The sequence below is a fragment of the Coturnix japonica genome, chromosome 5 (assembly GCF_001577835.2).
Source record: "Coturnix japonica isolate 7356 chromosome 5, Coturnix japonica 2.1, whole genome shotgun sequence".
In the NCBI taxonomy this organism is placed as follows: Eukaryota; Metazoa; Chordata; class Aves; order Galliformes; family Phasianidae; genus Coturnix; species Coturnix japonica.
This window is the reverse complement of record NC_029520.1, coordinates 8,449,050-8,510,305: the sequence shown is the minus strand read 5'-3', so window position 1 is coordinate 8,510,305 and position 61,256 is coordinate 8,449,050. Positions and strand designations below refer to the sequence as shown.

Below are 61,256 nucleotides of genomic sequence, written 5' to 3'. Positions count from 1 at the left end.
TGGAATTAGCTCTCTCTCCATCTCTCATAGGCTGGAGGAGGGGTGCGCAACATGCGGAGGCACAGGGGGATTGCCCAGCATAGGCACACATCCTGCACAAGGTCTGCTCGAGATGGGTCTTGTTCTCCTGACAGCAAGTGGATCAGCACAAGGCAGATATGATGTGCTAGCCGAGGAGAAAAGAAAAACAACGCAGAATTAAACACTGTGCTTGCAATAATGGTCTCTGGCATAAGACTGTAGAGAGTATAACAAAGGACAAAGACAGCAATGTGCTGTGGCAGCGTACTGGGCACTGGCACTGCACGTGTTAGCTGCTCAGGTCATGAGGAACCTGAGCATTCACTGAACACATCCACAGACAGAGCAGGTGCAAAGCCAATTAAAGGACTTCCTTCTCATGTTCATGTCACTGCCATTAACACAACAGTAAGTGCTATATTTAGACACCATACAAAAAGATCCAAGTCCCCACATCAGCACAGTGCCGTATACGTGAATAGCAGCCAGCACGAGAATAAACACATGCACATGTTCCTACGAAATTTCAAAGTCTATTTTTGGCCCAAAGCACGAGGCAGGTCACAAACTAATCCAAAAATGACTTACACTACCCAAATGATCATTTTTTCCTTCTCTTCTGCTCATTATGCAACAAATTGCTATGCTAAGTATGCACAGCAATGGACTAACACCAAGCTGAAATAACTGATTTGTGACAGAACCCGCAGTTCCAGTACTGCTGGTTATTCAATCATGCTACAGTTTTTTCCGGTGTTAGGTTTTAAAATGGTTGGATTCCAGATATGGATCCTGGACAGTACGGTTTTGACTCGGGCACTGTGTAAGTAGATGTAACGGCATAGCTTTTACAGCACCCTTGCACAGTTTATCACTTAAGCATTGGTTTCCAGCTGGCTATTTCCAGGGGGCAATCAGAGCTCTTTTATCCACAGCCGACACAGCTGGGTAGGAAGGCAGGAGAGCAGTGTCTGCATCTCCTGGGAACCAACCCAGCAGTAAGGGTCTCCCCTGGCAGAACCACAGGCAAGACACACAATCCAGGCAATATAGCTTTAGCAATCCCTGTCACACAGACACATTTATTCCTCCTTGGTGATAACAACGAGCAGCCTGAGGTTAACGAAAGGGCATTGAGTCAGAAAATGTTTCCAAACATGCAACAGGACGATTATTCAGGGAGCTGCCTGCCAACCAAGTGATCACTGGACTTCAGCATACACGTGCTGAAGAGCAGAGTGAGTAAATACTGGAGTAGCAGTGCAGAGACATTGAAATGTTTCACGCTGTGTTCTCAATGAGAGCAGCCGACTCACTTGCAGGTGTTTTAGCCTCAAACCTACAGAACAGTGGGTCTTGTCTGTTGTATGCAGATGCTGAGGATATATTAGGCTGTCTGAAGAGTTTTAACTCACCTTTTCAATTTATAGAAGAAATACATCCCTCTGAATCTCCAAGATCAGACGGCATTTGTAAAGCCAGTCCTCTGTCCTAGCGTCTTTGACTAACAACAACTGCTTATACTGTACAGTCTTCAGATTTTTCAGTCTTTTTTACTGACACATTGACATAAATTAAGGGGAGCAGACTTAGCTGAAACTGCACATCACCCAGACAAATGGGCTTCATTCAGAACCCATCACTGAGAACACCAGGTAGGTGGGTAGGGGTAACAACATGCATCACTGTAGTGATGCAGGATACACCCACACCTGCACCCAGAACTATCCTCACTGCTAATTGTGACTGGAATAATGTTGCACATTACAGAGCCTTTAGCTGTGGCATTTTATCATTAACTCATTTAATCCTTCTTTGTTTACGTTTTGACTGGGGAGAATAATGCAATTACAAATGACAATTAGGAAATCATCATTTAACAATTAACACAAATTAACACCTTCTTCCCCCCCTCCAAACCAGAACAAAACCTTCTGCCAGTTTAACTGGAGTGCATTGAACTCCATTACAGGTATTTAATAGTTTTATGAATTAAATATGATGAGACGTCATGAATTTCTCCTTTCCACTCTGATGAGAACTTGCACCAACTGAACTTACGGAGCTGCCTCGTTATGTATTAACCAGTCATCTGGGAATCCTATTGAGTAACAGAGCAGTTGTTGCAACACCAAGACTCCCATATAAATCATGCCTCAGTCTTAAGCAAATATTGGTTCACAGGAGAGATACGGCTGCAGTTTAAGAGGTTACAGGTGCGGGCTGAACTACTTCAGAGAGAACCACTCCCTCCGTGCCCATGTGAAATTCACATCAAAGTGCTCGCATCAGTTTGAATCCAGGGGAACGGAGCATTTTTCCTTCACTTTTGAGGCTGCATCAGAACCTAATTTCTGATGCTCTAAAAATCAAAAGGGATCACACTGAGTTACTTCGTAATTTATGCTGCAGACAGGTGCAACTTCTAGGAACAGGGGAGCGCGAGATGAGTTATTTTCACAGCGCATAGAAAGCAAATGGGAACATGCAGCCTTTTCTGTCATACAGATGCTGTAACAGCTGCTAACCAAAAAATACAGAGGAAGAAATCTGAGGTGAAAGAAATTCATGATAAATTAACAACCCTCTTGTACGCTTTGGGAAATAGAAGGAACCTCTCATCAGAGAGAGTAAGGCACAAGGGAAAAGGAGTGTCCCATCCCACTCCTTTTTACACTAACACTTAGTGCTGTGAGCCGCATCCCCACTGGCAACCTGCTCCTCTGTTGCAGCACACACCATCTCCTTCGCTTAGCCCCAGATCCCAACTGCTGTTTGGAACAGGGGGAAATGCAGACACCCTTCTGGATGCATTTCACAGCTATATACCTAAATCAAAATGGATGTTTCCCCATCTCCTGGACTCTTACATCTCAGTGAGCCCAAAGTCAGCAACATAGAGAGAAGAGCGTGTATGCTCCATTGCAACCAGTGGATCAACCACCTGAGACACCAAAGAAGTCATAAAAGTTTGGAAATGAATACACCTCCCTCCCCCCACCCCAAGGAGAGCACTTGTTCAGGCTTGTTGGCCTTAATTGTTGCCGTTATCCAGTAAGGACAGGTCACTGAATTCAGAGTAATTAGCCCAAGACAATACAGTTCAGGTGACACCTTTACTCTGAAATGCATTTCACAATGCAGAAAGCCACTGTTCTTTGAACAGTCTTCACCTGCCACACTCACAACCCATGCATGACAACAGAATCATTTTGGCCTGCTGTACTGGCCGTGGTTGAGGCTGTTTCTTACATAAATTCTCCCTACGCCTGATGAATGAAGGACAGAGGGAATACAGTTATCTCTCAGTTCTTCCTAATTGCCAAAAACTGTCAGAAAAAATCCCCACTTATATCGTTCTTCAGCACATTGTGCAATTTTAAAGCCTTTCCTTACATCTGTAGTCAGCTGGCGCACTGCTCTCAATTGTGTGAGAAATCCTCCTCTCTGCTGTTTGACAGGCTAGTCAGTATTATGAACACAGCAATCGAGCTGCTGTGGCAGAAACAAATATCTCCTGGCTCCCAGATGGTCACTATATTCTGTTTTGCCCTGTAGAAGCTGCCTTATCTGCCACAGGAATTCAGTTTGCCAGTTCTCTTCAAAACGAGCCTCCTTTTTGGGGTAGGATTTAGACACAGAACCGCACCAGCTTCTATGCAAGCTTTGGCATGCACCTGGTCAGCCTACCCACCAGAAAGGGCACCAGGCATCCATCAGCAGACAGGACCTCTTATACTGTGGGACATCAGAGATCTCAGCTCCATGTGGTACCCAGCAACGTGACAGCTGCATCAGATATTGCTCAAATGACCAACGGAGGAACTAAATTCAAGAAGCAGCACTGTACCAAGCGTGCACCTTTCTTGCTCTGAAAATAATCTCAACCACTTTGCAGTTCTAAGTGCAATGCTGGAGCAGGGAAAGTACTGCAAGCAAGGGCTGAGCAGTGATTGTGCAATTTCCGCTCAGTCTCTTGTGCTGAGTTCAGGGATAGGGGGAGATTCTGTACTGCTGTCACAACAGTTATAATATTTTCATCCTGAAGAAGAGAGCTTCTGTGCAAGGACATATGCAAGTTAATACCTGTACATTCTAGGCATATTTGAGATGGACAAGTGGCTCTGCTGAGAGAAATAGCTCTAGATCATCAACCACACAATCAAGAAACTGTAATTACAAGCCTTCATACTACTGGAGAAAAAATCATCTTGGTTTTGACTCCAAGCATAACATCCATTAGAGCAGTGCTACTCTGAGGTCTTCAGGGGGTTCCCTTATAGAGACCTCAAATAAATAAACAAACAAACCTCTTCCAAGCAATAATGACAGATTTTTTTTTCCCCTTGTTGTTTTGGAAGGGTTTTTAAGATCAGTGTTTCTCCAAGCCAGCAGCTACTGGACACTTTTGGGGCATCTTCTGGGACATGGATGAAATGGTCCCATTTCAGCCCTCACGAGAGGCTTCCTCCATTTGAGTCTGCCAAGATCACAGCTAAAAATGTTTTGCTCTAAGGACAGGGAGCATGCTTACTAATCTGATGGAGCACGTGGGATCACAGGGTGCCACGTACCATGTTGACAGAACACTGAGCCAGGCCATCTCCTTCCTGCCATTAGCCCACTTGGCTTGAGTCTTTATTTGCCCTTAGAGGACACCAGTGTTCCCACACCTCCTGACAGCTATCGCTGCCTGGAAGAGCCCCAGCCATCCCGGTAAGGTAATCAGAGGCAGAGGCCCAACAGTGCCATCACCAGCCTGGGTCAGGCCATTCTGGAGCTTGTACAACTGCCCTGTCAGTGTGTCCTGAGCAGTGCTACCCTTACTGCTGGCTCAGAAGCAATCTTTGCGGCTGCATGGCCTGATCCCACCAAAAGACACCACTCAGTTAAAGTTCAAACCCAGCTGGCAGCCACAAAAAGAACTCCAGCTCCCTCACAGAATGACTTCAAAAGAAACAGAGTGATCTCAAAAAACAGAAATAGAAGTGCCCCCCCTCAACTGCCCCCCTGGAAAATCCCATTTTCATCATTTTCACCTACTGGCAAGCACTACAGGGTCTTTCCACCAGCATCCTAAGGCTACACTCTCCAGCAAGCTGGCCTTGGAAATGAATGACAATGACTGCAATGTTCTCCCTGCCACCTGCCCTCCCTCCCCCCCCCTCCCCCCCCCAGCTGTGAAACATGCATGAGTCTCTTTAACACATTTTCCTCCATTAAAAAGTCAACCACCTCAGTGTAACCTCGGTAGAGCTGCAACCTTATCAGGACTTTCTTGCTCACAACAGATCACTCATTTACAGTCTTCCTATAGTCCCCTTCCTTCTCATAGTGAAAAACAACTTCAGCCCCAAGATTTCACACAAATCTGAGGAGACATTATTACACCCAGGGTGGGATTTCACCACAGATATCTGTACCTCAGCTCAGCTCAGACTGTGTAGTCAGCAGCATTTAGAGCAAGGTTCACCGATGCCTGAAAATTCTTCAGACAGGTGCCAATGTCTTTTGCTTGATTATTAAAAGAAGCTGAATGAGGTAACTTTGATATAGACACAGATTTTGTAGATTCCCAAGACGATGATGATAGCCTGGTTTTATGGGGAAGGACAAAGGTCTCTGTGTTCCCTTGTTGTCTAAGGAAAGAACTCGAGAAGTATCAGCGCACCAGCACAAAGATTCAGCACATGTGCAAAAGCAGAAGGGGTGATATTTTCTGTTTCAGCCTGGCTGTTGCTCTTGGCTGAAACAAAATAAAGCTCTACTGTTATTGTTACCACATTCAAGGGATCACTGTGAAGGACAACTCTGCCACCAGGCAGACTAACACAGCAGAGAATCTGACGGCTGTCTCCTTTTCTTTTAGACTGTGCTTTAACGATAACACCTTATCTGCAGACTAACAACAGCTCCACAGCAGCATAGGAAAGTTAAACAAGCATTAAGTAAAGCCATCAGCTCCCATCACTGAATGACTACATATAGTTCCGGGAGAAAAATATGTAAAAGGAAGAGTTTTTGAGTTATTACCAGCATAAAACAACAGCTACATAGTCCAACACATTCCATATACGTGTTTCCCTCAGGTTCTGTTCACAGGCTATCAGAGACTTACTTTAAATCAGAATGTAGCCAACATCAATAGCAGATAATGTTCTAATGCGGATTTCATCCATGTGACTAAAACCAACAAGCAAAACAGTAACCAAAAAACCTGCCACAGAGCCAGTCATCAATAGACAAGCACCACAGGGTGACTGAACTTGTGTGTGCCCCCAGGGACTGCACAGCTAGAGAAGGGCTGGCTGTGTACAGCATAGAAGGGAAGAGGTACCTCGGGGGATTTCTGCTCCTCTCTCTGTGTTCAGCACCAGACAGTTTGCAGATGAATCGTAGATTGTCTTAAAGCACTTTTAAAGGAAGAGAGAAATGTTGTTAGCTCCTTAACTCTGAGTAACTCAGTTGCACTGCATCATGCTAAGCAGAGCAGGATCCCTGTGTATCTAGAGGTTTTCATGCTACTAATTATTGAAATCCTAGTGAAGACACTTTCCACAGAGATATACAGTACTTGTATGACTATCCTCTTGTGTTACGTCAAATTAATTGAAATATTACAGGCTTCTTGGGCAAGGCTCTATTTATCCTACCTTGTATTTTTTCATGTAGTCAGCTTTCTTTTCAGTAAGGTGTGTTCTTCCACACCCACCCTTTGGCCTTGAAAAGGCCGGTCCCTCAAGAAACCACTCCATGCTCTGTTTGTTTTAGTAATTCTTACCCAAGGTCTTTATCTCAGAATCCTGTTTGTGCAGCTTTGGACAAGATTCAGTACTTGGTTGGGAGGGTGAGAGAAGGGGGAAGGATTTCTTAGCATTTTTAGTATTTAAAGTTATCTTACTCAGGAGTATTAAGCAGATGATTTTCAAGATTGGCAGCCCCGAGACAGTGTGAATCTCTGCCTCTTACAGTAAGAACAAACGCAGCTTGACACAGCAGCTATGAGAGGGGAAAGGCCATAGGGAACTACAGTTTTTGGAGCATGCACAAGGCACCCAGGAAACCTGAGACCAAAACACTGCATTGTGTAGCCCACTGCAAACCCTGCCTCTGAGAGGTCTGTTCATGACAACAACAAACTGAAATCACATCCCACTCCTCTTTGCATGACACCTGCAAATGTATGGCTTTCAGCGTAATAAATGTGCTAATCAGAGCGATGGATCGGTGAACTGGCCAGCATTAAGAACTCATACATGACTGAACAAGAGCCAATGGCCAAGGCTGCTCATACAGTGAGTTTAGCAGCATGGTGCAGGAATGCCTGGAATGTTTCAGCCAGCAGGTACTCAAGACATCCCACTCTAGGAAACATCTGCAGTTCTCACATCAAGTCTCCCTGCCCATTGCCTCCCTGAGACAGCTACAGTGCCCCCCCCCCCCCCTTCTCCTGCAGAGGCTCCACACAAAGCAAAATCTCTTGCACTCCAGTCTTAACCTCAGCTTTCCTTTCTGAGCAAAAACTATCACAGGAAATGGAAATCCCACAAATCAGCAACATACTGGTGCCATTCCAAATGGGCTCTTGGTACGGATATGGCTTTGGATGAAACACTCCTGCCCATCCAATTAATTCTTATCACTTCTGGACAGGTAACGTGACTGGCAAGAAATGTCTTCTGCCCGTTTATAATTGGATGAGAAACTTCACTTCTAGAAGTGAAAGTTGTGAATCACCAGAGCTGGCACTAAATCTGACATGAAGTGCAGATGTGTCAGTGTGAGGAGGAGGCAGACATGGAGCCAGCTGCCAATTTGGCAGTGTAAAATTCTGGAAACACATCAGCCAACACACTCCCCAATCCTGTCTCCAAGATCTTTTGTGTTGCTTACAGATTTCTCCTTTCCAAGGCTCAGAATCTGATCAGAAACCCTTTCTGGATTACAAAAGATTCCTCTTTATAAAGCAAGGCAAGTTGGGCCTGTACTCCACTTTCACTGAGTAAACTTACATAAAAAGGGAAGAATGCCACCTGAATTCTTGTGACACCTTTAGGCCTAAAGCAGAACAAAACCAACACAAAATAGAGCAGCTTCAAGGCTTTACTGACTCAAGAGCACAGGGACATCTAACATACAGACTTCTGTGACAGCCTAGAACTTCACAATTGATGAGAAATATCACTTGCTTGGATGATGACACAAAGCTGCAGAGGAGGGGTAAATTTGGCTGCCTTGGCTTGCAGAGGGGAATTTCCTTCAATGCAATACTGCTCTACCAGCTGAAAGCACTCAGTTGTCTATTTTTGCACAACACTTCTCCAAACAAAGGCATTATATTGATACACTAAATTGAAGTCCACACTCTGAGAAACTGCAAAGCTGACCACTCCTTCTTAAGAAGTAAGTTTTAGAGAAGTCAACAGCTTTAGAGAAAGGGCAAACCTCTCATAAAACAGGGAGAGGAAACAGAAAACTCCTTTTGCTCTTGGATTTCTGCTTTCCACCACACAGTGCATGTGTTTCTCTGACTCACTGCACAAATAAATAGCTGCACAGTTGCCTGGAAATCCCAGAAGTCCCCCTCCTCCTCAGTACAGTTCTATCTTTTATTCAAGGCCCAGCTTCTCCACTGTTAGGATCTACTTCATTTCCACCTCCTGGGCCATCAGGTCCTATCTTTCCTCTCCTGATAAGGTTGCTCCGCTTTGTTCTTGTGCCTTTCTTTCCATCTCCCACTCCTCCTGTTGCCATCTTTCATGGGAGTGCTGCACAGTCTCTTTGTTGTTTCACTTGCTGACTCATTCAGTCTTAATTTATTTTTGGAGCCTCTGAAAGAGATCGCTAGAAGCTGCAGACAACAAAGCCTTCAAACCTGGCTCTAGGACCAATGTTTTTGCTCAGTCTCAAAAGAAGTTGCACTCCTGCTCTGAGTGAAAGAATGTGACTCTTATGTAGTTCCTCAGCTCATAGCAAAAAGGTTTGTGCGTGCTGATCATAGCAGCAAATGAGAAACAGAGCAGAAAAGGTTCAGTGAGAGGCTATGTTCAAACAGGACACATAGTACTACTAAGTAGAAACAAAGAAAGCCCGCAGTGTCAGCTGCCATGTTTCTGTCTCTGATTAACAGGTCACAAAACTCAATTATTCACAACTCTGAGAGTAGCAATGAGTAATTCTGCAAGTATCAAAGAGGACAAGGGATGCTCATTCACCAACAGTGAAACTGAAATTCTCAAGGAGATATTCAGCTTTATTCCTGCATGGTAAGGTGCTTAGAGCACCATCCTGTGCCACTCTGGGTGCACATTTTCCTCTCAGAGCAGAGGTGCCCCAAAAGGAGGACAACAGCACAGGACTTACAGAGCCTGAGGGAATGGTTTGATGGAGCGCACACTGTTGGCCTGGAGCTGCTGCTGTGGAGGTCAGGGACAAATCAGCCATTGGTTTATGTGGCAGCATTTATACCAGCTGGCATTGCTGAAAAAAAATGCCACCCGTGGGCTCTGTGAAACAGGGTTGCTTTCTCTGCCCCACAGTGGAATTGAAAACTTCTTTCAACTACAGGCCTGCAGAACTGATAGTCAGTGGAGAAGAGCTATCTAGCCAGCACTTTTGTGATGCTTTTACAAAAGAAAGGGATCACAACTCTTTGAATAGAAACATTTTCTGTACAGAGATTTGTTTCCAAGCAGAGCTAAAGAGAGTTCACTGCTGCCAGAACCTGTGAGTCCTCATCCAAAACTACGACATCTTATCCTGTCTGGTAGCTTTCTTTCCTTGTTAAAATAAACCCCCAACAGACTATTGTTAAAAGCAATGAAACTGAAATCCTGGAAAACCTACTGAGCAACAACTATCACAAGGTGCCGCAGCACTTGAATCTTCAGGCAGTGTGGTATCTGCTGCTGGGAAGAACTTAAAAACCTGAGACAAAGCACAAACCACTAAATGAAACATCCACATAATAGAGCTAGCAAGGCACTAAGATGAAGCCTGAAAGACTGCCAATGTCAACAAACAAAACTTGCTACACACCCAGCCGTAACAGGAAGCAGGAATTCCTTGTCCAGAGATGTCATTTGAACAGAAAGTCCTGGAGATAAGTTCTGTGAGAGCACTGACCCTGGGATGGTATGTGCCAACAGGTTGATGGTGAGATGGCAAACCGGATTCCTCTAAATTGAGGTGGCACGTGCAGTTACCTCAGAGCGTTTCACTGTGCCGCAGCTGAGGCTGTCAAGGTGCTTATAGCAAAGTTCAAGTCATTGTTGTTTCAGTGAACATGTAATTCCATAGCCCTGCAGGGATTTTTCGAGGCTGAGGAAGTCCAGAGTCTAAGGTCAAGCCCTCATAAAAGAGAATTTACTCACACTCAGCTGACTCTCATATTGCCCTTTGAATAGACACATCAACAGGAGTTACGCTGCCTCACTCACCTCCCTTTTCAATACCATTTTGTCAATGTAAACTGGAAGCAGAGATGACAACTCAGACCTGCTATTGTGAACTTTGGCAGCAGTGTGAACTGTTTACCCTGACCACAGGGTAGCATCACCCACCAAGCTCCAAAATCAACATGAACTAGATGACACAACAGGCTCAGATAACATTCACTGACAAGACAGCAACACTGGAGAAGTAAACCATCATACTCCAACTACTGCCTTGTGAATTGCAACACTGCTCAGGGTAATACACTTTACCCTAGGAACAGGCATACACGGCTTTGTAACTGATGTCTTGCTTCACTCTTGTACAGAAAAGGGGACTTAAGCATGGGCCTAGAGATTTTTTTAACTGGAGTACTTACTGTACTGAGGGGCTGCTCACAACACAAGCTGTTGGTAAGCACCTGGTCATGCGTACTTGTACTAACCTAAAAGAAACTATGCACTCATGTTTAAACTCTATCTTTAGCAGAGTAATGGTCTGGCACTGCTGGTAGCACTGAGAACTTGCACTGTCCTCCTCATCCCGTCCTTCACAGTTTTGCTCACTGGAAGTCTTCCCTGAGTGGGAAATTTCCACTCCTGGAAAATTTCCCAGAGTGGCTCAGCTGACAGTTGCATTAAAAATCACAGCGTGTGTTTGTAAATGTCCTTGTATCAAACGTTCAGAGATGTAACACAGCAGAGATGTAATTGCCACAGCTAGGCTCTTAACTGCTTATATCCCAGGGTGTGCTCTTAGCAGAGCTGACCAGCTCCAAGCACACAACTGCAGATCTTGCTCCCCTAACAGCTGCATAACTTTATGTCTTTGCTACAAAATCCACTGCTCAGGTTTTTTCCTCGTTTTCAGGGTCAGCCATCCACACCCATCCACAAAAACCCGACTCATAAATCTTTCAGCTGGCAAATTAAGGTAAAAATTAACAAGATCACGAAGACCAGTCAGTGCTAAGACAGCCTCCCTGCCCCAGCAGCTTCCCAGAACTGTTTTTAGAGCAGATACCTCACACCGTCCTCCTTGTCTCGTCCTTGACAATTCTGTCCATTGTTCCCTGGAAAACTTCCCAGAACGGTTCAGCTTACAGCAGCACTAAGAATCTCAGCATGTGTCAGTAGATCTTTTTGTATCAGATGTACTGAGATATAATGCAGCAGATGCTTAATTATCACAAGGTTTGCTCTGTTATATCCTCGGTTGGTTGTTACTTGAAGAAAGAATGAAAGAACGAGAGAAAGAGTCAGCAAGTAACCACAGTCCCTTCTTTCAGCAGTAGCCAGACTACCATTTTTTGGAACTTTTCCTGATATAACAAAAAAAAGAAAAAAAAAAAACCCTCACACCATAGAGTCAGAAACTTGGGCCACAGTGGTTTTGAATTCCACAACTTGTAATTTTCCCTCTGGATTTCTATACACGTATTACTGGAAATAGAATTGACTGCTAGGCAGTCATCCTCCACATATGTACTCAAGAAGCAGGGAGCCTCTGGACGCCAACTGCTGGTATCAAAAGGAGATTTTCACCAAAGCAACCCGAATTCCTGAGTTAACTGATATCCTGCTTGTCTGATCACTATCACCATAGTGACTGCAGGAGCTGCCTCTCTGCAACTCACAAATCAGAGAAACAGGAAAGCAACACCAGGAAGGAAACAGCTTGAACTTAAGGACCAGTAGAGAAGTGAGAAAAGTGGCTTGAACTTAGTGCCCAGTGAGACAGAAACGGGCTGTGGGTCAGAAGCACCCTAGGGCCACGCTGCAATTGGAGAAACAGTTTAAGAAGAGGCGAATGCAGCTTGTGCGTGTGCTTCACAGAGTACCAGCATCAAAGGGCTAGCACAAAGAACAGGGGTGCTAGAAGACAAATCAAAGTGAAAGAAGAGCAGCTGAAGATGCGGAAAGTAAAGAAAGAAGGAATTCACAGCAAGGTAACAAATGCCTTTTAGCTATAGCTGCAGTGAGCTGATTCATTCCCCCCTGACATCGCTTGTGTGGCCTGCTCCCTCTTCTGGGGAAAACTGGCAAAAAAAAAAAATAATAATAATAAAAAAAACACAACCCAAATTGCTCCAGGAAACAGGACACCCACAGAGCTCAGGGCAGACTGTGCCTGCATTTGCCAGGTTATTCCGGTCAGGGAGGGTTCAAGGTCCCTGTGCTGCTCCTCTGAGCACGGCAGCCCTGGCCAGAGAATCTGTACCCTCGGGGCTCCAGCATACGCATGCACAGACAACAGCAGTGCTCTATTCTCCCTGCAATGGTGCTGCTGCCAAGCACCTCCCAGAGCATCTTCTGATCTCAGCCGGTGGGACTGGCCATATATTTGCGCAATAGGCCAGCATCCAAGAACTGCAGCGCTCGCAAGCACTTGTCAGAGTAAATGCTGGGGGTAAAAATGCTTCTCTTCTGGGAAGAGGACAGAGATCATCGGTTGGTCACGAGTGCTAGAAAGCCTTGACGTTTTTAGTCACAGAAATAAATTTCAGTGCCTGTGAGTGGGGAGAAGGAAAATAAATCTTAAAATATACCTTTGTACTGAGAAACACCCATCACTTCCTATCCTTTGCTCTTTCAGGATTCCTTTGAACAGTTAAAACCTTTGCAATGAATCTAGCTGTGAAGATCTTGCAGTAAGATTAGATCCATCTGTTCAAAATTGGTGTGTTATGGCAGCCAGTAAATACCCGGATAATGCAGCACTGGGAGAGAGGAGAAAGGCTGTGCTGAGATTAACAGTGCATGAGCAAGACAGGTGCCTCTTTAACTTCTTCTTTCTAAATCCACAAAGAACTTTTCTACAGCAAACTTATAACTTAAAAAATACACAACTAAAAATGAGAAGAACAATGCACAGCCATTCCATTTGCTTTACAGCTGCTTTGCAGTACCAGGACTCCTCCTCTTTACAAGATCTTGTGCTTCAAGCACTGCAGCACCCATGTCTGCCAGCTGCTGAGGAACCAGGCTCTGTGAGGGATGCTCCATTTCCTTTGAAAAATCCAATCTGCCTAGAAACATCCTTGGTGAATGCAACTGCATGGCAACAGAAAAGATGTGGAAGACACATTTTTAGAGACTATATTAGGCTTGAATACGGGGAGATGGAAAGCTTTTACAAAAGAGAAAAATGGAAAAGAAAATATCTATCACTCTATGGCATCTACAAGCAACAAGATGGAAGTGTGGCTTAATTATGTTACTGTTCTAACGATAGGAGTTATGCCTACCTAATTTAAGACCCATAGTAATACAAAACTTTTCATAATAAGGACAAGTCCTCGTCCTGAAGAGTTTTATTAGATTGGTGACAAGCTACAGAACGCAGATCAGGAGCCAAACTTCAAATTCTTTGGTGATGTGTAAGGCAATCTCATGAAGGACACACAGAAGCAGGAGAAGCAATAAATACAAGGTAGGAAAGTTCAAGATTATAAAGAAAAGTTCATTGCAGCCATCCCTGGCCAAGGCAAGCAACCTGATTCCCAGGCACAGAAACAAGCTGCTATAGCTGGCTGAGATCAAACTGATCCTTCTCCCCAGAGACTGCCAACTTTGCTGCTGGGGCTGCAGAGCAGGACACAAGCCAGTACCTCGGTGTCCACAGCATATTATAGCCTGTCTCTGTCACAAACCCACCTCTACCAAAGTTGATTCTGAAAACTGGGCGCCTGATGTTAGGGCTTACATTCCCTCCTGGCTCCCTTGGCAAAGACACTTCTCACAGTCAGCTGTGGAGGAGCTCTGCTTACGAGGTCCGTGCCCCTCTGCTATCTATGATGATTTCCTTACCTGTTAAACCCAGCCACATACCTTTAGGTTTGACACTGTCTCCTGTCTCTTCAGTCAGGCAACACTTGAAACCGTACAGAGTGTGACATGTGAGTATCAAGGTACTTCACTGCACTAAGAGCAGTATTTATGAGATCAGTGTCTGACACTTCCCTGCTATGCACAGTTAAGGAAGCCAGCTCCTCTGTGCCCCATTGTCTCTATCTATAAGCCCGGCACAGCAGCTCAGACCTCTTTCAAAGATCAGTGTGATATATGGTAGGTTACTGCCACGTTGTTGGCAATTCTTGATGTTGAGACAATTCTGTGACAGCGACAAGCCTTGAGAGCCAAGGCTACAGAAGGCCACACAGTATTTAGCTACACCTTCACAATTCATATTCCTCCAAAGTTTCCATTAAGATTTCATTAAAACAAATCTTTTAGACTGGTTCAGATAATAAATACCTTGCAATGTGGGGAAAGAATATCAAGTAAACCAAGCATGAGAGATCAGTCTTAAGAGAGAGATGTTGACTAGATAGCCAGGATCTTCCTACTGCTGGTAACATATAGCAAGGAATTGCAAAGCTTGAGCAAATAATGACTTAAAAGTGTCACACAGCAGCAGGATGGCAGCAGCCAACTTGTTCTCACTTGATTTTGGAAGCTGCAAGACCCACCAACAGCTTCTCCCCCCCCCAGGGAATCCATGCAGCATTCCTGAGGCAAGTGTTAATGCTGGATCTCGACCAAGAAGGGATTCTTATAGACCCAGCAAACAACAGGAGGATGGCATATTGCTTGCTCCTTTCTCCTATTTCCCCCCCTTGTTCCATTTCCCGGTACTTCCCCTTGACCAAGAACCCTCTCAGCAGCTACCAGCTAAATGCAAGGTGAAGCAGCATGAGCCACCTGCTTAACCTGCTTGCTCCTCCCAGTAGTTATTCTGCTAATGGAAGCAGCAGAAACTCAAAGAAACAGGCATGGACAAGGCTGAAAAGCACTGACAGAGGAATCACCTCATAGTGGAATGCAAAGGGATTAAAGCTAGGAAGAGCACAGCTGTGTTCAGCATCAAATTATTCCCTTACCCTCATTGGCTAGCACTGCTCTGTAACTTGGATCATACCCTGCCTCCAACTCACTGCTCATCTGCTTGCTTTCTTCTCTATGTATCATTTAGATGCACTCTCAGGATATCACACAGCAAAAAGCAATAAAGAGCCATGCAGCTCGTAACAAATACATACTAGCTTCTAAAGAGAGCTAAGCTGCAGGGCTGAGAAATCCTTCACTTGGAAGGAGAGTGCCACCTTGTGCTGGGAAAGGAAGCAGTCAGATGGATAAAATCCAATCTGTCTGCAAAACTAAATGATAGAATGGGGCCAGAAGCAATCTTCGGAACAAAGCTGTTAGTTTTGGTTCCTGCTACCCACCTGCACCATTCTCAATCCAATACAGTCCCTGCTGTAGGGAGGCTCTGCTTTTCGAAGGGACAGGCAAGCTAGAGCAAGCAGTTCATCCTTACAGTACTGACCCAAGCCACAGCACACAGCCTTACCCAAAGAAGACATACCTGAGATGTAACTGTGCATGAACAAAGGGTGGGTGCCTTGTCTTCAGTGGAGATGAGGTAGAAACAAGGTATCACATCAGACAGTAAATCTGAGGATTCTACTATAGATCTGGGTTAAAATTTATCTGGTCAAACCATGCAAGATACCTCAAACCTGAAAATGCCTGGAACTCCATACTGACTCTAAGGGAAGCTTTAGCATAACCAGCTTTGTGGAAACATTTATATGTTTAAAAATGGGAGGTTGCTACTGTGTGAAAAGAGAAGTTCCCTAAAGACTCAGGAAATTCAGAATTTGGTTCTATTTAAAAGAAATGTGGATGTCCCACAGAAATGAAACTGAAGTATATTGCTGTCATCACAAAGGGTCTTAAACTGAATTCCAAAACTACCTGAGTAAGCAGTCCTGTCTCCAGAAAGCCCAAGGATGCATACAAAGGTTACCCTTTATGCACATACTCCCAAGTCTGAGTCACCTGATGCTATTTGCATTTGCTGAAGTAGCTGAAACACACAAGCAAAAACGACACTCATCATACCAAGAGTTCGGGGCTTTTTACTAGAAATCTAATAAGCCTGAAAAGATTTTGATCCTATTACACAGTGTGTTCCCCAACCTGGAACTAATCCCCATTTGTCACCACAGGCAGCTGAATAATCTCAGAATTCAGTTATATTCTATAGGAGAGGTCCTTATGCTACACTGTCCCATGTTCAAATGGAGTATGAGTTGCTTGGCTTCTGGATTTCACTGCAGATCTGAACTAGCTAGACTCTACAGTATTTTACTATGGCATTTTGGAAGAAAACTTTCTGAAACGCTTCAGTCATTTAAAAGGCTAAGTCTGATTTTTAAAAGTAATTGTAAACCCCATCTTACCATTAAGACTAAAGCCTGTACATTCCCTTCCAAGGATGTGTGCTTTGAGATTAAAAGCCCCAAGCTGGATCTCAAGGATTGATGTCAATTCCAAAGTTGGCGATTGTTGTTTACCACTTAAACATGAGCAATTTGGCACCTCCTGGGCATTGACAGAATAGGCTGTGACTCATCTTTTGGGCTACAACATTTTGGGCAGCCCTTGCACTTGAGCTCTTGCACAGGAAAGGACTCAGCCTCTGCATCTGGAAAGACATCTTTCTGTCTCAGCATCCGATATTTTCCAAGAGACTGCGATAACAATGAGGACAAATGACCCAGCAGTCTCATACTAATGCTGTCTATGCATGATTTCTAAAATTATGAATAAAATCACATCCTGCTCAACACAATTATAGGTTGTAAACTGGTCGAGAACAAAAATCTGTTGCAAAACATTGCAGCCAACACAATAATTGGAGCAGAAAAACTATAAATCTAATTATGGAAGAGAATTGACTTCTGATATGCATCACAAAGCATCAGTGGAAAAATCTATGTTCCATTGCACCCACTGGTAGCTCTGCACTTGACTGGAACTCACTACCAAAACCACGAGTCTTTTGCCTGTTAAGTCAAACCAATTTCCAGAGCAACACTGTCTAGTTGGCCCCATTCTGCTCCAGAGCTGACATACCTGTACCTACAAGCCATTCTCCAGCATCATCACAGCTTCTGTGATAGGAAATTTCTGGCCAAGCTTCACATATGGATGAGTCCAAGTAAAATTACACAGGTTAAATCACATGTAGCTTCCTAAATCAGGGAAGAAGCTGTGGGCTTCCTTTGCCTGTGGAGAGAAGGAATAGCATTGAAACCATCACCTATGCCCTGTAATTGTAAGGACATTCCACTGGATTATTGTAAATGAGGTATTATGGCTAGAACTGATGTGACGCTGTGGAGAACAAGCAGCAGCTGCTACAGGCAATAAAGAGCAATTCCTTACCTAGCGCTATGGAACAGCACTGAAGAAAGAGAACATAACCCTGTCCACTTGTGAAATCAAGAGTTAAGTAAGCTGCAACAGAGCATGCAAGGCTACCAGCTTCTTTACGGCACAGCCCAAACAAGAATGTTTCCTGGGAAAAGGATTTAAGAAAACACATGATACTAGTGAATACAGTGCAGACATAAGTAACTTGGCTTTTCATTTTCAGCAAGTGTTATTCCAGTTCTCCTGCCTTCGCCCTCTCATTTTAAAAGCAGCAATAGATCATACAAGTGTGGGTAACAGAGGCAAACTGGCAAGCAGCAGCTAAAAGCAAACCTGCATATGCACTCTGGGGAGCTCTGCAGGTGCATTTAACACATCACATCAGGCAATATTACTGAATAAAGCCAAGGCACTGTGAAAAGCAGAGTAATATTGAACAATGGTAACCTTTGTGCAAACTAATACCTGAGCATTTGAAGAAGATACAGAAACACCACCCACCAGGGCAGGTCAGCTTGCCCTGTGCAAGGCAGATGCAAAGCAATCATCTCTTCTGTCTCCCTAGGACTGACACGAATACTACTCAATAGGATCAAACCTCCTGCACTGTATTTTGCAATGATCATGTTGTACAATAAGCCAGTGCATTTTTAACTTTCACATAAAAAAAATCTCTTTGGGCTCATCTACCAGTAAACATCTAAACACAGCTCTAAGTCGTCCAGTACAAGAAGCTTGTTCATGGAACAAGATCAATCCAAATTTCCTGATGCCTATAGAGCTACCTACAAATAAAACCTTTAAGTTCCATTAAGACAATCCACCATACATGGCTCAGTGCTTAAAAATGCCAGCATACTTACCAGTCTTTCTGCATTCAGTGTTCCGTGACCTAAAAACCCACGTCTGTCAGAAAAAGATCATGCATTACACATAGGCTTTTTAAAAACATACTCTGTACATGAGAGACAGGCTGCCTGTAACAAGGCGGACGTTTTAAAGATGAAGTTAGAAGTACTAGGTTTAATTCTACACTCAATCCTATACTACAAATACATCAGGTAAACGAGATGAAACTGATTCCATCATACGATTTGCAGTCTGACAAGTTAGTGAAATGCATTTGGAAAGATTCACTTGAAAGAAAAAAGCAATAACTTTTGTACAGAAGTCAGAGATGGTCAGACCATCAGGAGCAACTCATGCAAACTACCCACACATCACCACCGGTGGTCAATGCTTTCAAACCTGGATAATGCAACCTTCATGTCCTTCCTCTTCCAGGCACAGAGCACTGGACCTGACAATAGTATGCAATGACAGCTGACTGAACTGATACAACAAGGTGCTTTTTGATGAGATGCCTGTTTCTACATCCTTCGATGGATGAATTCTGAGTCTCAAACTATGGCTGAACAGAAACAAAGACCACACAGACCAAACTGCCATGCGGTTACAACTACAAAATGTGCAAATTTTAGCCCTGTTTCAAAGAAGCGACATATAAATTAATGCTTTATACATACCAACACATTAACCGTGCCCAGAAGCAGCAAGTTTTCCTAATGTCCTTGGAATTAAGAAGTCAAACATTGCCCTGATGCTCTTCACTGTTACAGATTCTGAAGCACCAAGCGAACTACATATGAGCAAAGAACTCCAACTAACGCAGAGTTTAAAACTAGGTTTACAATTTCCTATTTTATTGGCATGGATGTATTTCTAAACTTAAAAACCCTTCTGGCAAGTTATCTCAATTTCTTATGACAAAATTTCGCACAACACACAAATATTTACAACATATACATACTTTTTTTTCAGTTTTTTACAACTGGTTCTTAAAAGACAAACATTTTATAGGTTACCACAGAACAAAAGCTGTGACTTAGTTGTTTTTTAATTTCATAAAACTATCATAAGTTAAAGTGAATAGATTTTTCTTTCTTTAAATTCCTTGTAGCATTTTACAAGTGCAACAGAAAAAATATGAAGAACCAATTCAGGATAGCTGCAGTTCAATGGATAAACGTTGCCCGTTGTAGTCACATTATTTCACAGCAAATTCTTGAAAAAATAAGCACCAATCATTCTTGCAAAGAACAATTTTATCTAAAAGTATTGAAAAGTGTTAAATACAAGGTGTTTAATTTACATAACAAGCAATAAATACACCATATCCAAACTTTTATTCTGCATACTGCTACCCTTGTACATATAATGTACTAAAAAGTCAGCAAATTGTCAACACCTTTTTTTTTTCTTTTTTTTTTAAATTTTTTTTTTTTCTTAAGAAATCAATTTGACTTCCAACCAACCGTTTGCTACTATAACAAAGGCCACAAACAGTAACGTCTGGGACAGCATACAGTGTTAAAACCGACAAACTCCAAGGGGAAAAAAAAAACAAAACAAAAAAACATCTAGCAAAGAAATCGAAAAGCTGTAGTTCATTGCTGGTGATATTAACATAGACTAGAAAACCTTAAATATGCTGCTACTATGATTTATTTTTAATCATTTAATTGTTTAGTCAAATACCGCAAGAGCAAACCGAGGCTCTCGCAGATCAAAAATAATTGTGTAGCCACACTGTATTCTCATTGTCCTGCATGGAAAGATTTGATGCAACTTCATAACTTTGCTTGAGCCTTTATTTTACAACAGAGCATTACCTCTACCTCAGAATTGCACATAAGAAGGCTATTAAAAAGTACAATAAAAATCTGCACAAATCGAACTTAAGAAGAGTCAGTATGCTGTACACTTTCTACAATATTATGTTGATAGGTGAACAAACAATAAAGAAGTGCTGCCGCTAAGTTTTTCAGAAAGTTCTTCAGCTGAGGAATAATCAAATGGAATTTGTTGGTGGTGAGGTTTTTGTTTTTTTTATTTTTATTTTTTATTTAATTTTTTTTTTGTTTGTTTTTTTAAAAATGACATCCAGGTCAGTTTAAGACCTATAAGCTTATGCATTGAGCCTTAAAGACTGATCTTCCCTCCTCCTGGAAGAAATATCGATATCTATTGAATCCTTGCCAACAATGAGCCTTAGTCTCTTTGCTGGAGGAAGAGGAATAAAGTCATCAAATTCGTCATCATAGTCATCTTCCTCTTCATCATCCTCTTCTGATGAAGACTCATCTGCCGTTTCCTCCTCATACTGAGCATAATCATCTACTTCCATTCTTGACTCCAAAAGGGAGAGAGTTTCACTACAACACACACCATTTTCATGAAGGTCCTCAGAGTACGTCCCTCTATTTTCTTCCTCTCGTTTTAACTGTATTTTTAGTTTTGTTGAACTATTGCCTGATCCTGAGTTAAACCCATTATTTAGCTTTGCTACATATAAATTATTATCCTTTTCGTGGTCTTTACTTAGTTTGATGCTTATTTTTGAAGAATTCATTCCATCAGATTCTTGGTCATTTGCCTTGCTACTGCTATCGTGGCGCCTACGAAGAGTCAGTTTAGGGATCCCAGAGCTATTTTCAAGGATTAGTTGTGCATCATACCTCGTGATTCGTCTTTTCTTTTTAGTTTTTGCAGTTCTGAAGGTGTCCTTTGCTTTGAAACTGTCAGATGTTACAACAGAACAGCTACCAGATCCAGAGATACAGTCTTGATAGCTAACAGGTACATCTACCACATTATTCCTCTCCCCATTTTCCGAGTGAGAACTGATCAAGTCCGGTACTTCATCTTTTACAGGTGTATTGTGCGTATTATCTGTTTCATCTAATTTTGCAGGTGGTTTCACTAGTTTTCCTTGTCGAGACTTCTTTTTTGACGTGCCTGCGTCATTTTTCTGACACCTGGCCTCCCCTTTATGTGACGTTCCATGAGCCAGGCTGTTTTCATCCGTTGCATGAGACTGTTGCTCTAAAATGTCCGATCGTGTTCTCGTCAAGTTATTCTTATAGCTATCCAATGTATTTGGTTCAAGCTTTATGTCAGAGGTCTCCTTCAAACTCATCCGCGTTCTCATTGACCTCCGTGTTATGTACGTGCAAGGTGGTATGTCACCATGCTCGTGAGCACCTTTCACAGAATTCAGTTTATACTCTCTTGCTGCGTGCCTTGTTAAGCATCCACTAGAGACTGCAACTTTGACTGGTCCCTCTAATTCCTTATCCTTTTTAATGGGCAAGCTTTTGTACAAAACTACTTTAGGCTCTTTGAGAACTAAATTTCCCATTTCGAGCTTTTTAGAAGCATTCTTTTGCTCCAGCCTTTTGCACTGATTTCTCTGCTTAATCTTTGAAAGTAAAGGCTTTGCAGGCTTTTTCAGTCTCTTTGGTACCCTGGAATTATTTATATGAGTTAGTTTAGATGAGGTAGAGTTTGATGATGCTGGAATTCTTGATATAGACTGTCTTGTTAATGTTCTGTTTTTGCCATTCTTTTTCACACCAATTGAAGATTTTCTGTTAGCTGCAAAAGAAAAAAGAAGTGCTTATGATGCTGACTTAACCTGAGGTTTCCATTCCCCAAATTCCAGTTGTTTCATTTAATACTTTAATTAAAATCTGTTCAACAAGCTAGACATTGTGCAGTAACAAGACTGACTGGTCAATTTCCTATTCAGATGCAAAAGGACTGTCAAAAATACTCCATCTAAGTTCTGGGAGTACATCTAAGAACCCACCTAATTTCCTTCATCATCTCCACTGTATCAAGTGTGCTGTCTGCGCAAACCCCCCCCAATCCCACCTCCTTCTCCCACTGAATTTTCCACAGATTCATCCCATGTTTTCCTCGGTAGATACTGAGAATTATTCCAGCAAAAAGCTGAAGATCTGCATGCTCTTGTTTTAATTTTTTTTTCTACCAGGGGCCACAAAAACAAAACCAAACCTTTAGCTACTGCAATGGTTTCATTTTCAGTGTTCCAGCTGCCTATCAACCGTCACTTAATGTGATAGTAACAGAGTTTTGCCTGCCCAAGCAAAGCTACCACTACAAAGCTTTGTAATCAGAGATCATACAACTGAGAAAAAAAGTTTGTTACTGGTTTGCTTTTTAATTCGCAACGTCAAATAAGAGACAGACGGAGCCACAATATTCAAAGTGACTCGGTTGAGTAAAAAGCTGAAATTATTCGTATCTTGCCTATATTGTGTGTGAAGGGAAAAAAGAAGAAAAATAGTACTCACTACTCCGTGAAGAGATGTCTCTCAAGAGCATGACAAACAAAAATCCCTTCCAATTTCTTCTGAAATTGTTAACTGTGCACGTTCATTTCAGAATAGGTGTCTGAACTAACAGTCCTGGATGCTGAGGGGGAATAGCTGCCTAGTTTAAGGCATCTCTAAAGGTGATGACTATACATTCAATTATCTCTAGAACTATTTCTGTAAGAATTGTTTTCCTACAAAACGGAGACTCCTCAATCTGAGTTTTCTTTCCTAAGCCATACCACTGCATGTGATTTTTACCATCTTTTTCAAATATGAATCAAATCAACAGAGCTCTTTAACTGACCACTTTAGAAATACGACACCAATTATTAGCTGTAAGTATACACAACAGAAGGAAAGAAAACAAGAACATACAAACAAAACAAGAATATACTACTACTTATAGAAAGGCTTAAGGAAAACAGTTAATTTGCTATAGAAATGATCTTCAACTTCCTTAATCAATTACAGTTCTAAAAGCATTTGGGATGCTTTTCAAATACAAGAAGCAATGCCATCACAGTGGTAGTTCTTCATGTTTTATAAAACTTTAAGTCCCACGCTTGCTTACTTGCATTAGCTTTTTCCTGAGTGGTATCTGCATCAGTGTTAGAGCTGACGGACTGGCTGTCTGAGTTTTTGCTGCTGTCACCCAGCTTTTTGAGTCTGTTCAATCGCTTATCTGTTTCTCTCAGTCCATATTTGCTATTAATCACAGGAGTAGGGGCTGGCAATCCCACTCTTGATTTAAAAGCACCAGTTCCACGCCTACAAAGGTAAAGATGACAATGTATTAATACCTATGTGAAATGACATCCTAAGTTTTATACATAAATCTGAATCATAGCAACAAATGGATAAATTACACCAACAGAGGGTCTCAATCTCCACAAAGTTAACTATTATTATTATGCAGATACAACACTATGCTGAACACTCTTTTGGCATTATTTTAAACTTTGCAAATTACAGCCAACTAAAAGAAGATACCAGGCTGAGATCAACCCAAGTGGCAGCCACTTGAGATCAGAACAACAGTGCCACAAATAATGACAACAGCCTTCTGCCATGTTCTTGGTGCTTGGTTACTTCAGTCAGACACGATGAATTGTGTGCTTACCTAACTGTCAATGCACATATGTGTGTTTTCTTTGTGCTGATTTTCTTGGAGACTTGAAAATATTTTTTTTCAGTGCTAACCTTCCCTCTGCTCCAAAACATATCCCACGGACTCCCAGAAGCCTGGTATTTTAACATTACAAAATTACAGCCTTTATGGAATAGCTGAAATTGGATCTCTTAAGAATTATTTCTTGCGGCACACAGAGATGGCTGACTTCTCTACACAACTCATATTTCATAACACAATTACATACTAGGTTGGCTTCTTAATGCTTGTAAGGACTCATTTTCCCCTTTCTCAACTCCCCTAAATTCAAATCTCAATTTTTGTAACATAACCTCCTGACTGAGAAGTGGATTCCCAAAGCAAGAACTACACAAGTATTAGCTTTAAAAATACAACATTTTCATGTACTTTAAATCCAAAGATGACATATTTCTGAAAGGATTCTGATAAATGAAGTTGGTCCATCCTGAAACTGAAAGTATATATTGACGTTACATTGAAAAATGAGCAAAAAGAAACGACCCTCCATGCTGGAAGGAAAAAGTGACTGAGACGTTCATCCATTCAATACTTAGCAGCTCCCAGGGCTGAAGTAAACTTTACCTAGAAGCTCTACAGACAAAAGACTGAAACTGTACCCTTTGCTTAGAATGACCGACCAACATCAAATGAGCTTTGAGGCCCATACCAGCAGGTTTTTCTCCTGAAGCACAAGAACTGTTAGTAATCAGTAAATTTAATACTTAAACCCTACATGTTTTGATGAGGCAACGTGAAAACTACTCAGATCGTTTTCATCAGAACAAGACTTCAGACCAACAAATAAAAGACTAATGAAATCTACTTTGCTCTAAGAGCTGCAGTCAGGATCCAACTGCTAATGTGCTCCTTATATCTATAACTATTTTTCTTTCCAATTTACCTTTTCCAGAAAAGGTTACTTTAAAGACTACATTGCTTTTTATGATTTTGGCTAATTCCTGAGGTGGAAGGGGGGAAAGGAACAGAATACAGGAGTTCATGGCAAACCTGACTGGGAAGTGTTAGTGATGGTTGGACTGGATGATCTTCTAGGTCTTTTCCAACCTTGATAATTCTGGTAATTCTGTGATTCTGTGACTATTCAGTAATAATTTAAAAAAAAAAACAAACAAACACAACTCGTTATGATGAATTAAGAAGCAATAATAATGGGTTGAAGAATTGTGTACTCATAACCAACCACATCTAGTTTTACAAAATGCATTATGAATATGCCCGATTTCATTGGAAAGCCTTATTCACATCAATGCATACCTTTCACAGGTGTAACATTCGCAGTATTCATTATTTTCTCCAAAAAAGCCATCTCCATAGTAACAAGAGATTTCTTCTCCAGGTTCAATATCTCTCAGAGCTTTCACACATGCTGTATCTCTGCCAGTTGACACAAACTTGAGAAGAGGACAGGAAGTGGAGGGGGAAGAAAAGAAAGGCAAGTCATTAAGGTTGAACAGTAAATAAGAAAACAAGCAGCAAAATAGCTGGGTAGGGAAAGGTGCAAGGACAAAGAAAAAAAAAGCGGGGGGCTTTATTGATTTTTAATGTTTTGCTTACCTTACAGTTAGGTCTGCAATCTGAAAAAGGTCCAAAAGATAAAGTCAATTAACTGTTGATAAGACCTGAAACATGAATAGTTGTAGATATCTAAAGTAAGGATTCACTCTGACTTCAACAACTTTAGACTCTCAACTAAATGCTGGCAGCTGTAGTACTGCATAAAGCTGTATAACAGGAGTTGACCACTTTGATACAGTTCGGCTTCTGAACTCTTCCCTACTCTACCACAATTTTTCAAATTCCCTCCTCTTCAAAGTACTAGAACTTATCTTAAATCCTACCTGCTCTTCCTTCAGAGTACTAATGCAGCAGCATCAGTGAAGCTTCTGTGTAAGCGTTTAAAAGAAGCACAGAGTTCACCCACTACGTTATTGCTGACTACATTCAGAAACTCTGCTATATTAGCAATTCAGAATGGGCCTCAATACGCTCCATTAATTCAGCTGCCAGCTTCAATGTCTCTGTGAAGGAAGAAAGCATCACTTTCCAGAGCCTTATTTAAGTTTATCAGTTCAAAGACAGTCAGATCTGGTTTGGGAAGCTCCCCAGAAGAGTTCTACACTACACTGGTAACCGGTATGCTTGATCCTGCTGTTTTTCCTCCAATGTCTTCATGTGATCTAGCTCACTTAAATGTTGTCGTTCAGATCACTTATGTTGTGTCTGAACAGAACTACTTGTGCCATTTAACACAGTTTCAATCCTTCTTACTCACCGTGATTGATAAACGCAGCAGGACCAAGCCACAGTTGTGCACAGTTTTTCCTCGTGGAATACATTACACTGAAGTCATTTTCCCCATGTCTCAGCAGCATGTTTTCTTCCATTTCTGATAGCTCAGCAATACACCCAACAAGTAGTTCTATCTTATCATTCCGCTTCCTTTAGTGTAAAGAACAGTAAAAATAAGCATACATACATTAAAAAAACACAAAGTATAACAGCATGGTATTTTTTCATAAAAGCACAAGATGTCAATAATTAGGCTGGGCAGACATATCCTTCTATATGAACTAAATGTTGTTATGCCACTGCACAGAATCAATTACATGAAGGCATTACCCATCATTGTTTCTGCAGTCTCCTGAGGATGCAAGCAAGTAACCGCAGGAGTTTTGATTACCTCAGCTTCTTCAGCTGCTAAAATGACAAAGATTTTTTTCTATCTTACTTATTCCTTATAGCCATACCTTTCAAGTGCAAAATTCTTCTTTTACAGAGACTGCACAGCACTCTTATCAATATACTGTGCTGTAAGAATTTCCTAGCTATTGACAAGGTTTTGAAGCAGGCCTCCTGTTTCTCCCTCTCATAAGGTCCTTCAAGATTTTCAACAAAAAAAAAGTTTCAGTTCACAATTTTCCAATATGAAATTCCCACTTCAATTCCCTCGTTACAATTTTAATTCAAAATCATGCTCTACTTTTTTTTTTCTTTTAAATTAAGTCATTCCAAATAACTGGTAGAAACAGAACACAACAGTAAGCTGTACTACTTACCATTCTTTCGTTGCAACTATTTTGGCTCCATTCTGCTCAGATGAATACCGATTACAAGGCAGTATCTCAAACCCACTGTCAGTTGCAAACATCCGTAAATAAATAAATACCTGCAATGAAAGAAAATAACAGCATCCCGTTAAAAGCAAAACAGCAGTGAGGAAAACATATTTACGTTCAAGAAGTTGTCTTGGGTCTTGAAGAACCATGGACACCTAACAGCCTTTTTAAATGAGATTTGATTCCTTCCAGTTCTGAACAAGGTATTATTTCCATGAGAAATCCAGCTGCTGAGTTCAGAGACTGCTGGACCAGATCAGAGTTTCAAGCAGTTCCTTCCAGCAGCTTTCATTAAAAATGCTTCAGGAAAGCAGAATTTGCTGCCTACCTTCTTCTGTATTACTACATTAAATCTGTTTTAGAATAGGAAAAGGCCAAATGCCTTTTGGTTGTATATGCAGGCAACATGTTGAACTCTAGAAGGAGCTATTTTTTTTTTTTTCCCTGAAGTTCAACAGTACTAAAATTTCTTTGCAAGTTTGCACATCAATCAAAAGTCATTTTGGGGTGCTCAAAGTAGAGGAAGAGCAATAGTATATTGAGCCAATTGAGCTCTGAGGTACCAAGGCTTCTCCCTTTGCTCTTTGTTGACCCACAGTTTGATCTACAGTAGCTGTAAGTTTAAAAAATGAACAGGAAAAAAAACCAAAAAACATAAAATTAAGTCCTCAATACTTCTGTCTTTCAGCAGCAGGGCTTCTCTCTTCTGGCCTAGGACTTAAGCCAACAAAAGAAGAGGCAAACTGCAAATATAGTTGTCCCTTCTATATGCCTATGAAATAAATAGCAAGTTAATTTTCCCCAACCCTCCTTCAAGTTATCTGGGTTTTAACAAACACAAGAATTTCATGTTAAAAAAGCGTCCAAACAAGCAACATGTAACTGCAGAGGATTACTTCACTTTGCTATTGCTATATTCCTATGAAACTTCTACATTTTCATAGCCTTTCAACCATGTGAAAAAGCACATTAATTACAAATACACCTACATGTTCTTTGAACAACCTTTCCTGCATTTTGTTCTTGTTAAGAAAATAGTGCCGGGCCCAGTCACCTGACGTCAAGGACTTGAAGGCTTTTTCTAAGTGCTCATCTTTCTTAAAACGTTCGATCACCTCTTTTAGTTCTTCTTGCCTTCCTTTTATAGGTCGAAATCTGAAACAAAGAAGAAAGCTATTCCAGTCTGCTGTTATTCATTTGCAGTTCTTCCTCACATTAACTCACAGCACATAAGGTTTTTTCTAGTCAGATGAGTATTTTGCTCCTTGCATAAGGAAACTGACCATTATGCAAACAAAGCACAGACCCTCATTTTCAGAGGTGGTGACAAAGGTTCCAAACTTACTGCTTGAAACTTTAAAACCTTCAATTCTACTGAGGCAATTTATGTATAAAATGCACTGCTGATAAGATCAACCACCATAGAATAATAGTTCACTACAAAACAGCAGCCAAAGAACTAGTATAATGGAAGTATTACTGTCCTAATTTGCTTCTCAATTTACAATCACTATATGCACAAAAACATTCAAGAAAATAAACTGGTTGCTATACGTTTTATAGCAACACTAGTACCAAGTGATCTATGCATAGTTCTGGCTTCTGTAGTTGACAAAGTTAACAGCTTTTGACTAAATCCATTAAATCAAGACCTTATTAAATATACACCGGTTTCATTATGTCTTGTGGAGAATTACCATACTGATCTTACTTACTTACCAAACAAAGCCTGCATTTGATGATAAAAACAAAAAAATAGGAAATAAATGACTTAATTAAGTTGGTGGAAGGAAACATCTCCAGCTCCCTAACTGATAACGTTAAGTGTTGCATGTCTCAATTTTAATCACAAATAGCTCATAGCGAAGGGAATACAACTTCATTCATGAGGAAGAAGAATGCTGTATATCTGCTCCTAATACAGTAAATAAAGACCTTCTGACAGGAGTATAGTTTCCAGGGGCAGTGCAGGTTATCAGCTTTCCATGCTTTTACATAAGCACCTGATCCAAATTCTCCATTAGAAAAAAGGTGTCTGCAATATAATTACTCTACAATTCTTTAGATCTTTTTCAATACTGCAAAAATTATCAGCGTAACCTTGTAAGCTTTCAGAACAGAAAATATAGCTGGTAATTCAGAGAAGACAGAGGTAAGTATCCTACCTGCTGGGATAACAACTAAGAAGAAGTAGATTATGCACTTCTAAAACTTACCTACTTCAAACTATAATAAATGTTATGCCAGACATTTTTCAATTATCTTATTTAATAAAGAACACACTTATCCCCTCTCCCCCTTTCTCCACCTGTCAGTCAGACATACAATCAGGAGAAGATCTCCTGGTTATTCTAAAAAAAAAAGAAGGAAACCTCCCTCAGATTTGATTGCCAAAACTCACAGAGCTTCCTCAGATACCAAGGGAATTCAGAACGAGATAAACTACATTTGACTAGTTTCAGATAAGGACTTACTCTTGTATTGGCAATTGGAAACACCTTTTGCAACAGGGACCCACTTGTACTCCTACCATCGCAAGCACAACACACAGCAGGACTTGATGAATTACCTTAGGTAGCTCAGGAACAGGCACTAACCCTGTATACTTCCATAGGTTACATCAGCAGGACTTTCTCCAGGTTCTTATTTCAGGCGTTCTACAATTACCAGAGTCCTTTCAGAATTCTAGCAGCAACTCATGTAACATGATTCCAGACAAGTAGAAATACTATGTACACAAGTTTTGAAAAGACTGAGATGATTTACATGGCAAAGGAGCAAAGGAAAAATAAAAGGAATCCAAGTAGGCAATGGAAGCATCCACAAGTATGTGGAAAGAAACTGGAAGCTAGCAGCACAATACAGACCATCCTACTTAACGGGTTCCCAGCTCAATGAAACAGAACAGCACTTTGCACCCTGAGCAAGTGAGTTTTTCCTCAGCTCAACTGCAGCCATGAACTGCAGCATATGAACTGTATCAAGATTGAGATAAGCCAAAATACTGAAACCAGATTTCTCATGTTCCATAGGGACATCACCACATACACTGCAATGGGCACCTGTTGACTTGAGATAGAGGATGCCTGCAGGCCAAGAAAGCCTGAAAGCTGAATCTTCCTGGAGACTGTGAGACTCTGCTGCATTTAATAAAGGTACTTCACTTCTCCAAAGAGTGTTATGAAACAGAAACTTATTCATGAGACTTTCCTAACACTACCTACCACAGAACCAAGGAGTTATATATGAAGTGATCCTCAGCACTGTCTGCAAATTTGGTAGTACAAAATACTTCCTCATTCACACATGACATGAGAAGTCTACCAAAGTGCTTTAAGCATCTACATGACTGTTTTCTAACAGCATGAAGACAGCCTAGAAAGACACTGTAACTAAACATATTTAAGAGCTGAGCAAAACCAACCAATGAAGGCTTTTAAAATGTCAGTAAAATGGGAGACCACTTCAGAGAAGAAAAACAAAGAGACGAAAAGAGCACAAGAAAAACAGAATAAAAATGAACAAATCAGCCACCTCCATCTCACAACTCAGGAGTCAAATCAAGTCAGAATCAAATCTATCCAAACTTCTGGTCTGCTCCCATGAATTGTACCTCTGTAAGATTCCATCATGAGAACTGAACAAGACACTCATATTTGAATGTGAAGCTGGTCTCACAGAGAATAGTTTGCTGCACAACAGTCCGGCTGTTCCAATTAAGTTACAAACACAAAACTCTGCTATCACTGCATCTTTAGAGAAAGGCTGATCTCCCTTCTTCCTGACGAGCTGCCTGAGGCTGCCTCAACAAGAAGGATGTAAGATAACAGCTTGATGAAGCACAGCTCTTTCTCCCTCTCGTTTCCTCTTACCTCAGGAATACTTAAAGAATCTTGAAACTCCAAGGTATAAAGCCAAAGGTCAGTGAACTGTTTGCCTATAAAGGAAGTTAAAGGAGAGGTTCTGGTGAGTTCGGAAGCACGGTACCTTGCTCAGCCACTCAGAGCAGTGAGTTTGAACAAAAATGGATCCTGAAAGAGTTTCAGTATGAAAGCCCACATAACGCATGCACTAGAGAGCACCAAAGGACTTCTCCACTAAACTTTCAGGAAAAATCCCATGTTCCCTGAAGGCTAAAGCTCAAAACTGCATTTTTTAAATGATCAAGTAGTCCACTTAAGTTTCTTGAACTGAAAAATGCACACATCCCACTGTGGGCAAAGCTCAAATCCAACCCAGATAGAAGTAATGAAAATTCCAGCAGCTGCAGAAATTCATTCTCCACAGCACAGCTGACAAATAAATGTGTTTTTAAAATACTAAGGATGAAAGCAGCTGGGAGAACTCACGTTCTTTCATTCTACCAAAGGGAGTAGCAGGGTAGAATTTAACAGCCAGAGCAACTACTGTAAGCCACTCCATCCTTCAAACACAGAACACTTTATTCCTGCTAGAAGTCCAACTAGAAAACCTGTGTAAGAGTAGGATTTTCTTGTTTGGATGGGTTTTAAACCCAAACCATTCAGCAGCACAACAGCTGACTCCAACAGAGACTTTGGGAATGGGAAGAGAGGAGGAAGAGAACCAGGAGCAAGCATGATAACCTCGCTGAACTCACTTATCAAGAAAACATGCCTTTTTCCACATTTCAAATTCACTCAGTCAGGATGACCCCTTTAATTATTATATTTAAATGAGCTGGGGAGTAGAGAAAAGATTCTGCACAGAGCTCCAAATGGAAGTGAGTGGAACTGCTTTGCCCTTATTCACTGCTGCTAACTGGTGACTAAGGGATCAGGAGTGACACCCCCTGTCTAGCTCAGGAATGACTGCATGTTTCCCTAAGACCAGCAAATGCTCTTGGTACACTATTGAGAGAAAGCAGCTTCCAACATATCATCCCTAAAAACTTCATGTTTACTCTGAAAAACTGCCATTCTTAAAGCTTGCTCTTCTTCCAGGCAAAACCAGCCAACACACTTGCCAGCATGCAGCTGCACAGAAAGCAGCAATGTGGAGCTCAGAAACAGACCTAGATTCTCCTAAAACAAACTAAAATGCATTTGACTTCCTGTACTACCAGTAAACTTAAGTGTCTATTGGAAGTGCTCTTGGTATTCCCAAGCATGATACTTTAGACTGTGAAGAGCACCACCTTTGGAACCATAGAATGGCCCGGGCTGAAAAGGACCACAGTGATCATCTACTTTCAAGCCACTGCCATATGTAGGGCTGCCAACCACCAGCCCAGGCTGCCCAGAGCCACATCCAGCCTGGCCTTGAATGCCTGCAGGGACAGGGCATCCACAGCCTCCTTGGGCAACCTGTTCCAGTGTGTCACCACCCTCTGTGTGAAAAACTTACTCCTAATCTCTAACCTAAAACTCACCTTAGTTTAATACCATCCCCCCTTGCCCTATCACTATCCACCCTCATAAACAAGCATTCCCCCTCCTGTTTAAATGCTCCCTTCAAGTACTGGAAGATCACAATGAGGCCTCGCCAGATCCTTCTCTAAGCTAAACAAGCCCAGTTCCCTCAATCTTTCCTCATAGGAGAGGTGCTCCAGCCCTCTGATCATTTTAGTAGCCTTCCTCTGGGCCTACTCTACATCCTTCGTGTACTGGAGGCCCCAGGTCTGGACACAGTACTCCATCCCTCAAATCCACACCTCCCCAATTCAGAGAGAAGGATGCGGTGAGGGACCATGCCAAAGGCTTTGCAGAAGTCCACGTAGAGGACATCCATCGCCATTCCGCCATCCACCAAAGCTGTCAGTCCATCACAGAAGGCCACCAGATTGGTCAGGCAAGATCTGCCCTTGGCAAAGCCATGCTGGCTGTCTCAAATCACCTCCTTGTCTCATACATGCCTTAGCATAGCTTCTAGGAGGATCTGCTCCATGATCTTCCCAGGCACAGAGGTGAAGCTCACCAGCCTGTAGTTCCCCGGGTCTTCCTTTCTCCCTTGATTAAAAATGGAGGTAATATTTCCCTTTTTCTAGTCTCCAGGGACTTTACCAGGCAGCCAGGATTTTTCAAATATGATAGAGAGCAGCTCAGCAACTACATGAGCCATCTCTTACAGAACCCAAGGATGATAACAACCAGTCCCATGGACTTGTACATGTTCAGTTTCATGAGGAGGGCTCACGCTTGCTCCACCATTACAGTGGGACAGAAAACACACCCCACACCATCACCTAGAGGCTCAGGGTCCTGGCAGACACGAGAAGCCTGACCACCAGTGAAGACTGAGGCAAAGCACTCATTGAGTAACTATGTCTAAGGAAGCCAACAACTCCCCACTACCCTTCATCAGAGTGGGGAACACTCTCCTTGGCCTGTGTCCTCCTGCCTATGAACCTGCAGAACCCCTTCTTATCTTTCACATCCCTCACCAAGTGCAGCTCCATCTGCGCCTTGGCTTTCCTAATCTTATCTCTGCATACATGAAGAGCAGCCCTGTATTCCTCCCAGGCTACACAACCCTGCTTCCACTTCCTGTACATTTCCCCCTTTTCCCCTCAGTTTAAGCTGCAGGTTCTTGCACAGCCACAATGGTCACCTGCCTCCCCTGCTCGACTTCTTTTGCTGGGGATGGAGAGCCGTCAGAAGGGTGTCCTTAAAGAGCTGCCACTGTTCTGCACCCATGCCCTTAAGGACAGTTTCCCAGGGGATCCCACTCAGCAGTTCCTTGAGCAGCCAGAAGTTTGCTCTCCTGAAGCACAGGGTCCTAGCTCTGCTTTTTGCCAGGCCTGCATTCCTCCAGATCACAAACTCCACCAAGGCATGGTCAATTCAGCCCAGGCTGCCTCCACTCTTAACCTCTCTAGTGCTCTCCTCCACATCTGTGAGGACCAGGTCCAATAGGGCTTCACCTCAGGTCAGTCCACCTATGACCTGGACTGGGAAGCTGTCCTTGACAGACTCCAGCAATCTCCTGGATTACCTGCCACCCGCTGTGCCACTATCCCAGCAGACAGCCAGCTGGTTGAAATCTCCCTTCAGGACAAGAGCCCACGCACAGGACACCTCCTACAGCTGGAATAAAACAGCCACATGGACAGGCTCCCTGTAGCAGACCCCAACCACTAGAACCAATCTGCTTTCTCTTGGAAAACCAGGATGATGAAGCAAATAAAGTCTCTTTCATGTAAAGCCATTAAAGAATTTCTAGAGCTAGATTTTAGGCAGGCGATCAAATCCCTGGCAACAAGAAGACGTTTCAAGGAAAGGAAAGTGGGAAAAACTCATTAGGGGATGTGACTGAAATCTTTTGATAACCAGCTTTCAGCTCTTTGTGATATTACTGACATGAAAGCTTACAAAGCTCCCAGCCCAATTCCCAAGGCAGCAGATGCTGAGTACACGTGGAACCTTCCTCTTACTGCCTCCAGATAAAACAACAAACAACATAAAAAGAACACTCAGATTCCTGTCACTACTTTAGCACCAAGAAGATATAAAGAAGTTCCAGGAATTATCTAGATATTTAACTACAATGTTATAAGTTTCTTCTCTAATGAATATGCTATGGGAAAAACAACCCAGCTACACAAACTTTTCAACTAAAGGAATGAAGTACAAAGAGCACTTGTATAGAAGACACTTCTACAAACAAAAATGCAGGTTTGGCTTCTAGAAGCGAGATAAAATACAACTTGAGTACACAGCCACAAACTCACAGTGGGCTGCCAGTTGCTACAACACTTTCTGTGCACCAAGAGCCAAGCAAAACTGCTACAGTCACTTCCATGTGCACCTTCAAACAAACTGCAACAGGATGAGGAAATATTTCCATGCCTTTATAAGCAGCTATTTGATTTCAATCTCACTTCATTACACAAATGATGTTGCCAAGATTTATGTGGCTATACCACACTGAAACAGAAGGTACCCAACATAAGTTGTAACCTTTGTTTTTCATTGCAAGCATATAAGTGGTACCTGAAGGTATTTGCTTTGAATTGGGTCTACAAACATTCACATCCCCCACCTCCTCAGAATGACATGAGGGCAACAACTCTACAGAGTTATAGAAGCACTACATGTCACTAGATGGAAGGAAGGTGGTCCAAGCTGAGTAGCTACAGCAGTAAGTCATCACTACAGTGAAAGACAAGCAAGAGCTATGCTGAAAGCTTAACTCTGATTCACTGTAATGGTAGAAACTCCCTCAGTAAGACATTAAGAATGAGTCACCAGGTCTAGCAGAAGTTGTAAGCCTCATCTAAGTATCTCCCACAGAGCTCCAAGATTATTAACCATTGTCCTTGAATGCTGCCTGTAACTGCACTCCAAGCCTGAGAAAGGAAGAAACACACGATGATGATGATGATAACCTTTGCCTGGTCTTTTGCTGCAAAGCAGCAATTCAAGAAGTATTTCACATATTGAAAAACATCTCATTTACAAAAGCAACTTCTCCAGCTGATAGATACATAACTTCCTTAGCAAAAAGCAAATCAGCTGAACAGCTTCTGAACAGCTGTACACCACCACTCATAGAACAACAAAAAGGGCTTTTGAGCACATCCACGTTTACAGAATATACTTAGAGGTGTTGCTATAACCAGCAAAACAGGAAGAGACACGCAACAACTAAACCACAAGCCCACTCTGAATTTAAGGCAACATTCAGGCAGGTGTATAACAGTATGTGCAGATCTGGTAGGAAGGTTTTAGATGTGCACATCCACTTATCATATTTATACACGGATATATCTGAGTAGCATTTCTTCAGCATGGATCTGCAAGAGCCTGGTATCAAGTGGCACTAACACTGGAACTGGATCTGCAAGAGCATCAAGTGGGACTAACACTGGAACCCAGGAAGTAAAGCAAGATATTGTAAAAGTTGAGAAGAAAATAAAATCCCCAGCCAACAAAATGAATAGGAAATACACCACACTCCCTAGATACCAACTCCTGGCTTTGAAATAGTATTTCAAATGGCTAGAAGTTAAAAGCTGAGGGGGAGTTAATTGTTTAAGGTAGGGAAGCATCTATTAACACACAGCTCTAGAGCAGAAGCTGTTGCTAAGGATAACTGGGAGACCTGTGATAGTGCTACAAAACAACACAGCCACAGAGCTTGAAGTTCCAGTCTCACATGCAGGGCCATTCTAAAGGCAGAATCCACCAACTGTCATTGCTTCAGACTTCTGTAAACATGCAGGAAATTCCACAGTTATCACAATGGATGTAACCAGAACAGTTCTTTTCTAGGAAAGTAAAGCCAAGTTACCTAGTATTCATTTTGTGTGTCTGAAAACCTAAGTAAGGATCAAGAACCAAACTAGTTGCTAGGTCATCGTTTTCACACAGTTCCTTGGCCGACATTCCAGAGGAAGGCACGTAACGACTCTGACCCTCAAATCCCGAAGCACCACTACCTGCAAATAAAGCAGAAACCAGGTATCATTTATGGAACGCTCTGAAAGCCACCTGCATTAGGGAAAAGGGGAGCTGCAACTGAAGTCTGGATCATAAAATAATACAAATCAATCACAAAGGAAGAAGCAGAAGCACAGTTCAGTTTTAACTCTTGCTGGTTATTGCAGCTGCCAATGGAGACAGCATTGCAGGATGTATTTTTATGGGCTTCCTTCTCTCTGCACCTCCCCACATACATATTCCCAGAGCACACAACCCAGACATACCTGCCTCTAAAGTTTAAGGCTTATGAGCATGACAAAGCCACGACAAAGCCATGACAATATAAGACTGACTGTCCTGAAATTTGAAACGAGGATTTCTTCCAAATTTCTATTTCATTCCTCACTCCACATCAATAGAATCATAGAATTACCCAGGTTGGAAAAGACCTTGAAGATCATCGAGTCCAACCGCAGCCTAACCATAGTACCCTAACTCTAACAACCCTCATCTAAATCATATCCTTGAGCACAACATCCAAACGGCTCTTAAAAACATCCAGGGATGGCAATTCAATCAGCTCTCTGGGGAGCCTATTCCAGTGTTTAACTACCCTTTCTGTAAAGAAGTGCTTCCTAATATCCAACCTACAACAGCTCTGTAACTACTACTGATACACATGGCTTCACTGAAAATGGGGTCTACTTCTACACAAACACACGTTCACTACATTTAGGCCAGTACCTCGAGTTATCTGTTATCTAGCTCCAATCACACTAGCTCTCACTAAGTGCCAGTCATGTATTTTGCACACAACCAGCTTCAGATTAATTTATGTTCTATTACTCTCACTTAACTTTTAAGCTGAAGAGCTCCGTATTCGCAAAAGGAGTTACAACGTTCAACAAATACAAACATAATCAGTACTACTGATAAGGGTTACATGCACACCCCCCTTGTGAATTAAGACACGGCAGAAGCCTGGCATGCAAGCTGACAGCACAAACACCAAACTGCATAGACATGTACGTACATCTGCTCGATCTTCTCTCAACTCCATTTTTGCCAGACCTGGGATTCTCCTTTCCTGTGTGCTGCAATTTGGTTTGACTCTGCACGTGGTCATTAGACGCCCTGCTTCCACTCCTCCTGCCATTCACCACCATGTTCTTGGATTCTCCCAACCACTTCATGCCCACAGACAACCTGACCCAGTTGCATTTAGTCACTTTTCAAAAGGCTCGGAGAAGTGGATGAATAATTTCGGCTCCAATACCTACTGGAAGCAAAACATTAACATCATTACAACTTACAAGGTAATCTGTTTCCAAGGCAAAGTTTTAATACACGCTTATATGTAGGTACACACACATACTGTAAAAGAAAAGTGATCTGCATTTGCATTAGGAAACAAGGAAAGTAGTTCACTAGTGCTGGTACAGGGAGCTGCTGCAAGCAGACACTCACAGGTGAACTGCTGACACATCTGGAAGCAAAGACAGAATTCTAAAGCTGATAAGTGATTAAGGACAACGCCTGTATAAGCACACCCCCCTATCTAATTACACACACACAGAATCATCGAATGGCTTAGGTTGGAAGAGATCTCTAAAGACCAATTAGTTCCAACCCCCTGTCGTGGGCAGGGCTGCCTGTCACAAGACCGGGCTGCCCAAGGCCCAACCTGGCCTTGATGGGGCACCCTCAGCTCTGGCAGCCTGTGCCAGCACCTCACCACCCTCTGAGCAAATATATATTATTTTCCTAATATCTCATTTAATTTCTCCTCTTTTAGTTCAAAGCCCTTCCTCCCTGTCCCACCCACTCCTAGACCATGTAAAAAGTTGTTCCCCTTCCTGCTTCTACCTCCCTTCAAACATCAATGGAAGTGTAGCTATGCGACCCCAGGAAACAGAGCATTTTCACACATACACCCAATTGAGGTTATACATCATAGTAAGTGTAGTGTGCAACCTGCTTTGAACTAATATACAAACAGCCTCCAAAAAGTAATGACTTAAAAAAACAAACATAAAAGGACAGAAACCCATAGAAAAGCAACAGCATTTTTAGAATGGGGGTGGGGTGGAAAGGTTAAACTCTCATTTAAAAACAATACGTGGCTATATTCAAATATCGCTCAGTGCTGACCCTAAAGGACCCAGACTGAACACAGCACTGAGATGCAGCCCCACCAGAGCTGAGTATAGGGCAGGAATCACATCCCTGCTCCTGCTAGCTGCACTATTACTGATACAAACCATGATGCTGCTGGCCTTCCTGGCTCACACTGACCAACACCCCCGGATCCTTTCCTTCCTCACAGCTCTCAGTCACTCTACCCTAGGCCTGTAGAGGCTGCAGGCGCTCCCTTCCCTCCCACCCAGCTCCCTGCTGCCCTCTAGGGCCTATAGTACCTACGTTACCTACAGTCCCTACAGTAGGGCCCGGGCCTTCCCCACCTCGGGGCTGGGACAAGGCGGACGCCCCTCTATGAGGGAGGGCTTTACCCCGCCGCCATTTTGTGCCCCCCGCGCTCACCTCAGGTCGCCTCCGCGCCGCCGCCGGTGCTACCCCAGCATTTTCCGTGAGAAATGGCTCATCCAAAGCAAAGGAGCAACGGGGGGGGGCGGAAATTTAAAGAAAAACAAACACAAAAAAAAAAATAAAGATGATGAGGAGAGAAAAGAGAAAACCGGGAGAGGAAAAAATAAAGGAAAAAATAGAGAGAGGAAAGGAAAAAAAAAATGCACGGAGGTAATGGTCAAAAATAATTCCGAGTGGGGGGAGAAAAAAAATGGCGGATTAAAATCCAAGATGGCGGCGCCGAGGGGCGAGCGGTGCAGGGGGGAGGCGATGGAGAGAGCCGCCGTGAGATCCTTCCGCCGGACCCCGCGAAAAAGAGTCCCCCGAGCTCCCTCGCAGGGACCCCGCGGGGCGGCGATGAGGGGCCGGTGGCGGCCGCCGCCGCTTCCTCCTCCTGTTCGTGCTTCTCTTTCGCTGTCCAAGGCCTCTTTCCGCTGGGCTTCTGAGCCGGGCGCTCCGTCGCTCCAGCCACGGCGCTCTTAAGTTTCTTCCTCTCTCTCCCGCGAAGCCGCGACCTCCTCGCCCCCCTCCGGAGAGGCGCCGCCTGCCCCTGCGCTGCCGGCGGCGGAGGGACACCGCAGCTCCAGCCTCTTGTGCCCGCTGAGCGGAAGGATACACGGCTCAAAAGAAAACCGAGCTCTCCTCCTTCCTCAATCCCCGTCGCTCCCCAGCTCCCCCTCACGCGGGCGGGCGCAGGGGCAGGCCGCCACTCAGCCGGCTTCCGTGCCTCGCCCGCCGCGGATGGACAGCGGGGACCGCAGCGCCCATGACCGCTCGAGGCGGCGCAGCGCAGGGATTCCCGGAGAGAAAACGAGGTCCGGGCCGCCCCGCCGCTGCACGGGTTTAAGAAGTGCCGGCCGGCCGTGTGCTGACAGATCCCTCCGCACGGGGCTGCCCTTTAAATGTGAGGAGTCCCATCGCAGCCGCTGCACGTTGTGGCGCTTTAAGGGTGTGGGGATGCGCCGTGTCCGCCTGTTTGCAGCATACAGGCGTCCCTTCCCAACCCCAAACTGTGTGTATGACCACAGCCCGCTCTGTGGGGCCGATATCGCAGCGAGCACCTGTTTCCCCTTCCGCCTTGACAGGGCTCTTTAAAAATGGCGCCCACCCTCTCCACAGGGAGGTGTTGCTGGGCAGCCCCTCAGTGATGGCAGTGATGACCCCCTGGGGCCATCCGCCTTCTGCTCTAAGTTCACAAGTTTTACTGCACGCCCCGATGTTTTAAGTTGCCCTTTGTGTTTGTCGAGATCACGGTACGGTTTGTTCTCAGGCATAATATTTATTTCCATAGGTTTAGCTGAAGCTTTTAGAGCATCTTTGTTCTCTGTAAGTCATCAGAAGCGTTTGTGGGAACGATTTGCTGCTGAGAAAGTTCTGAGAGCTGCTTGCCAGCGTTGTGGGTTCCTCTGTGGTCATTAGAATCACAGCATGGTCTGGTTGGAGGGGACCTTACAGCCCACCCAAGTCTCACTCTATGCCATAAGCAGGGCTGCCCCCCAACAGCTCAGGCTGCCCAAAGCCCCATCCAGCTCTGCCTGCATCCACAGATCACTGCTAGTGCCCCACTGCCCTCTGAATAAAGGATTTCCTCCTAACATCCAACCTGAACCTCTTCTATTAGTTTAAAGCTGCTCCCCCTTGTCCTATCAGCATCGCACTGTGTAAAAACTCAATCCTCCTCCTGTTGATCAGCTCCCTTTGTGTACTGGAAGTCTTCCGGTGGTGCTTAGTAGGAAACGAAGTTTAAGGTTGTTAATGAAACACGCTTTTCACATGGAACGGGGTCTACTTTAATTGCCCGTGCACTGCAGTTCCTGGGAATGGCAGGGATTCCAGCAACAGAAATGTTGAACAAGTGGATGTTATTGCAACAACAAGGAGCTGCTCCTGAAGCTCAGCCTTGCCATGCCATGTTGTTGAACCAGATTAACAGTTTTTGCACTTAATTTACAAACCCTGGAAAGCTTTACTTAGACCAGAAAGGGTTATTAATTCAACAGGCAGTGACACTGTGCTAATATTAATAACAGCACTTGTATATTGTTTTATAGGTGCCTCAGCCTGTTCAGTGCATGCATGGAGTGGATGGGCACTGCATAGTTCAGGACCAGGAGATGCCATCTTTGGTCCCAGAGGCATGAAGGGATCACTGCAGTTCAGTGGCTTATGGTGAGTTTGAACATCCAACTAGATGTCATTAGAAATCCATTATATTTTGTACTGTGAAAACCCCATAGAGAATTTCAACAAAACTTTCACTTCTTAAATTCACGCTATCCTTTAGGCTTAGTCCTCACAGGAATGTGAAGGGTCTCAGATCTTAAACATTTATTGCTTCCTAGTTAATTACCAAAGAACAGCCAGGATGGCATCATTTCTTACAGGAGTAAAAGTTTCCTTCAGTCACGTTACCCAGTATTTCAGTCACATGATGATTTCATGACTTCCACTGTTGCATTACACTTATGTAGGGCATCACAAAGGTCCAAGCTTCTACAGTTTAAGAATCAGACCCTCAGTCCTTTCCTCTCCGTGAAGAACAACTGAATTGTATCCTGTCTAGTGGTACAAAACCAATTTCAGTTTCCAGGTAAAGATGTGGCTTTTGCTGAGCAAGTGGTGTCTTGTCCCTGTGTGACAGGAATGCTGCTTATTCTTTTGTTTTCAGATCTGACTTGAAGACTGTAGTTAGGAGCAATTTTCAGGAGTACAGACATGTAACTGAAAAGTCCATGCCCACCTGACAGTTTAACTCAGCCACGTAGGCATTTGGGATTGATTTATTTATTCATTTATAATTTTACATAATTATTATATATATTAGCACACTGAGTATCTCAGGGTGGTACTGCTCTAAGCCAGCCCTCAACTGTTTGTTACTCAGCCGTGCTCCGAGCTGATTTCTGTGCACACTTTGACCCCTGCCCCCCTCCCCATTCTCCATTGCTCAGAAACACTGAAGCACTGCCCAATCTCACTGCCCAAAAACACTCCTATTTATTTTACAAGCCCTATGCTAAAATCTGCAACGCATTAACAATAACCTCTTTTAATAATAACACTATGTCTTGTAGCTGCTGTAACTCCTGTTGCAATTTTAAACTGCATATATACTGTACTCAAATCCCTACAATCAATGCTGCTGATGGTACGGGCACAGCGGTACCACCTCATGAAGTAGAAACAGGAGGAAAGAGAAATACCAGGAAGAGGCTGTAGTAAATCAGCAGGTGTAATGAGCTTGATTCTTCCTTTGAGATAATGTCTTATCTTCTGTTGACAGTAAGCAGATGTTCGATAGCTGTTACTTTTACTATTTGGAAGAAATGGTGTTGTACAAAGTGTAACAGGTTTCACATTGCAAAGGACATAGAGAGCAGTGGATAAGCACTTTATATTGCACTGGACACACCAGGATTTTATTTCTTTTGTCTGCTGAGTACATGTCTTCCTGCAATGCCTTTGAGAGGATCAGTCCCTTCCACTCATGTCTATGCAGGAGCCCTAAGCACCCCATGCTGTGCCTCCCAGACAAGCCCTGAAGTAGGTGTGCCACTATCAACCTGTGATTGCTTCCAACTGGTGTCACAGATCAGCTTGTACCGATGGTTACAAACTTGAAGTTAAACAACACAAATGCATGTGAAAACGAATAAAATTAAAGACCATTTTCTATCAAAATCTTAATAATTTATAAAAAAATGTACATTTTCTCAGTAACAGATGGTCAATAATAGATGATAGATGGCCTCCTCTGTGTAAATTAATGGCTGTAATTCACTTGAGGGCTGCTGCTGATGTCATAAGCTGCCAGAGTGCAGCTTGAGTGATTTATTAACAGCTGCAGAAATCCTAGAGTGAATTACATCCTTGTATTCATTTAGGGTCTGCAGATTGTTATTTATAAGATATAGAGGTTTGTGTTTCTTCCATATTACAGGAATATTTTATATCATTGTAAGATATGGGCACGGTGCAGGACCGACTAGTGTGAAAGTTCAGCTTCCCATCTGCAGTAAAGGCAGTCAGATTTTCTCTCCTAATACCTACCAACATCAACCCTTTATTTTTAAAAGAAGCTAATCAACATCTGCAGATGTTCATGTAAGTCCTGCTTTGTGGATTTTTCCCCCCAAATATCTAATACAAATAACGTCAGTATCTTCTTTTCCAGAAACCCCTGTTTTCACTCAGTGTTTGTAGTCACCGCCCCTCTTCACACTGAGCTATGTCCAAAGCAAAAGGGTAGTTAAGAGGTTGACGCTAGGGACGAGTAAGTGCAATCTCTATTAACATCTGGATGTGTAAGTAGAGGGCAACAGATCCAGAAGGCTAAAAATGGTACCCGGAAACCAAAATCTCTCACATACAAAGAAGAGATTGTCCCATCTCCTAAAGCTATTTCTATGTAGGGAAAAAACATTGCCGTTCTTCCATAAAGTTCCTGCTCAGTAAAAGAGAATGTTCTCTCTTAGGCCTCAGAAGACATTCTTCTTACAAACCAGCCCACTTTAACATCTCAGACTCATTCTTCTAAGACACACATTCTCTCTGCAGTGCTCCATACTTCCAGAATTTATCTCATCCATCTAAAATGTGAACATGTGGAAGCAAATTAAATAATATTCATTTCCATAACCTTCCCATCCTCCCAAAAAGCAGGAGGAAAATCCTGTTTCTCAAACAAGGTATATATTTCCAACAAGTAAATATAACTTCTAGGGGAAGAGTGAAGGGGAAACGAGAATAAATAATAAAGAGTTGCGTGGCAGGAAGAATTTATTTGCAAATGACTCCATTATTTTTGGTGAAGATGTAAAATTTCTCAACAGAATTTAACAGTGAGTGTTTGGATGCGAGCTCGATTCCAGTGACAATACTTCCAGCTTTAGCTCTTCTCTGAGCTTAGTTTTGTTTCTCCATGGTTAGATCTTGCTGGTCATTAGGAGAAGGCTACATTTATTGTTGTGAGCAAGAAATACTGCTTTGCTACCAAATATTTGCTTCTGCTTTCCTTCACCAGCCGCTGTCCATATGAGTGACCTGTCTCTAAGGGGTACAAATGATGATGAGTTTTATTTATTTTTTCACAGAAAACAATTTAAATAAAAACAGGCTCTAGAAATTGTTCAGTGCCTTGAGGCAGAGTCCTTTGAAGTCATTATGAGTTTACTAATTTCAGCAAGCCTATTATTGCTATTGCAGCGTCATGGACAAAGCCCTGTCACTTCGAAATCCCACTATGTTAGATATTGCATGAATGTACAGAATGGTATCAAGAATGACCAGGAGAAACTTCTTTTCTCTGCTTTCTGGTATGGAATGCTGCCCTCCCCATTCCTTTAAAATTGCCTGTGGATTTGTAGTGGTGTATATCCAAAAGTTTGACTTTTCTTTCTTAGTTTTTAAATGTTTAAGATCTACGTATGGGACAGATGACCAACTGGACCACAGTCTGTCCCGGCTTTGCAACTTCCAGGTCATTTCTGAAACAGGTTCCTGCATTTTCTCTCAAATTGAACCTGAATCAATTTATTTCCTTTTCCTCTTCAAATTGAGGTTCGTTTGTTGTTTTGTTGTTTTTTGTTTGTTTTTCTTGTTCTGCGTGTCTACTTGTTAACATTGGACTCAGTTTATATGAAGGATGTGGTGCAAAAATCTAAGAGCTTGTCAAGTAACAAACTTAAGTTGCACTGATCTGTTATTTTCATGCTTCTAGGGTGACAAGTTTTATTGTCTCCCTGCAGCTCCATTGTCATTCAGAGATTCATTATGTTGTCAGGGATTTTTCATTTACTTTTATCATACGGACAAGGAAAGCTATTAGTTCAGCACTGTTGCAGTACTCAACACCTTTCTCTAGTCTCCCTTTTATAGCTGGGCTTTTCCTGCTTGTACACACTGGCAAATCACTTCAAGATTGTGGAGTCCCAGGTAATGATGTACATTATTTCTCCCTGTCTCTGCCTTTTTTCTGTTAGTTCTGAGACAATTTGTTCCACAAACAGCAGCAAGCGGCCTAATGCTCTCAGTCCCTCAATTCCTATAAATGGCAAAATGAAGGTAGTCATCACATGAATGGCTTGAATGGCTACCAAGAGAAACAATATGCTGTTTACTATTTATAGATCCGTGGTAAACAGCAGTGGATCAGGTTTGGCTATGCAGTCTCTTTGAATCAAGCAGACTGCACATGTAGTAGGAGGGGGGTGGCGTTTCGTATATGCATTACAGAATTCGAAATCCAAAAATGATGCTATCTGCTGTTCTGTCACTGCACAGTCTCCAGCTGTGTGCACAGCAAAGGCAGCCTTAGTGTCAAGTGGCAGAATGCAAACAAACACTCTTTCACCTTGCAAGCTCTGTTAAAGATGTTTTTTTGTTTGTTTCTTTTATATATATATATATATGTACATTTATATGTACAGTATAGGATCCTGGAAATTTTCTGGTAGGTACTGCTCAGAATGCAGTAGAACATGCTGATTGAGCTGTTATTTGTCTGTGTTTATTGCTTGAATGATCTGTCTCACACCTGAAAAGTGTTTTTAAAATGATCCAGGGGGTATTGTGCTTATTTCACATCTTTGTTTGTGGACTTTGAGCCACTGATAGCATTTCTGCTCATTATCTGACCATATAATCTAATAGTAGTTATTTTCTGGTCACAGCTTTTGGTTGTATTGGAGAGAGATGCTGATATTCAGCTTTCTCCTTCTCAAACCAGTCAGGTGAGCCTTCGGTTTTCTCCGAATGGGGGATAGTTCTCAGGTGCACTTGTAATCCATGGGATGCTCACTCCTGTTAGGCTCTATTAGTACTAAGTACTTACTTCTCAGTGAGTGTTGGATCCACATGTGAATTGTGTATCCCTTCTGGCATAAACCACACAGGCACTTTAGCAAGAATGAATCCCAAGAGAAGGGTGTTCAATCAAGCATGAAGCTGTTTTCCCAGTGGGTACCTAAAGCTCAAGCTATTGTTTCCAGAGAGGCTGCTTTACCCAGGAATGGTGCAGAGAAGAGAAAAAATTGCGGGTATGTAATTTTAACTTCATTCACAGGGGGAGCATTAGAATTTTTCCTCTCCCTGTATAAAGATTAAAAATTAGAAAAAACAGAACATTTCTGTTAAGAGACAAAAAAAACAAACAAACCATGGTGTGCATCACTGCAGCATTCCTATAAAACAAAATATTTTGCATTCATGACTTGCTCAGAAAGAAAGAAGGCTATTTTCCTGTACAAGATCACACATTTCAGGCATGTGCAAGAGGCTAATTTGAAGGTAGGAGAAGGATGAGGAGTTAAATTCTGCCCTTGGCTGCTTCACCCATTTGTTATTGGGAAGAATAAAAAGTATGAGCTAAAGCAAGTTTGGACAAGATATATCAACAAGTACAACAGAGGAAAACTGCTTGAATTGAATATGCACAGCTAAGGAAACTCTTTTTTCCCCCCACATCTACATTAAGATGGAAGCTTGTGCCTTTCTGAGGTAGCTTTGGGAGCTGATTGGAAGGAAGACAAAATGTCCTTTAAAAGCAAGGTAGTTTTTGTTGGGTGTTTGGATACAGTACCAGCTTATCAGTTATGTAGTCAAAATCACTTTGCTTTTTTTTTTCTGTAAGATACACACAAATTGTGGTGCTTCTCTGCTGATGCATTTCTCCAGGTTCTTTGCTGTATCACCCCTACAGGTCTGCAGGTCAGAATGTCACACTATTGTGCAGGAAAAGGATCAATGTTTTAGAGAACTTTCTAAGCTTCAGGAAAGGTTCTGGAAGCTCCAAGGCAAACTCAGTCTGTAGAGATGGAATTTTCTGTAACTGTCCCATTTATTTTCCTGATTACCGATGCCAAGCTTAGGCTGACTGAGATAGGTTGTTGAGCTGTTCTTTCTGCAAATATAGATCATTGTAAATTATTACAAAGTAGGCAGTAGCTGCTCTAGATTCTTTGGAAAATTTTTATCTTTATGTCCAATTGGCCATTCTGTTTGTCTAATGTCTGGTAGAGTCTCTGGAATAGGTAACTCAGGCTTTGCTTACTTGATAGAAAAGTAGATCCCAGAAACATAGACTGATAGAATCATTTGAGTTGGGAGGGACCATTAAAGGCCATCTGGTCCAATTCCCCTGTAATGAACAGGGACACCTACAGCTACATCAGGTGCTCAGTGCCCCATCCTGCCTGAATCTGAGCATGTCTGGGTAAGGGACGTTCACTACATCTGCCACCAGATCATTTACTCATATATAGTTTTCAGTTTTACAATTACTTCATGTGCCTGTGATAAAAAAATCTATCTCAGTGGAATGGAATTACAGCTTTGATAATGTTCTGTCCTTAAATATGTTAGAAAGTCTCACTGGACTCCAAAGAGCAATGCTTTAAATTTGCCTCAGTTATTACTACTTAAGGAATTGCCATAATTGACCTGTTTCCTTGTAACACACTGAAATGGATTCTGTCTTCCTGCTTGCTCTCTGAGTTAATCACCTATCCATGAGTTGATGGTGTCTGTATGGGAAATTGGTAATCACAGCCTGAACCTCTGATTAATCAGCTGAGGCAAGTGTCAGGTCAGCTGTGGGAGCACAGGTGAGAGCAATTTAGCTGTGCTCCCAGAAGGGGTGGAGCTTGACTCCACCTCCTCCAGCAGACCTCATTTAAAGGCTGACCACCACTAAGGCAGCATCTCTTGGAGATTGTTCCTTGGTGGAGATTGCCTCAGTGGTTCTCAGCAGACAGAAGGCTTCTATATGGGTGAGTTTTCCTTGCAAGTAACTTTTTGGGTATTTACAATTACAATCTTTTCTTATTTGTCACTATACAGTATCTATCACATTAAATTTGCCCCAGTGTACAGGTGCTGCTCTAACAAAGTGTTGATGAAGAAACATTATGCACAGTGACTGAGTGTGGATCTGGCTTGCCTGGTTCAGGTGTCTGGGTCTGTCGCTGAAATCCTGCCACTTAAATTATAAAAACTCCAAGTTGCCTCTGAAGTGAGGTAGAGAAAAACAGGTAAATTTCCTCGAGAGGAAGCGCTGTGTCCAGATCAGGAGTACTCAGTACAGGAGGGATGTGAATGTGTTGGAGTGTGACCAGAGGAGGGTCACAGAGGGTTGGAACACCTCCCTTGCAGTGACAAACTGAGAGCTGAGGCTGTTTAGCCTCGAGAAGAGAAGGCTCCAAAGGAGACCTGATAGTGGCCTTTCAGTGTCTTAAGGGAGGCTGTAAGAAAGAGACAGACAGGCTCTTCAGCAGAATCTGTTGTGATAGGACAAGGGGGAAATGGTTTCAAACTAAAAGAGTAAAACAAATTGAGTATGGATATAAGGAAAATGATTTCTTTTTATAGTGAGACACTGGCACAGGTTGCCCAGAGAGGCAGTGGATGCCCCATCCCTGGAGAGGCATTCAAGGTCAGGCTGGATGGGGCTCTGAGAACCTGATCTAGCTTAGATGCCCCTCTTCACTGCTGGGGAGTTGGAGTAGATGGCCTTTAAGGATCTCTTCCAATTCAAATGGCTCTATGAATAGTGGAAACTTTCCTTGAAATATCTGAGTACTGATTGTCAGCCCATTCCTTTTAAGAAGATTCTAGTTTTTTTTTTTGGTCTGTGATTTAACATACAAAGAGGATCTTTATAGTTCTGCTTTCAGAAGAACATTTTGCCATCCTGTTAGTTAGCTGCTTCTCCAACATCTGTCTGCCAACACAAGAGGTCATAACGGCCTGATTTGCCACTTGCCCAGGGAGTCAGAGCCTATTTTACCATTTATCTTACATTTTACCTATGCAGCTTTCTTCACATCATCATTAATGTGTAAAAAATTAACTACTGGCTGGCTACCGTAATAAATGCTTAGTCCTGAGAAATGGCTATCAGGCTCAAATTCTAAGGGGAGATGACGTGGTGGGGGAGCTGGCAGGGAAGGGAACTACAGACCCTATTTCACAGACAACTATTTTCTAGGTAGTTGTAAGACACAAACAGTTTGTGAATAATTAGGGGAAGCTGAAGGCAGTGGGAAGGCCTTCATTTCACTGAAGACCCTGAGGGTAAGAGCAGTGCCTTGTTAAATGTCAGTCAAGCTGATGCTAACAGGCTATATCAGACCTTGTGCATCCACAACAAAGTTCTTGGCCCTATGGTCCTATGCATAACAGAAACTGTGTGCAAGCCCCAGCAGATAAAGATGTTGTTGTGTCCACAGCGTTGTGCTAAATGCAGAGGGGTTGTTACTGTACCTTGACAGCAATTTGCGAAGGTTTTCTGGTTCACAGCCGTCCCTAGAAGTAATTGAGAGAGTTTTTGCTTCACTCTCAAACTGCTTTTGTGGTGGAATTGGGAAGCACAGAAGAATAAGCATGTTTTTTCCTGTCCAGCTTTACTCCTGGTAGTGTGTTCTTCACAGGTGAACAGAAATAGCTGGTATTTAACAGCAGCTCCTTTAAAGAACTGTGTGACTGAAATCTGAACTTGTTCATTATTAGAGCTGTCTGATAAGCCCAGGCCTTCTTTCCGTTGTGGTAAGATATCATAAACAGTCCTTTGCTTTAATTTTTTTCATTGAAATATATAATTTCTGATACATATACACTGTTGATTTCCGCCTTCATTTTTTTGTCCACAAAATGTAGACACTCTAAATACCTGTAAAAAATCAGTGGTTTCAGTTACAATATAGATGCTTTAAAAATGGAGTAAAACCTACTTAAAATGATATTTGGGCTGCAAACACAGCTAAATGTCAAAATTATATTTCACAAGACTGTCTCCTGCATCAGCTCCTCTGGTGCGTAGTTCCTGGTCTCCCAGGCCTTTTGCATCTCATATTAACAGCTAGCCTGTTCTCTGTGATTTTCTTCATCTGGTATCCATTAGGAGTAGCAGGCAGGGCCAGTAGGACAGGGTTGGCCAGTTGCATGCAGCCTTACCCCAAAGAACTCACTTCATGCCAATGTTCATTGTCTTGCCAGAGCCATTCTGGGCATCTCATGCTCATCAGGTTGGGCATTACTGATCAGTCTGATCCAAAGCTTTGCATGTAGATTTCAGATGATACCTTCTGCATTCTCTTATATACTGAGATACTTCTTGTTTTCATTCTTTTTCCAGTTACTTAATGTTGCAGTTAAAACTTTAGGCGGCAAGCATAATTGACAAGTGATCAGCAGTGGGCTGGTGATGGTACTTGTATGCTCTTAAAAGTCAAATGGCCCCTTCAGACCGGGAGATATTTGGCCATGAAATCATCTGTTTATTGCATATACTGATCCCACAGTGAGGGTGGGGGGGGGTTGGGGAGGGAAGGACTAACTTCTCTTAGCTATGTTTTTTACTTGTACTTTTATTTACTGAAGGCAGAAAAATATGTTTGACTGAAGCACAAGTGGTATCAGCAGGACTAGGAGATGTGGCTCTGTTTTTGGTGTATTTTTCAGCATCATTTTGTAGTTAGTGTCTAAGAACCATTCTCTTGAGTTATTCCGTTACAGCACATTGTAGACTGTAGTCCACTCTGCTACGTCAGGGAATAGAAACTCTGCAGGCCTCCAGTCAGTAAATTGGTGATTCAAGATATGAGATAATTAATAGCAGGCATTTTGCAAAGTCCTTGCTGCCTGTGGCTGATTGTACACCTGTCTAACCCTCAATGTGAAAATTTTATCTCATTTCATGAGTAAGGTGATTTGATTTGTATCTGAGCCTTTGGTTCCTTTAGAAGCAACAGGTTTTCTGAAGTGGAACTTTGTAGGGAGAATTTTGACCAGTGATCTATTAATGGACTCGTGTGTCTCAGTAATGTCTTGTGGTGAGACAGTAGGTACACACAACAGAGTGACAGTGCCCTTTTCTTATGGGCAGCACAGTGTCAAGCTTGTTTTCAAGCATGGGACTGAGGGATCTTTGCTCTCTTGCTGTTTACAACCTTATTTATGATTTCACCTCTAATCTTCCTCTTTTATGAGAGAACTATGAAGTTGGGTGACTCATTGCTGATAATAGCTAGCACCCCTTGACTCTCCGGTACCAGAACTTAGATGCAGATGAAGTGGGCACGGCTGTCAACAATGGAGTTATTTTAGTAATTTGGAGAGAATATTGGAGGGAGATGAATATATGTTGTATTTCATCAGTCTGTACTTACTCAGCCTAAAGGATGTTCCATCAGCTGTGCATTCTTCATGTGGTTATTCTTTAAGACAAGCCATGAACTATAGTTGATAAGGTTGCCCACTTAATACAAAGTGGAAACTTTTTGTGCTGAACAATCTCCACTTGCCAGATGGAATGTGCTGCATGATGTCCTAAGCAGGTTGATTGATATTTCTGCTGGGACTGACGAGGTATCAGGACTAATAGACTGTTCAGTCACAAGATGAGTGCCACAGAAGAATCTCTGAATTCTCTTAGAGTGGGGTTTCTGATGAAATGTTTGTCCCTATTGCATTGACACTACCCAAATTTATTGACTTTCAGCTTGTATCTTGATACTACACTTGTTTTCCCAAACCCTTAAAAGTGATGATACCTATATGCATGCGTTTACCTGAATGAACAGTAAGGACTTGTTAAAAGCCAGGTTCTGTGGAAAACTGATCCTTTAATACAATCAAAAACATTCTATAACTGCTTAATACTCACTTTTGTTTAATAGAAACATTCTGTAATCCACTGCAAGCTACAGAACTAGAAAACTGAGAAATAAATAGAACCCAGGGATTATGAAATATTTCACCTTCTGAATACTCTGTTCTTGTAGCTCATTGTCTTAAGTTCTCTTTTGTTCTCTAGCAGAGCAACGTGACATCTCACTTGCATTCTGAGTTTTTAGAAATACAAACATTTATCGGGATATTTTTAATGAGCTGTTAGTAAAATGCTCTTCCTGATTTCTTGCAGGCTTTTTTGGATAGTTAAGGTTTCATGAAACACTCGAGCAGTCATGTAAAAGAAAATTTAATGATGTTTTTGCTTCAGAGCTTATGAAAGGAAAAATTTCTTTGGAAGGGAGGGAGAAGGGGAAGGGAAATTGGACTTTTCAAGTCAATCTCCTGCATTGAGGAAGGCCAGCTCATGAATAAAACTTGTTAAAAACAAAGTTTCTAAGTAAAGGAAAAGGCAAACTGTAATTGAGAGCTACCATTCAAGGATGCTATTTAGGCCAACATCAGCAAAGCTTTTGGTTTGCTACCGCAGGCTGGGCAGAGCTGCCCTGCTGTAAAATAACTGAGGCAGAAAAAGGGCACAATTTACCTCCTTTATGAATGCTATCTAAGAACATACACAATAGCCATTTCTGAGTTGCTCTGACAGTTCTGGGGGAGACGATGCTGCCCAGACAGGACGTTGCTCTCACCTTTATTTAAACCCATGGAAATCCCTTACTACAGAGTATTCACGTGGAGGAGCTGCTGATGTGGCTTTCAGAGAGAAGGATAAGTGTTAGCACTTCAATCTCAGAATTTAAGACTACATCTTTGGCCTTTTCTCCCCACAAATGCCATTCAATTAGTGTATTTTAAAAGCTTTATCCCAGCTTTACATCCATACCTGAAGGTACAATTCAAAATCAATACCTTCTCTTCAAAAATTTATTTGATGCTTTACTGTACTGGAGAGAATTTCCAATGGCAACGCAGGGAAAATAGAGATTAGTTCATAAGTAAATACCTGAGATCCTGCCTCAGGAGGATACCCTAGTTTAAAAAGAACAACTTCATTATTTTTGCTTTTATATATAACTGAATGAGAACAGTCTTCCTCATGATTCAAAGGAATGTGACTGGTATTATTTTCTTTCTTTCAGTGTAAGTTTCTGGCGCTGTTAACACAGTTGGGGAAAATGCTTGTCTAATCAGGCTACATAAGACCAAATGCATCCTCCATCTTGGTCCCCTGGGTCACTCAGAGCCCTTCACTGCATTGTTCCTCCTGGTGCTTAATCTAACCTGCTATGGAAGAGAAGCTGCTTTAATCATGTTTGCTTGCTACACGAATTTGTCTGGCAAACCGATTTTGCTATACTTTTCTTTATGCTAGAAATCTTAACAAAACACTTTCTCAACTGATGGTCTTTTTCCCCCCCAACAATTAAGGTCCAGCTGCTTGCTTAACAAATAGCAGTGTTGCTCTTTTCTTTTAGCACACTCTAATAAACCCAGAGTAAATTACTGGCTGACCTACTTACTGGGATTGCTTAAATAATCCTCAATATGGCAGTATAATTTGATGCCTTAAAATACAGGGCATACAAGTTGCAAGTTAGACAAAGAAATACTGAATGTTAATGAAAACACAATTGGGTAGTATAATTGCCTTAGGGATATTATGTTTCATATCTAATATTCCCCTCCCCTTTTCTTTCCTTATCTATAGCATTTTGTTCTTTTTGTCTGATAGATGAGCTAGTTACCCAATCTCTGAATGATCTGGGCACATCTGATCTGCAGCTAAAATAAGTTTACAAAAGAGGTGGTTGTGTTTCTATCTTTAATAGGCAGCATGCTTTAAGGGAAGGGCCAAATGCATAGTTGCATTACCCCATTTATTGCTTTGTGCATTTGTAGTTCATCTCTATGCAATTCCCTGCGATGTCTCTTTTAAAACAGAAGAAAAAGAGTTTGGGAGTAGGGGGAATATATAAGAAATACTTAATACACATGTTCTACGTTATCATTATTTCATATTACAGACTCACATAATAGAGCTGAACCTAAATTTCTCCGAATCTTGAATGGCATACATCTACATTCATATTTATCCATTTGGGACAACTGCTTTCTAGCAGTAAGTAAAATATGATAGAGATGCTATCCTTTTGTAATTCTCTGCTTATTTTTCTTTCCAGTTGCTACCTTATCCCTGTTACACTGACCTGAATTCCCTTGTTGTAAAACATTAGCATACAGTGCTCTCTACTGTTTACCTATCTAAACAGTTACCAAATAACATTAAGCTTCAAATAGGACATACTTGGAGTTGCAGCTCAAATCTTGGCAAAGATGGCTCTACTTTTCATTTTTCCTGTGTGGGCACAGCAGATTCCAAGTGGTCTCTAACTGAGAGACCATCAAGGCAGTTGTATTATTAATGACTCATTGTGTAATAGATTTTGACCTGAAGCTCCTGAGCATGGTTGAATTTCTGAGATGCTAAACATACAACCTGGCCATCAATATGAATTAATTACTTCATCACAAATCCTTGAGTAACCAGATTTTTACTTTCCACATCGTTGCTTGAGAACCTTTTAGGATTTAGGCAGAGGTGTATCTACCATAGAAGACGATATTCAGAGAGCATGTGCTTCCTGGTAAACTAAACAACATCGCACCTTCAGCTCTGTAGAAGCCTTTGCTTGTGCACACAGTCTTGTCTTAAACATTTATTACACAGCAAGGAATTCTCTCTATCTGGCTATGGATACCTGATCCAACAAACATCACTTTGCCTGAGGAAGGACACTACTGACTGGGAAAGACCCAGGCAGGTAACGGAGGAAAAATGTGTGGTTAGAAAAATGAAATCTGCTTTAACAGCTTTCAGCAAAGAACTGATGATATCTCGATTAAACTGGAATGTTTGGTCACCTCAGTGGCTGTGGAACAAAGAACAAGACTCAAATTATACCAAGAGACACATTTGCATTCAAACAAGACTATAAGAATAAAGGATTAAGTTTAGAGGAAATTGGCTGTAGTATGGAGGCTTAATAACTCTCTGGTGGTAGTTGAAAAATGCAAAGAGAAAAGCTCTGGAGCCAGGTTTGTTCACAGGTTGTCTTTACAGAGGAATTCAGAATGCAGTTCCTTTGCTTAATTTTAGGACCTATGTACTGCTGTCATGTTGTCTAGGAGACTGTTGAATTATCACAAAGAACGTGATGGGAGCTTTATGAGTCATATAAGACCAGACTGGTGGAGCCCTAGAAAATTTTTACGGAAGAAATTGTGTATTGACTCCAGGTGGGAAGGGATGAAGTGGATTTTGGTAATTTTAAGTTCTGATAGTGATGACTAGGAATGAGGAGGAAAGGGGAAACAAGTAAAATGCATGAGATGCCACTTAGCTGCATTTCTCCATCTGTTCTTAAGATTCCAAGTTTTTAGTTGGCATCGCTGACATAAGCTTACTGTAACACCTAGTTCCTTATTCAGAGAGAGGAACTAGAACACAGTTGTTAAATGTAAGTGCCAAAACAATGCAAAAGTTAGAGGGAAGATTAAAATCCAAACCTCCTTTGCACTAACAGACACTTCCTTCCTGCTCTTTCCAATTGGCTTATTCTAGAATAATGGTCACAGCAAGACCTTTGCTGAACATCTGTCTAGTAGACATTACTAAATTGGCAAGCTTTTTGCATTCCTCCTCTTGGGGTTTGTATTTACAAGGACTGCATGGATAGACTTGAACTAGCTGCAAACCAGAAGGTGTAAAATAGCCTCTGTGTATCTTTATGCTTCTTGAGCTAGGTGGCTTTCAGTATCTGAGCTAGTTAGTGTAACGTGCCATTCTGCAGTGGCATCTGAAGCCTGCAGCAGCCTCCCTTTGCTCTAAGTGAGGATATTTTTCCTATGGTACGGCCAGTTTCAGCTGGATTGTTACCAGCTTTTCAATGTTTCCTGGAGAAGGTGTGTTACTGGTTTTAGTAGTTCTCATTAGGAAGTCCTGAAAAAAACCAAGCCGCAGCAAAAGTCTCTCACTGCACGCCTTTGGTATGCAACAGTGCTTGTAAATGAACAGACATGCAAAACAAGATGCATTTCTTCCATCTCAGAAAATGGTTGAAAGAAATGTGGAGGAGGAGAGGATTTTCTCAGCAGCTGAAGGAACGAGGTTTCTCACAACACTTGCGTGATTTACCCAGACTAATTCCTTCTGAATTTCCATGCCAGAGGTCAACAGGTGGAAGGTCACATCTCTCAGTGGGAAAACCTGCTCTGAGACACTCCAAGTGGTTTGGAAGGGTGTGGTTATATGTGCATGTTGCAGCAAGTGCAAATTGCACTCTTTTTGAAGTCTACAGGAATATGGCAGTGCCCTATCTGAAACACAGTGCGGCTAGCCAGGGAAAAGAGGTGATTCTCCCGCTACATTTAGCATTGGTGAGGCCTCACCTTGAATACTGTGTGCAGTTCTGGGCTCCACAATATAAAAAGGATGTTAAGATCATTGAAAGGGCACCAAAGCTTTGACAGGGCTGGAGGCGCTCCTGGGAGGAGGGGCTGAGGGCACCTGGGTTGTCCGATCTGGAGAAGAGGTAACTTCACTGATTTCAACATCTCCTGAGGAGGGGATGCAGAGAGCAATGCTGGGCTCTGCTCCTGGGAATTGATAGCAGAATGGAATTGGTCCAAAGTACGTGGGGAGGGTCGGGCTTAACATCAGGAAAAACTTCTTCACCATGAGGGAGATCAAATGCTTGGACAGGCTTCCTAGTGAAGTGCTGATGCCCTGTGCTTGTCTGTGGTGAGGAGGCATTTGGAGAAAGCCCCCGTTAATATGCTTAGCCCTGATGTGATCAGGTGGTTGGACTTGCTGAGCTTTGTAGGTCCACTCAACTGAACTTTTCCATTCTAGAATAAGCTGAGATAGAAGTTTATTTTCTTGTTTTTATGACATGTTTGTTTGCCCAGAGAAGGTGGTTTGAAACCTTGCACGTAGAGGTTTTTAAAGCACTGGGAATTCAGTTCCTGCTATTTCGAGGAGACAGAACAGAACGCTAATTTGGTAGCCCTTATGAGTTTCACATGCTGTAAAAGATGGTGCTTCCTTTTCATAAAGGAAAATTTGAATTTGTGGTGATTTAATATCTTGTGCTCAACTGCTCAGTGATTTCAGCTGGGAGAGAGTAAAGAGTGTTTGGCATTTAAAACTAAGATTATATCAGCCAAAAGAATTAGGAGGGCAACCCCCAGGGGCCAGAGGATATTGTATATGGGACTTGTCTGTTACAAAAGGACAAAATCAATTATAAACCTTGTCAGATTGTGATTTTTTTTTTTTAATCGTCTCCAAAAGTCTTTGCTACGGTGGAAGAGCAGGATCTGTTTGTACCTTTTTAAATGTTATCTTTCCTATCATCATTTCAAATGAGTGAAAAATTATCTATTGCAAAAATGGAGGCATCTGGACATAAAGCACTATTCAACATACAATTTAGATGGTCACTCTGTACTTGTTCTCAGTGCTGCTGCTATTTGAGACCATGCATTTGACTGAGCTTGGAAATCTGGCAGCCCAAGCAGCAGGCTCTGTTCTGAATGTCTAACAGCCTTTCTGTCGAAACAAACTGTTGGAGAGAATTGGGGAGTGGAGGGACTATTTCCAGAGAGCTGCACAGCTGGGCAGCTCTAATGCATACGCCAATAAGGATTAGGCCATGCAACTTCCTCAGACTATTAGGGAACAGAGCGATGCCAGCCTCTGCTGGAGTACAGTGCAGTTGCATGTAGCAGTGTGATGAGTCAGGAAGGATGCAGCATGAGAACAGCATTTTTTCATTTGAACTGACAGCATTTGATGGAACACATCAGAAGCTATAAGGGTCAGGAAGCATTTCTTTTCAGCCGCGCTGCTGATGTCAACATGGATAGCAGATACTCCTGCTAGATTACAGAAGCAGGGTAGAAAAGGTCTTTCTTTCTCACAACATCCACTGGTTAACTTTACTTATTTTCCCCTGGCCTTTTCCGCTTTTTCTTCTCTTACACTGAGACCTTTGATTTTTGCATATGGAAAAACTGAAAGCCTGTATAACTCTTGTTCTGTATCACTTCTGTTATGAACAGAGAGGCAGCACTGGTAGGAAAATAGAGGTTAAATACCCTTACTTTCTTGCTTTCCACTTATTTGAAAAAGCAGCGTACATATGCATCTGTGCACAAGTTGAAACTCAAAACTGGATATCCAGCCTTGCAGATTCATACCATATTTTAATTGTGTCTCGTGCAGTCAGATTACATACAATGATCTGATGCATGAAATGGCAAACAGAAGCATTCCGTGGAGACTGGGAGTTGGCAGTGGCAACCCTATCAAAACACTGGCAGGAATGCGTGGTTTGTATGCCTCACATAAAGCCAGGGTCTCCCTGGGCTCTAAATCTGACCTGCATGAAGAAAAGAATTGCAACACTAACTGGGGTAACTGGAGAAATCTTACATGGTAGCCTGCCTCTTTTTTGGACCCCTGCTGCCCTAACTCAAGGCATTTTACTCTGAGCTTGCCAATTCATACATATTCATACTGCTTATTGAGCGAGACAACAGATTGGCTGTTTAATCTCCTGCTTGCTGTTGTTGCTACAGTTTGTTAAGCAGAAAATTCGATTTTTACTTTCTTTTTACATAAGTCTCTTTTAAGTGCATGCTCAAATTGTCATAGGTATCGTGACGTGACAAAGGTCATACATTAGTACTATTACAGTACAGCTTGGAGAAAAGCTGTGGGTTAGGGTCCATAGCAGTGGGCTCTGTATGTAGATATTGTCTATTCCTCTGTACTTTTTGCCACTTGCAGGTTTCTCTGAGAAGACACGACACAAAATTACAAGAAAGTAAGACTATAAATTTACTTGTCTTAAAGGCCCAGACCGCTACCACCTTGCTGACAGTTTCAGTCTATGATTTGCTTGTCAGTAAGTAAACTGGCTGCTGAAGATTTGCTATCTACCAACTAGAGTTCTGTTCCTTTTCTTTGTAGCTTGGATGTCTGTAGCTTCTTTAATCTGGGAAGGCTGTAGTAAAGGAAGAAGAGACAGTTCCTTTGTTTATGCACTGTTTGCGTCAGCATGCAGCTATTGGTATGAAAAACAGCCATTCCCTGAGCATCGTGCCTATAGAGTGAGTGCTTATAAAGTACAACTATGAGGTACAAGCTCTGGCAGGGAGGGGTAGTGAGCAGTGGTTTCTAATATATGCTGATATTTTTTTTGAACACTTAGGAAAGAGTTAAATAGCAGTCTCCTGATTCACTTTTCACATCCCAAGGCTGTGTCTTACAATAAGAAAGGATTTCCTGATCCCTTGGAAGGAAACAGGTTTAAAACTATGGTGGCTGGGGATGGCCACAAGCTGGCAGCCCGTATTCAGCAGGACTGATGAGCTTGTGTGCAACACGGCCAGCATCAGAAGGACAAAGAGAGATAATGAACATTGGAACTAACCCAGAGAATGAAGGGAACCAAGCAGTATTTGATGAGAGCTGAAAGGAAAACCCGGATGGTGTTTCTAAGCAGTGCAGTCCCCTCCACTTCTTCAAAGGATGCCAGGGCAGGGGGAGAGGTGATGACCGAAGAAGTACATTACACTTCAATGCATCCCTGCTCAGTCATAGGTTAGCCTGCTCCTGGCCAGCTGCAGGAGGATGAGGGATATCGACAAACATCTCTTTTCCCCTTCCAGCGTTTAGCAGAGAGCTGTGAAATGGATGGAAAGAGTTAATGGCTGTGAATTCAGACTGCCTCCTCCCCACTCTTTTCCACTCCGGTGTTGTTACTTTACTGCAGTACTCGATCTGAGCTGTCGATGGAGCAGCTTCCTTGTTACATGTATCGAGACATGCAAGCAGCGGCTTCTCAAAAACTCAGACAAAACACTTCAGTAAAAAGCAGATTCTAAAAAAGGCCTATTTTACATGCGTGCTCAGGAGTCTCTCTTAGTGCTTCTATTTAGTGATCACAGTTCTTTTTGTTTGACTTTATTGAGGAGGGAACTCCAAAGCTATCATCAGACATCTCCACCTTCTAGTTTCATCCCTCTTTTCTCCATATGCCCCCGCAAGAGAAGAGGTCCTAAAGGAAACAAAAATAAGGATGGGACATAAGTTTTAATCGTGCCAGTGAATTCAGTGCCCACTGAATGCCATCTTAACTAAGGAGAAACAAAGTAAGAGGGACATCCCTGTCCAGCTTCTGCAAAAAACAAATTCAAAGAGATTCAGTTCCAGCTTTCAGCAAACCCAGTCCCTCCACGAAGACTTCAGGTACAAATGATTTTGGAAATGTAAGTCTTTCACATACTTGCTGCAGCATTTTTGTGTTTTCATTTTTGGGATGAGTGTGGTCTAGGAGTTATGTTTAGGATGCCTGAATTCTTCTTAGGGCAGCCTTCTCTTCATTTGCTAAAAAAACAACTTAGGCTTCTCGAGATGAAGCATGCTTAGATTCAAACTAACTTCTTTGTACATTTTCAGCCAATGCAGCCGAATTAGAGAGCTCTTTTAACTGGGAAAATGCAGGTAGTCGTGATATCCCTAACACTCATGCAAGCAAAGAAGAGGAGAAGAAAAACAAAGAAAGCAGAGGAGTGGAGAGGAAAAAGGAAAAAAAATAATAAGTATCAGTACATTAGAGGTTTGGCAAGGAAATATTCATGGAATTAAAGGAATGTTTTTTGCCATTCCTGCAAAAACCTTTCCCAGTTTGGCTGAGTTATAAGACTATGAAGGCTACTATTGTTGCACACACAGTAGAATTTCTTTAGCGGTTCTTCTCTATTGCTGTGTAAATACTCTGCTCTTAGCGGATGATGCTCCTATATCCCCCTGAGCCCTGAACATCTTCATGCAGGCAGAATCTGAAAATACAATTGTCCAGATTTGAACAGCACAGATTTGGTGTTAGAGCTCTGGCATGAGCATTTCTAGAAAAGGACTGATATTTCCTGCCTGTGGTTTGGCTTGTCTTATTTCTTTTTCACTACACAGGATTCCAGGTTGCAGCAGAATTCCTAGGTCATGCCCTGAACAAATGGTTGAGCACCAGGTGAGAAGGTGTGGCTAACCAAGGGATCTAGATCCACACCTTCTCACCTTCGTTTAACGGTTAGTGGCTGAGGGAGCAGCATCTGTCTGGACAGGGATTGTGTTTCTTTCCACTTGTTATTGTTCACTGGAAGGGGGTGAGATAATGTTTTGGGTTTTTTTCTCCTTTGTTGTATTCTATTACTCTGTAGCACTTGTGTCCTAGTAGGAGGCACTGTCATTGCCTTCCTCTGCTGTACACAGGTCCAGGGTGATGTGTTAGGAAGATCTTTCATGTGTTGTGTCTTGATGGTAATGTAGTTGCCAGGTGACAGGGACGGCAATGGAAAGCTATATATAAGGCTGTAGGAAGATCTAT

The 61,256-nt window shown here is 42.2% G+C and overlaps 1 protein-coding gene across 4 annotated transcripts; it reads right to left on the bottom strand.

Annotated features, from left to right (window-relative positions):
* Nucleotides 1-19,360: 19,360 nt before the first annotated feature.
* KMT5B (lysine methyltransferase 5B) lies at nt 19,361-39,906 on the bottom strand. Of its 4 annotated transcripts, none has more exons than XM_015863810.1 (10): nt 39,070-39,906; nt 37,562-37,807; nt 36,398-36,545; nt 28,138-28,303; nt 27,089-27,198; nt 26,305-26,471; nt 25,587-25,606; nt 25,287-25,423; nt 23,433-23,629; nt 19,361-22,115 (listed from the first exon to the last, which is right to left on the bottom strand). In XM_015863810.1, exons 2-10 carry the CDS (start codon nt 37,719-37,721, stop codon nt 20,647-20,649), a joined length of 2,574 nt encoding a protein of 857 aa, XP_015719296.1. In that variant the 5' UTR covers nt 37,722-37,807; nt 39,070-39,906; the 3' UTR covers nt 19,361-20,646. The 4 variants fall into 4 exon arrangements, with proteins under 4 accessions (XP_015719296.1, XP_015719295.1, XP_015719297.1 ...); XM_015863809.1 differs by having other exon boundaries at nt 37,562-37,804; XM_015863811.2 differs by lacking the exon at nt 39,070-39,906 and adding an exon at nt 38,790-38,810 and having other exon boundaries at nt 37,562-37,804.
* Nucleotides 39,907-61,256: the final 21,350 nt, after the last annotated feature.

Bases quoted from the DNA above. Each gene is read 5' to 3' on its own strand.
- KMT5B (XM_015863810.1), bottom strand. From the start codon at position 37,721: ATGAAGTGGTTGGGAGAATCCAAGAACATGGTGGTGAATGGCAGGAGG. The intron at 27,199-28,137 runs GTAGGTGTATTT...CTTTCATTGCAG, and splicing joins AAAGGTTGTTCAAAGAACAT to GTATTTATTTATTTACGGAT. The intron at 25,424-25,586 runs GTAAGCAAAACA...CCTCTTCTCAAG, and splicing joins ATTGCAGACCTAACTGTAAG to TTTGTGTCAACTGGCAGAGA.